This window comes from Saccopteryx leptura, chromosome 2, assembly GCF_036850995.1.
Source record: "Saccopteryx leptura isolate mSacLep1 chromosome 2, mSacLep1_pri_phased_curated, whole genome shotgun sequence".
Lineage (NCBI taxonomy): Eukaryota > Metazoa > Chordata > Mammalia > Chiroptera > Emballonuridae > Saccopteryx > Saccopteryx leptura.
Window position 1 is genome coordinate 185,784,862 of NC_089504.1, and position 69,969 is coordinate 185,854,830.

Here is a 69,969-nt window from a genome sequence, read left to right on the forward strand (position 1 = left end):
CACCACCAATTTCCTTATTCTATGTGTATCCACTGCAATGTGGGAAGAGGCAAACCATTTCTCACTTAAACTGAGATTACATCTTTGACGCTGGAAATGTTTTATCCAAAAGGGTGGATTTACCAGAAAGACGTATTTGAATCGCAAGTTTCACTGGGCAGTTTAGAATAATTCTAAGGGAGACCTCTGTTGAGGGTAAGTTTCTCTGAGGGAAAGGATCAACCTCTTGGGGAGGCCCTGGGAGCCATCTGTGTGGTCAGCACATGGCCTCATTCTGACATCCAAATTGTCCTGGGACCCTCCTCGAGGGTTGGGGCAGCCCCAGATTTGGACCACCCTCCACTCCCACACCTAACCTCACACTCTCAGCTGTTTCACTTATGTTGCATCAGGGATGGTGATGAAATCAGTGTCAGTGGATTTTACCCATGGATGCAACAGGCTGAAGGACTGGCCAGGGTCATTGACACTATGTACCTTCAACTACCCAGAACTCCTGGACTTCTTAGCCATGATGTAGGGGCTGGAATATCCAAATTGAACTTCTAGCTCTACTTGACCTGTGGTGGCGCAGTGGATAAAGCATCGACCTGGAATGTTAAGGTCAATGGTTGAAATCCTGGGCTTGCCCAGTCAAGGCACATACAAGAAGCAACTACTACGAGTTGATACTTCTCACTTCCCTCTTCTCTCTTCCTCTCCCGATCCCCCCTCTTTCTAAAAATCAATAAATAAAATATATATATAAAAAAAGAGCCCCTGCTTTTTGTGTGTGTGACAGAGGCAGAGAGAGAGAGAGAGAGCAGATAGGGACAGCCAGGAAGGAGAGAAATGAATTCTTCGTTGTGGCTCCTTAGTTGATCATTGATTGCTTTCTCATATGTGCCTTGACCGGGGGTGGAGGGGGACTACAGCAGAGCAAGTGACCCCCTTGCTCAAGCCAGAAACCTTGGGCTTATGTCTATGATCCCACACTCAAGCCAGTGACCCTGTGCTTAAGCTGGTGAGCCTGCGATCAAGCCGGCAACCTGGGAGTTTCGAACAGGCATCCTCTGCATTTCAGTCCCATGCTCTATCCACTGTGCCACCACCTGGTCAGGTTAGCCCCTGCTTAAAAGTGTCCCAAAAGAACCATCACTTGCATCCCCCAGAGCCCACTATACTTCGGGGCCACTAAGAATGAAGAATCAGTTGGTTCTTAGCAACAAGTCCCTCCCTCCAACAGTCCTCCTAGCTGACACAATGAAGCCTGAAGTGGGGGAGCAGTAACTTTATATGGCACTTATATGGCTGCCCAGTTCTCAAAGTGCCTTCACATCCGTTCTCTCCCAGTGAAAATAACAGTTACCAGTGGAGAAAAAGAAGCCTTCTTCTTATATTATGTTTGGGACATCTGGTGGGAAACAAACTTCATTCCAAACCGAGCTTGCCATCTTATTGGGAAATAAATGAATGCTTCTCTTTTGGTTTTTCCTCAGGCAGTGGGAGGTAAGGAAATGAGGTTGGGAGGGCATAGCTTTGAGAGGCAAAAAGATGAGAAAAAGGTTAAACAGGAAGAAACTTGAGACTAGATTCATTTAAATATTCGTTACCCCCACCCCACCCCCTTCTATGGCCATTTCGATTCCTGGAGAGCATTACACGTATGTCTGGTCCCAGGCCTCCAGCCACAGCAACCACACGAATCATTTCCCGGGAACTGAGGCTGCATACCTGGACTCCGCACGGAGGGGGATGATGTAGGGAGGGGAATCCCACCTGCTGTGAGTCACCTGCTAGTATAAAGGGCGGGTGTTACAATGCAGGGACCTTAAAAAGGGACTGAAGAGACAGGGGAGAAAAATAAGGGAAGTAACTCAGAACCTCAGTGAATAGAGGAAACCACACCAGAGACGCACAGAACAGAGAGAATCAGGCTCTGAGAAGGAGAAGTGAACAGAGATTCCGCAGGGACTGGTGCAAGGCACAGAGCCAGCTGGATTTGAGAAGCAGGCACCGAGATGCTGGTGAGCAGAGCTCTGCTGCTGCTGGTGCTGTTGCTGCTACCAATCTGGACAACTCAGGGCCGGGCTGTGCCTGAAGGTAGCAGCCCTGCCTGGGCTCGGTGCCAGAAGCTCTCACAGAAGCTCTGCACACTGGCCTGGAGTGCACATCCACCACTGGGCCAGGTGGTGAGTGGCAGCCTGTGGGACTGAACAGGAGCCTCTCCACACTTTCCAAGGCTGCAGTGGAAGATTCTGTGGCCTTGGGTAGAAGCTGGACGGCTGAAGACCACCAGGGAATGAGAGAAGACAGGGAGCCCAGGAGAGGCATGGGCCTAAGAGTTCATGTGGGGTTCAAAAGTACTTATTTTATGTTTCTGTTCTATTCCAGGATCTACCAAGAGAAGCAGGAGAAAAGGGAGATGATGAGATTACAAATGATATTCCCCATATCCAGTGTGAGGATGGCTGTGATCCCCAAGGACTCAGAGACAACAGTCAGGTACTAAGATACTAGGCCACAAAGAAGAAGGAAATGGGGACATATCTGGGCACCACAGTGAATTTGTGAAAGTTGTATCTGTCCTTGTCCATTCAGGCTGCTATAACAACATACCATAGACTGGGTATTTTATAAACAGAAATTTTGCAGTTTTGAAGGCTCTGAAAAATAAATTTCTCCAGGTCCATACCCAAGGAGACCAGAGTACCAGCAATGGCCCTCTTCCAGGTTGTATCTCACAAGGAGCTAGGGAGTTCCATGGGTCTCTTTTATAAGCTCTAATTGCATTCATGAGGGCTCCACCCTCATGACCTATCACCTCCCAAAATCATCCATAACATTGAGGGTTAGGATCTGAGTGTCCTCATAAACATAGCTGTGTCTAGGAAAGACAAAGAACTGGATGTGTCCTTGGTGAATAGAGTAGGAAGAGAGTATCAGTTTTCTTTGCTTTTCTCCCCAGTCCTGCTTGCAAAGGATCCACCAGGGCCTGATTTTTTACGAGAAGCTGCTGGGCTCAGACATTTTCAGAGGGGAACCTACTCTACTCCCTGACGACCCTGTGAGCCAGCTTCACGCTTCCTTGCTGGGTCTCAGGCAACTCTTACAGGTATGAACTAGGGCAGTGGTAGTCAACCCGGTCTCTACCGCACACTAGTGGGCGTTCCCAGCTTTCATGGTGGGCAGTAGCGGAGCAACCAAAGTATAAATAAAAAGATTTAACTATAGTAAGTTGTTTAATAAAGATTTATTCTGCCAAACTTAGTGAAAATCCGACATAAAGTACTTGGTAAGTAATTATTATATGCTTTAACTTGCTGTAACTCTGCTTTATAAATTTTATAAAGTTACTTCCCTACTTTATACATCACCATTACTGTGGAACCGGTGAGTGGTTAGAAAATTTTACTACTAACAGAGATACAGAAGTGGGCAGTAAGGTATAAAAAGGTTGACTACCCCTGAACTAGGGGCTTGGTGGATGGCGGCTTGCAATCTCTGACAGACTTGGGGGTGGGAGGCAGTGAAGGACCCAGAGTCCTTTCTAACTGTGTCCCATATCCTGTCAGCCTGAAGGGCGCCACTGGGAGCCTGAGCAGATTTCAAGCCCAAGTCCCAGCCAGCCATGGCAGCGCCTCCTTCTCCGCCCCAAGATCCTGCACAGCCTCCAGGCCTTTGTGGCTGTAGCTGCCCGGGTCTTTGCCCATGGAGCCGCAACCCTGAGCCCCTAAAGCCAACAACTTAAGGATGGCATCCAGATCTTCATGGCTCAGCAACGCTAAGATAAAACTATGAGGCAACTGTGAGCCAACAAGTGAATCAGTCCATTAATTCTAATGGGACTTGCATGTTGAAAATTACCAATATTGGCGGACTTAATGATGCTGACCTAGGACATGTTGAGTATTTATTAGATGGGAAGAGAAAATTTGGAATTATTTATCCTATTGGCAGAATTTTAGGGGGAGGATTATTTATTGTATTTATATTAAATTATGTCCTTTTTTCAATAAACTTATTTATGTGAATATCTGAGTCTAATTTCTTTTTTTTTTTTTTGAGTCTAATTTCTAGGTTCAGTTGGGAAAAATAAAACAAATGAAAAAATAGGAACAAAGGACTACATTATGCATCTGTTTTCTTCTACTCTGCAGGGCTACGGGTATTTCCTTTTGACCTTCTAGTATATAGAGTATCTGGGATCTTTTTGGTTTTAATCCCTGTATGGCTAAGCAAGATGAAAGGGACTAGAAGGGGTTGAAATGAGGAAATACGGCACCTCTCCTGCTCCCGGACCCAGTGCCTCCTTCCCTGGTTTCTTGGCCAAAACTGTATTTGGCTAAAGACAGGAATCCCAATCACTGCAGGATCAAAAGTCAGAGCTGTTTGAGCAGGAAGGGCATTCCAAGAAGATTAAGGTAAATCCCCTCAACTGATTGGATTCTCCCCCAATGGATATCTGTGGGCCCTTGAGAGGGGAGTTTGATTACCCAAAGGGAACTTAACTACTTTTAAAAGGAAGAGTATGGGAAGGGGCTAGTTATTATTTCCCTTTCTTTTCTCCATTTTCACAAAATCAAAAAGAGACATAGGCTTTGGAGTCAGACAGACTCAGGTTTAAAACCTGACTTTGGATTGGCCCTGGCTAGTTGGCTCAGTGGTAGAGCATCAGTCTGGTGTGTGGACGTCCCGGGTTCAATTCCTGGTCAGGGAACACAGGAGAGGCGACCATCTGCTTCTCCAACCCTCTCCCCTCGCCCCTCTTTCTCTGTCTCTCTTCTCTGCCCACAGCCATGGCTCAATTGGTTTGAGCACATCAGTCGCAGATGCTGAGGACAGCTCTGTGGAACCTCACCTCAGGTGCTAAAACTACCTTGGTTGTGAGCATGGCCCCAGATGGGCAGAACATCAGCCCCAGATGGGTGGATCCTGGCCCAGGCACATGTGGGACTCTGTCTCTCTATCTCCCCTCCTTTTATCTGGAAAAAAAAAAAAGGCTTTGGCACCAACTAGCTGAGGAACAATAAGCTAGTAATATAACTACTCACCCTCCCCTACACTACTTATTTTTTTTAATTTTTATTTATTTATTTATTTTTTACAGAGACAGAGAGTGGGACAGACAGGAACAGAGAGAGATGAGAAGCAACAATCATCAGTTTTTCATTGCGCGTTGCAGCACCTTAGTTGTTCATCGATTGCTTTCTCATATGTGCCTTGACTGTGGGCCTTCAGCAGACCGGGTAACCCCTTGCTGGAACCAGCGACCTTGGGTTCAAGCTGGTGGGCTTTTGCTCAAACCAGATGAGCCGTGCTCAAGCTGGCGACCTCGGGGTCTCGAACCTGGGTCCTCCGCATCCCAGTCCGACGCTCTATCCATTGCGCCACCGCCTGGTCAGGCTCCCCTACACTACTTATATATAACTTACAGCCCCCTTGGAAGATCTAAGAGTCAGGAAAGGCTGCTCTAAACAGGGAGGTAAGAAGAAGAAACATGACAGGAGGGACATACTGGGGTAGAAGACAGGCCATGATTTGCTGACCTTGATCCCTGGTGACATGTCATTTGCTGACATGACCTGCTGGTGTCTTTAAGAACATTAGTTTTTATGAGTAGTGAAGTAAAGAATTTCAAAGAGGAAAACACTTCCAGGTCAGCACAAAGTTTATTAGCCACTTCTGCTCAGAGCAGTCTTTCTGAATAGTACTGTTCCTCTCACACAGCAATTTTCAACCAGTGTGCCATAAGGATTTTTAAAACATGCAATGCTTGACTATTTAGTCAAGGGCACTGACCTCTTTTCCCTTAGGTTGTCAAATAAAAAAATGACAACAACCAACACAACAACGGCCATCCGGTGTGAATCAATCAAAATTATACCTTTTTTGGGTCAGATTGTCAAAAATTATTTTTTGGTGTGCCACATAATTTTAGTAATTAGTTTATGTGTGCCATGAGATGAAAAAGGTTGAAAACCGCTGCTCTAACATACCAAGCAGGAAACAGCTATATGCATAGGGCCTCACTTTCATTACATTTCAAGCTTTACTAGAAGCACATCTTAGAGCAACAGCAGCTGACCTGGGGTTCTCTGGGAATGGCTAAGGTTGTCTAGAGCTCCATGATAAACCTTCAAGGTTCTAAGTTCCAGGAACTTGATCTTTGCCCAGGTCTGTGCCCAAGGAATAGAGACTGTCTTTTCAGGTAAACAATATATTGTGCAAAAGAAAGGAATGATATCTTAATAGAGAAATGCCTAAGATCCAGGGCATCTCTTCCTCTGTAAAAATACCAAATTCTAGCTATACTATAAAAAAACAATTCCTAAATTCCCAGCAACCACACCATCCCTGGCCTCCAGGAGTGATCTGTCTCCTAAGCATTGGGAGAGTAGAGACTAGGCAGAATAAGTTATTGTGCAAAGCTTCACAGGGACATTAAGCCGGCAGGGTAAATTTTTTAGGGGGGAGAAATGGGTGTGGCCCGCTTGGGGGTTAGGGGAGGAGACTGGTAAGAAGTGGATATTACCTCCTGCTCCCCTCCTCAGAGGGGAGCTTGACATGGTGGCTGAGGCAGAAAGCTCTCAGTCCCTGTAGGGAAAGAGGAAATTTGGGACTTGAGTCAGGAGGGGTAGAAGACAAGAAAAGGTTATTCTAGACATGAGGGGAGAAATGGAATCCTATCCTATGTCATTTCTCCACTGAGAGCCAATGCTAGTGGGCATCAGGTTAATTCTACCAGCTATTAAAATGTTGAAATCCTTCCATACTGGAAAGAAGTGACATCCTGAGCCCTCCAAGTATCTCCTAATTGTCCGGGCCTATTCCTAAAACCACTACACCTCCCAGCACTGTAGGCAACCTCCAGGACTCTATCCAGAGCTATGGCCGACATCTGTTCTGATTCACTGTACTCCCTCCTTACTCATATTATATGATACTTGTACCTCTCACTCCATATCATTGGGTTAAACTAGCTTTAAAGGGGCACATGCCTGCTTTCCCATCCTTGCAGAGAAACATCATGATGAAGGGGTGAGTAGGGGTAAAAGATATAGAAAGAGAAGAAACACAGATCCCTAGTAGTCAGGAGTCAAGGGCCCATCAGTGTAGAAATGGCTGGGGTGGAAGACATAAGCCTCATCCATGGTGTTCTGGCCAGCTAATAGTGGGTCTCCATTTGGCATGATTTCTTCAATCTTCATACTGTTTCTGAAGACTGGGTAGTCCAGAAAAAGAAGTCAGGCCCTGATCTTAGGCAAGGAGTTCCCAACCCAGCAAGGAGAGTGAGAGAGATGGCAGCAGAGACCTGGACAGGGCCTGTGGGGGCACTTAGGCGGGGCACGGGTCGCTGTGTACATTTCCTAATAAAAGGAATCACAAGGAAATGAGCCTCCTTTTCAATGAGGAGCTTAGATCTGGGCCTTTTCTGCAATGGTGAGGGAGGGACATTGGGAAAAGGAAGGTATCCCTTCTTCCCAGCCCCATCTCATCACTTACTTTCCATTTCTTCAGTGTTCAAGTGTCTCAGATCATGGGGTAAATCTGGCTCTGGCACCAGCACTGGCTGTGAAATAGGCTTCAGAACAGTCTCCAGCTTCAGTTCTGGTCCTGGGTTTGGCTCTGGTACTCTTTGTGATATTGCGCCTAGTGTGGGCTCCAGCGTGGACTCCAGTGGTGCCCCCAGATCCAGCCCTGCATTCAGCAGTGGCCCTAGCTCCAGGCCTAGCCTTGGCTCTGGCCCTGGTGCCAGCCCTGGGGGCAGCTCTAATGACTCCAGTTCTGGCTCCAGATTAGGCTCCGGTGGTTGTTGTAGCTCATCCATCTGTCTGAATACCCCAACACAGACAAAGGGGAGGGCTCAGTTGTTTAGGTAAAAGTGGGGAACGGTAGAGAAAGCAGAGGTTACCTTTCTAGTCTAAGAAGGCAGCAGAGCAGAGGGCTTAAGAGCTTAGGCTTTGCAGTCAGGCTTGCCAGAGTTTGAATCCTATCATTTACTAGCAGGGTAACCTTAGGTAAGTTAACTAACTTCACTGAACCTCAGATTGGTCATCTGTGAAATGGGAACAACAATACCCAATAATCCTTGAGAGGCAGGAGGATGGTTAAAAGCAGGGCTTTGATATCTGATAGACCTGGGTCATTTAGCAGCCATGGACCGTGAGCATACCACTTCACTATGCTACACATCAGTTTCCTCGGCTAAAAACAGTAATACCAACAGTGTCTGCCTCACAGAACTCTTATGAACATTCAATAAATGGGAAAACGAACATGAAGCTTTTGGCCTAGTACATAATAAACTTTCAATAAATCTTTCTATTAGTATACTACTCACATAGATTCTCTTAAGGATTAAATTTTTAAAAAATGTTCTAAAAGTATCTAGTACAAATTTTGGCATCAAGTAGATGTCTATTAACATCAGTGATTATAACTATTCTTATCAGGGAATCCCTGTGGAGACAAACTAAGGATGGCAGCAGGAAAACAGAGAAGAAAGAGACTAGAAGAACAGCGAAAAACCTGGTGGACTAGAGAGTATGGGTGAGTAGAAGGCCAGAGACTTGGCCAGCGTTGGTTCACTATGTCAGCCATAAAGGGTTAGGGAGGCTGGGCGAAGAGTTCACATCTCACCTATTGGAGACCACAATGAGCTTATGTTTCAGGTATTTCCTTCGTTCCTGAAGATTAACTGTGGGGGACACACACAAGAGGTGGGGAGGTCAGTGGACAAGACACAGACCAATGGTTGTGACCGTCATATCTCCATAATAACTAAGAGTGTCCCATGAACAAATCCCTTACCTTCTCTGGATACTGGTTTCCCCATGTCTGTAAGGAAAGAGCTGGGTTTGCGGCAGATGCCTGCAATGTACCAGTGAACTACGTCAGTGACTCTCACCTTTGTCCTCGCAGTAGCACCCAAAAGCCTCATCCCGAGGGATTCGGGGATAGAGGAAGCAAAGTGGATTCTCAGGTATGTTCTCCTCAGTGAGCAGCTGGTAGTGGCAGATGATTTTGGTCAGTGGGAGTGACTGCAGCACATCCTTGGTAAACGGCTTCAAAGAGTTGATGAGCACCTTATCTAGAGAGTGGATATAGGAACAGGTGAGCTTGAGAGAAGAGGCTGGGTCTGGGAGTTTCCCACTCCTAGACTGGCTGAGGGATTCAGGACGGAGCTGGGGAAACCAAGGACTGGCAGAGGGGCAGAAAGGAGAGGTTGTGGGGACTGTAGAGCAGAGCAGCTGACCATCATCCTGGTGTTCCACCCAGGAGCAGGTAATGCCCCCTTCCGTTGTCTCACTGAAGCGCAGTAGAAAGGTACCAGAGACGGTCTTCTTTAGCAACTTGCGCTCCTGGCTCCGGCTCACAAAGCCCATGATGCGTCTAGAGCAGAGAAAGCAGCTGAGAGACCCTCCTGCCTCCCTGCACCGATTTCTTGGACAGGGAGAGAATGCCAGCTTGTGGCCTTGGTTCTGCCACTTACAAAGTGTTTCATTGTGGCCAAGTCACTTCACTTCACTGACAATACCCACCTCCCAGGGTTGGAAGAGGTGTGAGAATTCAGTGAGGCCATATAGATGAAAGCACTTTGTAAAAGGCAAAAAAGTACTGTACTAATGGGCAGATAGTATGGTGGAAAATGCATAGGCTTGCCCAACTAGGTGGTGGCACAGTGGATAGAGTGTCACGCTGAAATACAGAGGAGCCAGGTTGAAACCCCAAGGTCGCCAGCTTGAGCGCAGGCTTACCAGCTTGAGCACGGGGTCGCTGGCTTGAGCAAGGGGTCACTCACTGTGCTGTAGCCCCCGTTAAGGCACATATGAGAAAGCAGTCAATGAACAACTAAGGAACCGCAACAAAGAACTGATATTTCTCATCTCTCTCCCTGTCTGTCCCTCTCTCTGTCTCTGACACACACACACACACACACACACACACACACACACACACAAAATAGAAAAGAAAAAGCATAGGCTTGGGTCAAACAGGCCTGGGTGTGAATCCCATCTTGACCCCTTGGGTAAGTTCTCTAATTTCTCTGAGACTTAGTTTCCTCACTTGAAACAAGGGTGGCAACACCCACCACTCAGCATGGTTGTAAGGATTATATGAGAGAATTCATGAAAACACCAGCATGCTCTGGATGGAACACAAGAGATACTTGACAAATAGTGGATCCAACTATTATTGCAAATGTCAGTGTGTGTGACCTCGCACCAATTTTTGCTCTCTCTCCTATTTGCCACATGAAGGCGCCTAGCGTCCATTTTCAAGCCCAGAAAGTCAGCTGGGCTTGGGGAGAGGGAGGCTGACCAAGGTCTTACCCATCATTCCAGAGATCCTTTAGGTGGTCATGTACCAGGTCCAGAATTTTGTCTAGCCATGTCCAGAATGGTAACTTTCCAGGGGGGTTCTCTCGCTGAAGGAGGAATGGAAAGGCAGGAAGAAATACGGAGTTGCCCTTGGTGTGGGGAGGAATGATAGGGGAGGGGCAGGTGTTTGGACTGGAAGCTAGGATCTAGCTGCCCTGGATGCAGGGTATTATTACCTTTGTGAAGTCAGTCCAGGACAACAATGTACCCTCATTCCCAGAGTTCTGCCCTGTGGGCAGAAAGGCAGTTCAGATGATGGAAGGAGGCAAGGCCAGGGATCCTGAGATGGAAAGAACAGAAGGCTGGGGCCGAAAGAAAAAAAGATCTGTACCAAACAGCTTGCCCTTCAGCATGTTCAGCTGGTCCCGGTCAAGGCCTCGGCCAACATAGGTGAAGAACTGCCAACTGAGAGCAGGGCCCAGCAAGTTCCATGGGGCCTTTGGAGGGCTGGAGAAGAACTGCTGATTCTGTAGGTGTGGGAGGAGGACAGGATGGCTCAGAGCAGCATCCTCACACCAAGCCTCCACACCCTTCCTCACCACCCTTTACCCGTTGGCTCTACCTCCTACCTGGGGGTTTGAGCTGAGCAGATTGAACCAGAGAACTGAGGCCCAGGCAATTGAGAGTTGATTCATATTAGAAATAATCACCACAGGGAGGGTGTCTGTCTGGGGAGAAAACAGGAATCACAGAAGAGGCTGTGATGATTCTAGCTTTAGACATTTGGTAGGGGCAATGGGTCACATTTCACCCCAAGAGGTTTCGATTTAATCCCTCCTTATATCTTCTCCCAGATCTGCTTCATCTCTCCCTGCCCTCCACTTTCACTCACTCTCAGTTCCTGCTTCAGACCCTGGTAGGTGTATTTGACCATGAAGCTGATAATGTGCAACTCTTCCGTCACACCCAGAGGACCCTGGGACAGCAAAGACACAGCAGTCAGAGGGCCCTTTGGCAGCTTCCTCCTACCCTCCAATCCTTTGTCCAGGACTTACCTTATTGATGCCCTTTCCTGAACCACCCGATCGTTGTTCCTGCAGAGTCTGTAAAATAGAGGGGAGGGAGAAAGAATGCCAGAGGAGGGACCTCAGCATCCCTGGGACCCATTCTGCCTTCAAGACTTCCCAAAACCTGGGAACTTGCCTCAGCCCGTTCCACTGGACTAGAAATTTAAGCTACCAGCCCTTCTTACCAGGTAACCGAAGTCCCAAATTAAGCCCTGACTCTGCCCTTTCTCGGGGGTCCAAGTTTTCTGATTTGAGGTCAGAATGTTGAACTTCCGGAAGCTATTCCAGGAGAAAAAAGATATATGAAAAACAAAAACAGAGTTATCCTAACAGTCAGCAGGAAAACAACTGGAAGTTCCACTTTACTTCAGACTACCCCAACCTCCCGCTGCTTGTACACCACCCAAATCAAGCTCCTCCTCGTCTGGGCCCCGGCAGGGCTGCCGCAGGTGGTTGTGCAGCTCATGCAGTGCACAAGCGTTTGCAGCTTCTTTGTCAGGTACCCACCCTTGTAATTGAGGAGGATTCCTGAAAAGAAATACAAGAAAAAATAAATCACTGGTAAGGAAAACAGTGTAGAAGTTAGGAATTTGGTCTTTGGGATGAGACAGACCTGAGTTAAAACTCAAATCTGTAGCTCACTAGCTATGTGGCCTTGCATAAGACACATCATCTCTCTGAGTCTGTTTTCTTCTTTCTTTCTTTTTTTTTATTTATTCATTTTTAGAGAGGAGAGAGAGGGGGAGAGAGAGAGACAGAGAGGAGAAAGAGACAGAGATAGAGAGAGAAGGGGGGAGGAGCTGGAAGCATCAATTCCCATATGTGCCTTGACCAGGCAAGCCCAGGGTTTCGAACCGGCAACCTCAGCATTTCCAGGTCGACGCTTTATCTACTGCGCCACCACAGGTCAGGCCTGAGCCTGTTTTCTAGTTTGAATGGTGCGTTGATAATATGTAACTCTTGGGGTTCCCCAACAATTAAATGAGTATTAGACAAGCTGCATGTCACATAGCAAGTGTTCAACAAAAGGGATGACTTATTATTTCTATGAGGTAGGAAGCGAAGAGGGAAAAACACAGCCTCAGAGCCTTTTTGTGAGAAGGTGTCTTCTCTGTACCACCAGCCCACATTCTGGCCATGCCTTGGTCCTACCTTGCACTTGCTCCAACTTACATGTCAATAAAGACTTTTGTAGTCAGTGATTCATTGCCTTCCTGGAGTCTCACCAGCAGCCTGGGGAGAAGAGAAGTGGATAGGAGAAACTCCTTGGATAGACCAGACATTTGAAAAAGATAAGGAAAGATATTAGAAGAGGTAGATTGAGGAGAAAAGAGGAAAACACTAGCAGGGTGCTCAGTTGGTCAGAGTGTTGTCTCCATACGCCAAGATTGCGGGTTAGATCCTGGGTCAGGGCACATGCAAGGATCAACCAATGAATGCATTAATGGGTGGGACAACACTTTGGTGTTTCTTTTTCCCTTCCTCTCTTTAAAAAAATCAATGAAAGAGAAGAAACAACCAAGAGTGGGAAGATTTGTAAAGACAGAAAGCAAACAGTGCCAGGTCTGGAAAAAGGAATCAGGAATGAATTCTGAAATGCCAACCTTGTTCGGACACTGAACTTGCTCGCAGTCTTGAGGATGAGGGGTCGATGGGGAGTTTGAGGCATGCAGGGCTGGGTTTCTACAACAAAGGCTCTGGGAAGAAAAAAATGGAGAGACTATATAGCTCAGCACTGGTAAGAAGGGCTCCTCTTGTTCCTTCCCTCTGACCTCCCTAGAGGTCCCTCTCTGGCCTCTAAACCTGTGGAGCAGACGCTGTAGCAGTTCTGTAACTTGAGCCTTCTGCAGGTCCACCCCTTGGGTTAGAGGGTCATTGTCATAGCTAACCAGGTGACTCAATCCCTTCAGCTCCTTCAGCAGCTGCTGCAGATGAAACAACAGTTTTGCTCCATCTGTGAACCTGAGTGATAGAAGCCAAAGGAGAGAGAATCCATGAGTTCTCTGGAGCCCCCAAACACGCTCTAAAAGCTCCCCTTTAACTATGTGGAGACTTAGAAACTGGAACACAAAAAGAATCCAGGAAGCACTGTTTATTCAACATGATTCATAAACCAAGAAATGAATATCAAAGCCACTTTCACATTCAAAACTGGTAAAAATTAACATAATAAAGCTAACTTTCATCCTGACCTGCGGTTGCCGCAGTTTGAAACCCTGGGCTTGCCCAGTCAAGGTACATACTGGAAGCACTACTAAAAGTTGATGCTTCCCGTTCCTCCCTCCCTTTTCTCTCTCTCTCTCCTCTCTCTAAAAATCAATAAATAAAATCATTAAAGGCCCTGGCCGGTTGGCTCAGCAGTAGAGCGCTGGCCTGGCGTGCGGGGGACCCAGGTTCGATTCCTGGCCAGGGCACATAGGAGGAGCGCCCATTTGCTTCTCCACTCCCCCTTCCCCTCTGTCTCTCTCTTCCCCTCCTGCGGCCGAGGCTCCATTGGAGCAAAGATGGCCCGGGCGCTGGGGATGGCTCCTTGGCCTCTGCCCCAGGCGCTAGAGTGGCTCTGGTCCCGGCATTGACCCTGGTGGGCGTGCCGGGTGGATCCCGGTCAGGCGCATGCAGGAGTCTGTCTGACTCTCTCTCCCCGTTTCCAGCTTCAGAAAAATACAAAAAATAAAAATAAAAAAAATAAAAAAATAAAATAAAATAAAAATTTAAAAATCATTAAAAAAAAAAGCACTAACTTTCATATGATGCTAGATATGTACTATTTATTCTAAGTGCTTTACACAGATTAATGCACTTAATCCTTACAACAACCCTGGTGAGTAGGTACTATTGTTATCCCCATTTTACAGATAATAAAACTGAGATACAATGGAACTATAAAAACCCCGAATAGCCAAAACAATCCAAAGGAAAAGAATGAAGCTGGGGGCATTACAATACCTGACTTCAAACTATATTATAGAGCCATGACAATCAAAACAGCATATTGGCAGAAAAATACTCAGACCAATGGAACAGAATAGAAATTCCAGAAATAAAACCACATATATATGGTCAAATAATTTTCGATAAAGGGGCCAACAACACACAATGGAGAAAAGAAAGCCTCTTCAACAAATGGTGCTGGGAAAACCGGAAAGCCACATGCAAAAGAATGAAACTCGACTACAGTTTGTCCCCTTGTACTAAAATTAATTCAAAATGGATCAAAGACCTAAATATAAGACCTAAAACAATAAAGTACATAGAAGAAAACATAGGTACTAAACTCATGGACCTGGGTTTTAAAGAGCATTTTATGAATTTGACTCCAAAGGCAGGAGAATTGAAGGCAAAGATAAATGAACAGGACCACATCAGACTGAGATGTTTTTGCTCAGCAAGAGAAACTGACAACAAAATAAACAGACAGCCAACTAAATGGTAAATGATATTTTCAAACAACAGCTCAGATAAGGGCCTAATACCCAAAATATACAAAGAACTCATAAAACTCAACAACAAACAAACAAACAATCCAATAAAAAAATGTGAAGAGGACATGAACCGACACTTCTCCCAGGAAGAAATACAAAACAGCCAACATATATATGAAAAGATGCTCATCTTCATTAGTTATTAGAGAAATGCAAATCAAAACTACAATGAGATACCACCTCACACCTGTTAGATTAGCTATTATCAACAAGACAGGTAATAGCAATTGTTGGAGAGGCTGTGGAGAAAAAGGAACCCTCATTCACTGTTGGTGGGACTGCAAAGTAGTACAACCATTATGGAAGAAAGTATGGTGGTTCCTCAAAAAACTGAAAATAGAACTACTTTATGACCCAGCAATCCCTCTACTGGTTATATACCTACAAAACTCAGAGACATTGATACGTCAAGACACATGTAGCCCCATGTTCATTGCAGCATTGTTCACAGTGGCCAAGACATGGAAACAACCAAAAAGCCCTTCAACAGATGACTGGATAAAGAATATGTGGGGCCCTGGCCGGTTGGCTCAGCGGTAGAGCGTGGGCCTGGCGTGCAGGAGTCCCAGGTTCGATTCCCGGCCAGGGCACACAGGAGAAGCACCCATCTGCTTCTCCACCCCTCCCCCTCTCCTTCCTCTCTGTCTCTCTCTTCCCCTCCCGCAGCCAAGGCTCCATTGGAGCAAAGATGGCCCGGGCGCTGGGGATGGCTCTGTGGCCTCTGCCTCAGGCGCTAGAATGGCTCTGGATGCAACAGAGCGACGCCCCAGAGGGGCAGAGCATCACCCCCTGGTGGGCATGCCGGGTGGATCCCGGTCGGGCGCATGCGGGAGTCTGTCTTACTGCCTCCCCATTTCCAGCTTCAGAAAAATGAAAAAAAAAAAAAAAAAAGAATATGTGGCACATTGTTGGGCAGATAAAATGTATTATGCTCACTTTGTTAAAGTGGTGCTGCCCACGTGGAGGCCGTTGCCCAGGTGATATTAATGTGTGTCTCTCTGGGCAGGCAGAATCCTTGTAGCCTGGGGCTTGGTTTTGGGATTAAGCCTTTCCCACCCTTTTTTGATGTGGGGTGGTACAATTCAATCATGCCTCAGAGAAGTGACTTTGTATTAGAGACTTCCCTATTTTGTATATTGGATTAAGAGTTTGGATTTCTACACTATAAAATGGGGACGGAGCGGGAGCTTGCACTCTTGGTTCCTGGGATGATTAGAGGAGAGAGCAGAGCAGAAGGAGGCCATGTGGAGTAGGCCAGGAGAAGCAGCCAAGATGGCGGAGTGCTGAGTGAGATGCCAGTTTGTACAGAGTTTGTATCTGGGATAAGGAAGGAGATGGGGAACTGAGGAGAATAAGGCGGGTGAGCTAGAAACCTTTGATTCTAGGAAACTCGGATAAGTCAGTGGCTTTGTGAGCACTGAATGTGATTGGGTTTTGGAGCCCAGTGTGTGTTTTTACTTGCCCGCCGGGGGCAAGCTAGGATTAAAGACTATGGCCCACCAGTTTGTGGCTCCGTTGTTTCTTTACCGACTGTCCGAATCCAATGCGAACCTGCAAGAGCCGGGCTGCTTTGATGGTGGCCCTGGCTGTGGCCGCTGGCTTTACACACATATACACTATGGAATACTTCTCAGCCATAAGAAATGATGACATTGGATCATTTACAACAAAATGGTTGGATCTTGACAACATTATACGGAGTGAAATAAGTAAATCAGAAAAAACTAAGAACTGCATGATTCCATACATAGGAGGGACATAAAAATGAGACTAAGAGACATGGACAAGAGTGTGGTGGTGGGGGGGGGAGGAGAGGGAGGGAGAGGGGAACGGGGAGGGGCACAAAGAAAACTAGATAGAAGGTGATGGAGGACAATCTGACTTTGGGTGATGGGTATGCAACATAATTGAATGACAAGATAACCTGGACATGTTTTCTTTGAACATATGTACCCTGATATATTGATGTCACCCCATTAAAATTAATAAAAATTTATTTAAAAAAAACAAAAAAACTGAGACACAGAAAAGTTAAGTGACTTGCTCAATGTCATAAAACTAGTAAGGAATGAAGTTGTATGTAATCCCAGGCAGTCTGGCTACACAGCTCATATAGACTTCTATACTTTACTGTCTCTATAAAAAAAGTAATAATAGGCATGCCTGACTTGTGGTGGCGCAGTGGATAAAGCATCAACCTGAAAATGCTGAGGTTGCCGGTTCAAAACCCTGGGCTTGCCTGGTCAAGGCATATATGGGAGTTGATGCTTCCAGCTCCTCCCCCCTTCTCTCTGTCTCTCTCTCTTCTCTAAAAATGAATAAATAAAAAAATGTTAAAAAAAGAAAAGTAATAATAGGCAATGTGGTGACAGGAAAATAATCATACACTACCTATAAACAAACAAATTGGGATAGCAGTTTGGAACTATCTTTTAAAAAGCCTCAAGAGGCCCTGGCCGGTTGGCTCAGCAGTAGAGCGACGGCCTGGCGTGCGGGGGACCCGGGTTCGATTCCCGGCCAGGGCACATAGGAGAAGCGCCCATTTGCTTCTCCACCCCCACCCCCTCCTTCCTCTCTGTCTCTCTCTTCCCCTCCTGCAGCCGAGGCTCCATTGGAGCAAGGATGGCCCGGGCGCTGGGAATGGCTCCTTGGCCTCTGCCCCAGGCGCTAGAGTGGCTCTGGTCGCAGCAGAGCGACGCCCCGGAGGGTCAGAGCATCGCCCCTGGTGGGCGTGCTGGGTGGACCGGTCGGGCGCATGCAGGAGTCTGTCTGACTGTCTCTCCCCGTTTCCAGCTTCAGAAAAATACAAAAAAAAAAAAAAAAAAGCCTCAAGAAATGTGCATACATTTTGTAGTATTCCATTTCTAAGATATATCCTAAGGAAATAATTAGATAAATGGACAAAGACAAATGTACCAGGAAGCTCATGGCTTTGTTATTTGTAATAGAAAAATTAGAAACAATTGGTGTTAAGTATGTAAATGATTGCATAGTCACATCATGAAATACTATGCAACCATTAAAAATAATGATATAGGCTCAAATATTTAACTGGAAAAATGTCCAAAAATATTGAAACTTTAAAAATTACGATAGTATAGACATGTATTTTTCTTTTTTAGAGAGAGAGAGAGAGACAGGAAGGGAGAGATAAGAAGCATCAATTCATAGTTGTGGCACCTTAGTTGTTCATTGATTACTTTCTCCTATGTGCCTTGACCCGGCGGCTCCAGCAAAGCCAGTGACCCCTTACTCAAGCCAGCGACCTTGGGCTTCAAGCCAGCAATCTTTGGCTCAAGCCAGTGCCCACAGGATCATGTTGATGATCTCACACTCAAGCCAAAGACCCTACGCTCAGGCAGGGAAGCCTGCCCTCAAGCTGGTGACCTCAGGGTTTCAAATCTGGGACTTCAGTGTTCCTGACACTTTATCCATTGCTAGTCAGACTAGATATATGATTTGACTTCTGTTTAAAATAGATGTCTCTTTTTCGCCTGACCAGGCGGTGGCGCAGTGGATAGAGCGTCGGACTGTGATGCAGAGGACCCAGGTTCGAGACCCTGAGGTCGCCGGCTTGAGTGCGGGCTCATCTGGTTTGAGCAAAAACCCACCAGCTTGAACCCAAGGTCACTGGCTCCAGCAAGGGGTTATTCGGTCTGCTGAAGGCCCGCAGTCAAGGCACATATGAGAAAGCAATCAATGAACAACTAAGGTGTTGCAACGCACAATGAAAAACTATGATCGATGCTTCTCATCTCTTTCTGTTCCTGTCTGTCCCTGTCTATCCCTCTGACTTACTCTCTGTCTCTGTAAAAAAATAAAAATCAATCAATCAATAAATAAAATAGATGTCTTTTTGACACTCTCCCTCTCGTGGGCCTTTCTTTCCTCTCAGGCATGCATCTGCTAAACTCTAAGGGTCCCCACTAGAGACCTGCAACCAGGGGAGCAATGGGCAGTGGCAGCTCTACCTTTGCCTACTCCTGACACTGTCTCTAAAGCCCCCTTAACTCAGACTTTTCAGTGAGTCCACACGGCCCCACCTTGGCTCATTTCTTTCCTGTCACTTTCTAGAGACCCAAAGCAGCCCCACCAAGCCCTTCCTGTATCACTGTCCCCAACTTTAATAAACGTACACTCTGGCCCCGGCCAGTTGGCTCAGTGGATAGAATGTTGGCCTGGCATGCAGTTGTCCCGGGTTTGATGCCTAGTCAGGGCACACATGAGAAGTGACCATCAGCTTCTCTTCCCCTCCCTCTTCCCCTTCTTTCTCTTTTCCCCTCTTGTAGTCAGTAGCTCAACTGGTTTGAGCACTGAGGATAGCTTGGTTGATTCATTGATTTGAGCATCAGCACCAGATAGAGGTTGCTGGGTGGATCTTGGTTGGGTTGCATGTGGTAGTCTATCTCCCATACTCCCCCTTAAAAAAAAAAATTTAAATGTACAGAGGGTCCTCGGGTTACAACAGTCCTAACATACAACGTTTTGAGTTTACGATGCTCACTCCCATAAAAACTTTAAATAATTGAGACACATTTCGGCTTTATCATTTTTTGTTATTTTTTTTGTTAATACAGTACAATATAGTATATTTATGTCTTTTTCCTTTTTCTGTGGCTTAGTTGTGTTTTTATGTTCCAGATTATGATTTTACAACTGGGTTAAGATAGGTAAGTGACTTATGCTAGAGTGTGTTTTGACTTACATCAAAACTTCGGTTACATCACTGTCGTAGAAATGGAACTGTGTTGTAACCCAAGGACTCCCTGTACTCCCAAAATCAATCAATCAATCAACCAAACAGTGTACTTTTATGCATTTGCATAGGGAAAATCTGGAAAAAGTATGTAAAAGCACTAATAGAGGGTACCACTGGGTGATCAGATTATACAGATGAATAATTTTTACTTTCTTTTCTAAGTTGTCTGAAGTTTTTTCAATTGGTATACATTATATTTATAATCATTAAAAGCAATACAGATATTTTTATTAAAAACAGTGAAACAGCCTGACCAGGTGGTGATGCAGTGGGTAGAGCGTCAGACTGGGATTCAGAGGACCCAGGTTTGAGACCCTGAGGTCGCCAGCTTGAGCACAGGCTCATCTGGATTGAGCAAGGTTCACCAGCTTGGACCCAAGGTCGCTGGCTCAAACAAGGGGTCACTCGGTCTGCTGTAGACCCCCAGTCAAGGCACATATGAGAAATCAATCAATGAACAACTAAGGAGGCATAACAAAGAATTGATGTTTCTCATCTCTCTCCCTTCCTGTCTGTCTGTCCCTATCTGTCCCTCTCTCCTACTCTGTCTCTGTCACAACCCCCCCCCCAAAAAACAGTGAAACAAACAAAAAATCAGCACAATAACACCATTACCGCCAGCGAGCAAAGGTACACACTTTAACTCAGAAATACCACTTTTGCCTGACCTGTTGTGACACAGTGGATAAAACGTTGACCAAGAATGTTGAGGTCGCTGGTTCAAAACCCTAGACTTGCCTGGTCAAGGCCCATATGGAAACTGACGTTTTCTGCTCCTCCTCCCTTCTCTCTCTCTCTCTCTCTCTAATATACATAAATTTTTAAAAATCTTTAAAAAATACTACTTCTGGCAATTTATATTACAAATATAATTAGGAATATAAATAAAGAGGTTATTTAAATAATTTTATTTATTTATTTATTTTGTGTGTGTGACAGAGACAGAGACAGATAGGGCCAGACAGTAACAGACAGGAAGGGAAAGAGATGAGAAGCATCAATTCCCTGTTGCAGCACCTTAGTTATTCATTGATTGCTTTCTCATATGTGCCTTGACCAGGGAGCTACAGCAGACCGAGTGACCCCTTGCTCTAACCAGCAACCTTGGGCTCAAGCTGGTGAGCTTTACTCAAACCAGACGAGCCTGTGCTCAAGCTGGCGACCTCGGGTCTCGAACCTGAGTCCTCTGCATCCTAGTCCAACGCCCTGTCTACTGCGCCACCATCTGATCAGGCTATTTAAATAATTTAAATACTCATCATGTATCTGAAGGTCTATATACCTGTTTTCAACCTACTTGAATAGTTATGGTATATTTTCTTGTATATTTTTTTTTTCTTTATTCATTTTTAGAGAGGAGAGAGAGAGACAGAGAGAGAGAAGGGGGGAGGAGCTGGAAGCATCAACTCCCATATGTGCCTTGACCAGGCAAGCCCAGGGTTTCGAACCGGCGACCTCAGCATTTCCAGGTCGACGCATTATCCACTGCGCCACCACAGGTCAGGCTAGTTATGGTATATTTTCAATAGTTTAAATTATAATGAATTTCCTCATGAGAAAATAATTTAAAACAGTAGGTATTTTTCATGTATGTTAAAGTACAATTCCTTTGTTCTTACATCACAATAAAATTAATATAAAATAAAGTGTACTGAAAAAATATCAGGAAATTAAAAAAGCTAAATGTCCAAAAATAAGAGTTCATTAATTAATTTATGTTATCTTCATATAGGGAACTAGGATGCAGCCATCAAGAGTAATATGAATAAATATTATAATTTACTGCTAAGTTTAAAAAAAAACAACCAAGTCCACAAGTCTCAAAATAGTATGAACAGTATGATTCAATTTATGTTTAATAATGTTACAGTAGCCTGACTAGGTGGTGGCACAGTGGACAGAGAGTTGCACTGGAACATGAAGGACCCGGGTTTGAAACTCCGAGGTCGCCAGCTTGAGTGTGGGCTCATCGGGCTTGTGTGGGGGCTCACCAGCTTGAGCATGGGATCATAGACATGATTCCATGGTCACTGGCTTGAGCCCAAGGTCGCTAGCTTGAGCCCAAGGTCGTTGGCTTGAGCAAGGGGTCACTCACTCTGCTGTAGCCCCCCATCAAGGCACATATGAGAAAGCAATCAATGAACAACTAAGGTGCTGCAATGAAGAATTGATGCCTCTCATCTCTCTCCCTTCCTGTCTGTCTGTCCCTATCTGTCCCTCTCTCTGACTCTCTCTCTGTCAAAATGTAGTAATAATAATAATAATAATAATAACATTACAGTAAAAAGAAAAGAGTGCCTGGCCTGTGGTAGCTCAGTGAATAGAGCTTGGGCTTGCCTGGTCAAGGCATATACAACAAGCAAAAAGCAAATAATGAACAACTAAAGTGAAGCAACTATGAGTTGATACTTCTTGCTCCACACCCCTCCTCTCTCTATAAAATCAATAAATAAAATCTTCTTTAAAAAAAGTTACAGCAGCTACATCTGGGTAGTAAGGTAATAAGTCATTTTCTCTTTTTTTGCTTTGTATTCAGTGCACAACAAAAAGTAGAAGCTACATTTCTCAGATGGTTAAAAAGGACGGGCTCTGGGCTTCCTGGGTGGTGAGAATGAAGAGCAGAGTACACTTGTTAGATAAGGAATCTGGGATCATTCTGGAGAACAAAAATTAAGAACAATAATAGCTCTTTACTCTTTTATGGATTCTTGCTGTATGGGCCAAGAGTTTGCTTAAAGGCTTTAATCACTGTAAAAAAAAAAAATAGAAGACTAGATAAAGAAGATGTGGCACATATATACCATGGTATACTATACAGCCATAAGAAATGATGACATCAGATTACTTATAACAAAATGGTGGGATCTTGATAACATTATATAGAGTGAAATAAGTAAATCAGAAAAAAACAAAAACTGCAGGATTCTATACATTGGTGTGACATAAAAATGAGACTAAGAGACATGGACAAGAGTGTGGTAGTTATGGGGGGCAGGGGGAGGGAAGGAGGGAGAGGGGGAAGGGGTGGGGGAGGGGCACAAAGAAAACTAGATAGAAGGTGATGGAGAACAATCTGACTTTGGGTGATGGGTATGCAACAGAATTGAATGACAAGATAACCTGGACATGTTTTCTTTGAATATATGTAAATATATGTACCCTGTTTTATTGATGTCATCCCATTAAAATAAAAATTTATTTATTAAAAAAAAAAAGAACTATAGAATGCTATATTCGGGGCATTACAAAAAAAAAGAATATAGAATGCTATATTTGGGGCATTACAATTTACAAAGCACAGGGTGTGGCCAGGAATAGAGCTGGGTGAGCATGAGGGTGGGGAGGTGTCTCTTACCACTTTTCTAGCTGAAGAAGTTCCGACCTCTCATCTCGGGGGGCTCCAATGCACATTTTCTGCTGCTGGGCTTTCCACTCCTCCAACTTGGGCAGCAGTAGCTCAATTAGGGTAGTTAATCGGCCTAGCAGTGCTCTGGCAGCATCCAGGACCTCCTAAGGAAGAATAAGTGATAGCTGAGCACTTCTCACTATCACCCTCCACCATCCAATTGGGGATAAAGGGATCAAGAAGCCAAGGCTAAGAGACCAGGGCTTCCAGGTCCTTCATTTTCCCCAGTTCCCTGCTGCCCACTCCCTCTGTCCTTTGCCTCCCACCTTTCTCCTTTTGTCCAGTTCATTGAGAGTTTCCTGCAGAAGTTGCTGCTGTCTAGTCTGATGGGGCTCCAAAGAAGATGTCCTCACTGAATAGCAGGTATAGGAAGTGAGACACGTGCACAGACCTAGGGCTCCTTTCCCTTGCCTTCCTGACCCAAATCTCAGTCAGAGTCAGAAAGGGGGAATTCTGAAGGGACAAGCGGAACCAAAGCAAAGCACAGGTATCTCTAGACCCTCAGGCAAATTATGAAAGTTGTGCTTGAACAGAAGCCCACTCTATCTGTTAAGGCAGTTTCCCATGCATGTCCTCTAACATTCACTAGCCACCGCCACACCTCCAACCCAACTTCCACAACCAACCCTGACACTGCTAGCTTTGCTTGGCAGCAGGACTGTAGCCAGTGAGGCGTAGCCAAAGGTGATTACAGTTTACTGGGGCTTTTCCCTTGAGCTCTCTTCCATCCCTGGTCTGCCAGCAGGCACATGTCTTTCTCTCATCCCTCAGTGTGCTTCCTACCTTGCTTCTGGATGTTATATCGGAAGCAGAAGACATCCTGCTGATCTTTCAATTGGCTGATGGATTTCACCAGCTTCTGTAGCAGGGATGAGACCCACATGAGGGTGCTTCTATGGGAGGAGGCAGACTGAGTCCTGCCCACCGACTCTTGCCACATCTACCAACCTCCATCATAGCCCTTAATTCCAGAATCCGGGATTCAATCTCATGCTCCTGGCTCTCTACAGGTGCTTCGAGGGCTGGTTCTTCTTGCTCCTGAAATAAGAGGCTCTAAGCACATTATTTTTTTAATGTTTATTTTATTGATCTTAGAGAGGAAGGGAGAGAGCAGGAAAAAGACAGGAATAGCTGTTTCTGTATGTGCCCTGACCAGGATCAAACTGGCAACCTCTGTGCTTTGGGACCATGCTTCAACCAACCAAGCTATTCAGCCAGGGCTCTAAGCACATTCAACTCTGGTCTTTTATCTCTAAAATCCATGCCTGAAATTATACAACAGGCTATCAGGGGATCTTATTCTGAGACAAATTTCCTGAGGCCTTTTCATGGTCCCTCTCAGGAACTTTCAATATTATCAGCAAATTGGGCTCACCAATTGAGCCCTTTGAGACTGGATCAGAATTCTTTTTTCTTCCAGAAGGAGATTAAAGATCGTCTCAGCTAACTGCATAGGACCCTGAGGTAAGGCCTGCAGGAGGAAGAGAGAGAGAATCGACTGAACTCAACTGCCATCAATAAATAAACCTTCCTACCAGTGACTTGGTACTTTCCCCTCCTTCAGGGTCCCTAGCCCTTCCCTTTTTCACCACTGGTCCCCAAACCATAGCCTCTTCCCAACAGGTTCACCTAAACACTGGCCTTCTCTCTGCCAGTGACCCCAATAATCCAGACTCTGTTACCCTTTTCCTAGATCTGCCCCTGTCCCTTTGCACCCCCAGGTCCTGTTTCATATCCAAAACCATACTCCTTTACAGCTCCCATTCCTACTTTGTATTCCCAGCTCCTCCAAGTACCTGAATGTCCCGACAGAATTTTCGCAAGTTATGCTGCAGCAACAAGCACTCAGGGTCTTGGCTGCAGCGGGCACACTCATACTTTAGTTGGTCCAAGAAGTGGAAGAATAGCATGTTAACCTTGGAATTATCATTGTCCATTGCAGCTTCCTGCCTGGGGACCAGGAATGACAAAGATTAGTCTCTCTGCAGGGTAGATACTGTCTTGAGGACTTCAAACCCCTTCCTGCCTTTGGTGACTCCAGGATCGTGGGGGCTCAGCAAAAGAAACCATTTTCCTCATTCCCTATCCCCCAACTTTTTGAGGGCCTCACCAGTTCTGGTCTTCAATCCAGACAGCCAAATACTGTCGAATGTCCACCGGCAGAAGGCTATTTGTGTAGAGCTGGTGCAGCTGATCCTGGAATGGGCTGTCAAGATTCTGCAGCATCTCCCACTGCGCCATTTGGGATCTGAGTCTAAAGGATTCAGGTTCACAATTGTAAATTTTGCGGGACTACATCATCCATAGTCTCATGATAGCTTACTATTACAAATTTAAATTTTTTTAATTACACAGGTAATTAAAAAAGGGGTATCTAGATTGACCCCACTCCCAATCTTGGTCCCCTCCCCTTCTCTCTGAAAACCATATTACTAGTTTGGTACATATTCTTCCAGGAAGTTCTATGAAAGAGCTCCAATATGTAGGCTTTTTTTGTTTTAATGAAAACTTTCAAACACACACCAAAGTAGAGTGAATAGTACAAGGATTATCCATGTATCCTTCATTCATCTTCAACAAACATTAGTGAGATTTCTACCACTTTTGTTTTATCTATCTCACCCAATGAATTTATTTTAAATTTATATGTGTTTTGCCTGACCTGTAATAGCACAGTGAGTAAAGCATTGACCTGGAATGCTGAGGCTGCCTGTTCAAAACCCCAGGCTTGCCCAGTCAAAGCACATACAAGAAGCAACTACTATGAGTGAATGCTTTCTGCTCCTCTCCACACCCTCTCTCCTGTCTCTAAAATCAATACAGGGGGTCCTTGGATTATAACAGTTCCGTTCCTACAATAGTGATGTAACCCAAATTACGGTATAAGTCGAAACACACCCTAGCCTAAGTCAGTCACTCACCTATCCTAACCCAGTTGTAAAATCACAATCTAGAACATAAAAACACAACTAAGCCACAGAAAAAGAATACTGCGTGTTCTGCCACTGTGCACAACCATACTAGTTTGTCCATGTAGTACATAAGTACGATGCTAATGGCGTAAGCTGAAACACTCACATCGCAATTTTTTAAAGTTTTGATGGTAGTAAGCATTGTAAACTCGAAACGTCCTATGTTGAGAATGCCATAACTTTTAAAATTAATATTAATAAAGTGCCTAACCACGTGGTGGCACAGTGGATAGAGCATCAGCCTGGGACACAGAGGACCCCCATTCGAAACCCCTAGGTGATCAGCTTGAGCATGGGCTCTTGAGCATGGACTCCTCTGGCTAGAGCATGTGCTCAACAGCTTGAGCACAGGGCCTTCGGCTTGAGTGTGGGATCATAGACATGACCCCAAGGTCACTGGCTTGAGCAAGGGGTCACTAGCTCAGCTAGAACCCCCAGTCAAGGCACATATGAGAAAGCAATCAACAACTAAGGTGCCACAACTATGGGTTGATGCTTCTCATCTCTCTCCCTTTATGTCTGTCTGTCCCTCTCTCTCTCTCTAAAAAACAAAACAAAACAAAATAATAATAAATTAATGTGTTTTTATTTGTTTATGCTGAAGCATTTAAAGATAGTCTGGGTCATAAGTATTTATTTCAGCATGATTCCTGCTGGCCCCCAAATCAGGGGCTGAAACATACTTAGAGATAAGGTACACTCTATAAACTGCTCTCCATGTAGGAAGGAAAAGCTCCATTCCAAAAGATGTTTAAATTCTGTGAAAGGGGTCACTCAATCCCTAAGATTGTGACACTTTTTATGACCTCTGTTGATCTCTGATTCTTCATGTAGATTATCAACTTTGTCAAAGACCCAGAAATTTCACCCATACCTGGTTTTTTGTTTTTTGGTTTTTTTTACAGGGACCAAGAGAGAGTCAGAGAGGGATAGATAGGAACAGACGAAAGGAACGGAGAGAGATGAGAAGCATCAATCATCAGTTTTTCGTTGCGACACCTTAGTTGTTCATTGATTGCTTTCTCATATGTGTCTTGACCGTGGGCCTTCAGCAGACCGAGTCCCCTTGCTCAAGCCAGCGACCCTGGGTCCAAGCTGGTGAGCTTTTGCTCAAGCCAGATGAGCCCACGCTCAAGCTGGCGACCTCGGGGTCTCGAACCTGGGTCCTCCGCACCCCAGTCCGGCGCTCTATACACTGCACCACTGCCTGGTCAGGCCATACCTGGTTTTTGCCCATCATCCAGTACACTGGGCAAACAATCTTTCGCCCTAGCTTGCCCCATCCACTGCCATGTCTGTTTAGGGAATTAAAAACTTATTCTTGTTGCAGCCTGACCCTAACAGAAAAGAATAAACATGCACCTCTGTGGTCTACAAATGTCAGATAATTTTATTACAACTCAAAGACAAATGTTTGGGGTGGAAGAAACTCCACCAGTATTAATGATTATGAGCTGCCTTTCTACCTCTAGGAATTAGGAACAGGGAAAGGAAAAAATGGGGCAGAAGCTATTTTTCATTTTTTAAAAGATTTTTTAATTTACTGATTTTAGAGAGAGGAGAGAGAAAGGTGGTGGGGAGTGGTAGGAACAGGAAATATGGACTCCTGTATGTGCCTTGACCAGGCAAGTCCAGGGTTTCCAACCGATGACCTCAGCTTCTAAGCAAATGCTTTATACACTGTGCCACCACAGGTCAGGCTTATTTTGAATTTTTACCCTTTTGGTACTGCTTGATATTTAAAACTATGTATACCTGTACTGACTTAAAAAACAAAAACAAATGAAGAGACTCCATTTCTCAAAGAACTAATTGGTTGGTATTAAAAGAATAAGGCAGACCTTGACTGCTGGTGGCACAGCTGATAAAGTGACAACCTGGAATGCTGATGTCGCCAGTTCAAAACCCTGGGTTTGCCTGGTCAAGGCACATAAGGGAGTTGATGCTTCCTGATTTTTCTACCCTTTTCTCTCTCTCTCTCTCCTCTGTAAAATGAATAAATAAAATCTTTTTTTTTAAAAAGGTAAGGCAGCCTGACTAGGCAGTGGCGCAGTGGATGGAGCATCAGACTGGGACATGGAGGACCCAGGTTTGAGACCCCGAGGTCGCCAGCTTGAGCACAGGTTCATCTGGTTTGAGCAAAGCTCACCGGCTTGGACCCAAGGTCACTGGCTCGAGCAAGGGGTTACTCGGTCTGCTGAAGGCCCATGGTCAAGGCACATATGAGAAAGCAATCAATGAACAACTAAGGAGCCACAACGATGAACTGACGCTTCTCATCTCTCTCCCTTCCTGTCTATCCCTATCTATCCCTCTTTCTGTCTCTGTCAAAAAAAAAAGAGGAGCCTGACCTGTGATGGCACAGTGGATAAAGCGTCAACCTGGAACCCTGAGGTTGCCGGTTCGAAACCCTGGGCTTGCCTGGTCAAAGCACATATGGGAGTTGATGATTTCTGCTCCTCCCCCTCCCCTTCTCTCTCTCTCTCTCTCCCCCCCCCCCTCTCTCCCCCACCTTCTCTAAAAAAATGAATAAATTTTAAAAAATCTAAAAAAGAAAAAAAAAAGTAAAAAAAAAAAGGTAAAGCAGAATAAAAAACAAAAGGGAAAACAAACAACCCACCCCAAAGAAATAAAAGAGTAAGGCAGCAAGTAAACCCTGATGTTTATATATGAAAACAAACATACTTGTGTGGTTTTTTTTTTCAAATGAATTGCAAACACTTGAGGTTAAGGGGCTATTATAACATGTACTTACTTCTACAGGTATCCCTCACTCTCTTAGGCACATATTTTGTATTCAATAAGCTTTTCTGAAACGAATCTCATTTTGTATGTGACCTTAGACAAATAGTTTCACCTTTCTGTATCTTATACTTTTTAACATAACAAATAAGGATGATAAATAATAAATAAGGATGATGATTTTATTTTTTTGCGGGAGGTTGGGGGAATAAGGATCAAACATTTCAGACAAGGCCTCACCTGTGGTGGCGCTGTGCATAAAGCCTGGACCTGGAACGCTGAAGTCCCTGGTTCGAGACCTCAAAATACGAGAAACAACCCGACTCCTACCCCCATCCTTTCTCTCTCTCCTCTCTCTAAATTCAATAAATAAAATCTTTTAAAACAATCAGAGACAAGAAGGTAAAAAGCACTGGCTAAGACACTAAACCAACGCAGCCATGTCAAGTTCCGGCTCTCAGAGGCCGTGAGGGAATTTTGCGAGGGTGGACAAGACGGGGATGATCAGGGTCCACAGGCGGCAGCTCCTATTTCCACCTGGGATAGACGACCCCTCCGGGACACAGTCCCCGGGGCCTGCCGCACTTCCCCGGAAGGAACTCGCGCCTCCGCTCCCAAGCCCACGCGTCCGCACGGACCTCACCTGCTTAAGGGCTCAGACCCTTCTCCCTCCAGGGTCTCCGGTCAAGCTTTCCGTTCCCCAGAAGAACTCCAGCGGCAGCAGCGCCCGCCGCGCCCTCAGTTTGGTCCGGCCCCTCGGAGCTCAGCATTCCCAGCTCCGCACAGGCGCATTGGCCGAGAGCTTCCCCAAGCTGTGAGTTCATTGGCGCCGCCGCAGACCCTCCCTCCCCTCGGAGGCAGGACAAGCAGAGAGGGAAGCACACCTTTAATCCCCGCGATTGGTGGGAAATTTCAAGTAAGCCCCGCCCCGCATCTGCCGGGGGAGGAATCCAATGACCGTTAATAGCCAAGTACTGAAACCGCTGATTTCCGAGAAACCGCGCTGCAGCTAAGGAACCGAGACTGGCTCTGTAAGAAAAGGTGGTACCGGAATTTCGACACTTGGGGATGGGAAGGGGAGGGGATAACTAATTACTAATGATACTGTGCTAAGTACTTTAGGTTCATTGTATCTTTTTTTTTTTTTACTGAGATAGAGAGAGGGATAGATAGGGACAGACAGGAACGGAGAGATGAGAAGCATCAATCATTAGTTTTTCGTTGCGCATTGCGACACCTTAGTTGTTCATTGATTGCTTTCTCATATGTGCCTTGACCGCGGGCCTTCAGCGGACCGAGTAACCCCTTGCTCGAGCCAGCGACCTTGGGTCCAAGCTGGTGAGCTTTGCTCAAACCTGATGAGCCCGCACTCAAGCTGGCGACCTCGGGGTCTCAAACTTGTGTCCTCTGCATCCCAGCCCGACGCTCTAACCACTGCGCCACCGCCTGGTCAGGCCATTGTATCGTTTTTTAATTTCCACAAAACCCATTGAGGTGGAAATTATTATCCCCGCTTCGGAAATTTTAAAAACTGAGCTTGGAGAAAGACATTCAGTTACCAGTCAGGGATCACTGAGCCTCAAACAAGTAGAGCCAGGCCTAACAAGGCGGTGGCGCAGTGGATAGAGCGTCGGACTGGGATGCAGAGAACCCAGGTTCGAGACCCCGAGGTCGCCAGCTTGAGCTCGAGCTCGTCTGGTTTGAGCAAAAATTCACCAGCTTGAACCCAAGGTCGCTGGCCCCAGCAAGGGGTTACTCAGTCTGCTGAAGGCCCACGGTCAAGGCACATATCAATGAACAACTAAGATGTCGCAACGAGAAACTGATGATTGATGCTTCTCATCTCTCTCTGTTCCTGTCTGTCTGTCTGTCTGTCTCTCTGTCCCTGTAAAAAAAAAAACCACAAAAAAACAAGTAGAGCCAGGATTCAAAACCAAACTCTCTGATGCCAAACCTCAAACTTTAAAATTCCTACAGTTTTACAGCACTGCCTTCATCCCCATAACAAATCAGAGATTTGGGTTCTGAACACACAGCTTGTCAGAATATTAGATTTATTTATTGTGTTTACCACCTTTTATATTCCAAAACTCCCAATTCCAAGATCTAAGTCATCGTTCTTAAAGAAGGCCACCACCAGTAAGGAGTTGAATTTACTACTTCTGACACCAAAGGGGCCGTGGTAGTTGCTTCTGCCACGTCACTCACATTTGAGGTGCTGCCCAAGCCCTCTTTGCTGGTCTCTGGAAGAGGGGTGATTACTTCTTTTTCATGGTAATACTGGATCAACTGTTGAACCCCAGCCTTCACTGCAGGTTTAAGTGCAGTGCTGATCACTACTCCCATGGGCCCCCCTGACAGTCCAGCCATGGTCATTAGAAGGTCATAACCCAGGTCTATGACCCCATCTTGGCCTCTTTCCTTTGCTTTGTCCAAGCAGTTCTGAGAAGCATAATACAAAGCTGTGCCCAGGTTGTAGTAGGTTCCCACTCCCGGCAACATCTGGACTATATTGTGCACATCCTGTTCCTGCTTATACTCACAGTCCTTGGTGAGGGAGCGTCGGGCCCTCTCTGGGCCTAGCTGCTCCCTGGCCAACAGCTGCAGAGCAGAGGCCAGGGCATCCACTGATACTCCCCTCTCAGTGCTTCGGCCTTTCTCTAGCCCATGAAGATGTAGGATGAGGATCTGTGTAGCATTTATACCTCCCTGGTGGTAGAGGTCAAGCTGCAGGGCCCGTACATCAGAATGGCAGCCAGCTTCCTTCAGGGCGATCATCAGAGACAGGCCTACCAGTAACTTGAGTAGAGGAGCCATATGGGTAAAGCCAGGCAGGGACTTTGGGAGCAGGGTCTGGCAGGACAAGGAGCCTGAGGAGGGTGACCTGGATTCCAAAGATGAAGAATGGTGCAACAGGATATTTGTCTGGTGTCCATATGAAACGGCACTCACAGGATATAGCAGGAGGTAGCAAAAAAGCAGCTCAAGTGATATAATGATGAATCTGAGGCCACGCATGTCTCAACCAGAGTACACTGGAAAGGAGAAAAACCAGAAACATACAGTTTCCCTAAGATATGTGGTATAAAAGAACCCAGGATCAGGGCACACCTCATCCAATACCTTTAAGCTTCTGTTCTCTTAGGTTAAGTCTTAAGAAACAGCCTGATCAGTCGGTGGCGCAGTGGATAGAGCACTTACCTGGGATGCTGAGGACTCAGGTTTGAAATCCAGATCTTGCCAGCTTGAGCACTGGTCACCAACTTGAGCCTGGGGTTGCTGGCTCCCCCGTGGGATCACAGACATGACCCCATGGTCACTGTCTTGACCCTAAAGGTGGCTGGCTTGAACCCAAAGGTCTCTGGCTTGAGCAAGGGGTCAGTGGCTCAGCTGGAAGCCCCCCTCCCCCGGTCAAGGCACATATGAGAAAGCAACCAATGAACAACTGAGGTGCTGCAACAACAAAGCTGATGATTCTTATCTCTCTCCCTTCCTGTTTGTCTGTCTCTCTTTTTCTCTCATTCTCACTTAAAAAAGAAAGAAAAACACCTAAGAAACAGGAAATGCAACTCAATTATTCCCACTTGGCCTTCTCCATACTCATGTTATCAGAGACTTCCTCTGCTTTATTTCCACCCATTTATAGGGGGCCCCAAATTACCACACACTCCAGTCATTGAGAAGTGAGAGTCAATAGGTCTGGTAGCTGCTTGATTCCGTGCTGCCCAGTTCTCTGTCCCATGAATAAAGGAGATGTTTACTTTCCCCTATGATTAGTAAGAGATGTAATCTCTGCAAATATTTGCCCATTTGTACCGGTTGCTCAAACCTTGTCCCCTTGTTACACACTTGACTTCAATACCAAAGACCTTATTCTTCAACATTTCCTAGAGATCCTTGCCATGTTCCTATTCTAGCTCAGGATAAAAGCCAGGAGACCCAGAATCAGAAGAGATTAGATGTACTGTATTTCCCCATGTATAAGACGCACATTTTTTCAAAATTTTGGGGGTCTAAAAACTGGGTGCATCTTTTATAGTGATTGTAGATTTTTTTACTTGCATTTCCCACTTTTTTGCACTTGTATTTGCGCTCATTGTTGAAGACAGTGATTCATCATCAGACACAGATGAGGACAAGCTAATGGATGGGAGTTTTGACAGTGATGAGGAGTTGTACAAATTCTATAATGAATAAAACTTGAGTTCAGTAACTTTATGAAATACTTTTTTTTTTCCAAATTTCGGGCCCCCAAATTAAGATGTGTCTTATACATGGGAGTGTCTTATACATGGGAAAATATGGTATGTCTACTATTTGCCCTTTTTAAAATTTCTTTTTCCAGTTTAAAAATTAAATTAGCAAGCAAGTCCTGGCTGGTTAGCTCAGTTGGTTAGAGCATTGTCCTGATACACCTAGGTTACAGGTTTGATCCCCAGTCAGGGCACATACAAGAGTCAACCAATAAATGTATAAATAAGTGGAACAAATCAATGTTTTCTCTCTCTCTCCTTCTCCTTCTCTGCCTCCCTCCCTTCCTTCCTCTCTCTCTCAAATCAATAAAATTTTTAAAAATTAAAAATTAATTTAGCAAGCTACAATAGCATCTAGTTGGGGTTTTGGTACAGGATAGATGCTTGAAACATATTACATGCCCAGTATATGATAACTGAAAGAAAGAAAAGGGAAAATGGAGTAAGAAATAGGGACTGATAGCTATTAATCAGAGAGGGGCAAGGCAAATTCCAATCATATACACATTTTAGCACTGGGAATAAAGGGGGCTGTGTGCAAGAGATCCTGGCAGGGCTTCAGATCTAGGAGAGGATCTGATTGGAGTACATGTTCAGTGGATGGCCAGTTTCTGTGAAAGACAGCCAGCTGGGGGGCTTAGGGCCCATTTCTGGGCATTTCTTGAAAAGGCATCCACCATGGACACCACAGATTGGATCATGATGGGTCAGCAGAAACAGCCCAGCTGGAAAGAAGCAATGCTCAGGCTGGGAAACGGGGAAAGGCTTGGGACAAAGAGGCACAAAGACTGGTCAGAGGTAGGCAGTGTCTTAGCCCATGGAAATTTTAATTATCCTGGACATGCCTCACTCCCACTCTTATAGGGCGTGGGAAATTCTCACTATTTTGAGGAGGAAGCAAGCCAGAATAATAAGACAGTCCAAACATTTCCTTTGCTTTGAGATCTTTATGACCTGAATGATTGTTTTGAATTTTTTTTTCAGTTTCAACTTTTCCCTTACCCTAGCCAGAACCACGAGGATGCCAGAATGCTGATGGTTTCCAGAGCAGTGAAGGACATCGCATTTGCAAATATTTATGCATCTTTTCCCAGCCCAGACATTGTCCTCCTCACCTTTGCCCCATGCTGACAAAAACATCTTTCACCTTTTGGACTCTGCCAGTCCTGCGCCATATCCCTGTTGTCCTAAGGTTTTACCTAGAGCATTGATTTTCTTTCTTTCTTACTTTTTTTATTTTTTGACAGAGACAAAGAGAGAGTCAGAGAGAGGGATAGATAGGGACAGACAGACAGAAGGGAGAGAGATGAGAAGCATCAATTTTTTGTTGCAGCATCTTAGTTGTTCACTGCTTTCTCATATGTGCCTTAACCAGGGGCTACAGCAGACCCCTTGCTCAAGCCAGTGACCTTGTACTTAAGCTGATGAGCCCATGCTCAAGCTGGTGACCTCGGGTTTAAAGCTCTATCCACTCTGCCACTGTCTGGTCAGGCTCTTTCTTACTTTCTTTTTAAAAGAAATTAGCAAGTTATACTTTTTTTTTTTTTTACTTTATTGATCTGAGAAAGAGATAGAGAGAGAAACCTCAGTTTGTTGTTCCACTCACCTATGCATTTCTTGGTTGATTCTTTTTTTTTAGTGAGAAGAGGGGACAGACAGGAACAGATAAACAAGAAAAGAGAGAGATGAGAAGCATCAATTTGTAGTTCTGGCAACTTGGTTGTTCATTGATTGCTTTCTCATACGTGCCTTCACTGGGGGGCTGTGATCTTGGGCTCAAGCCAGTGACCCTGTGCTCAATCTGGTTAATTTGGTGAGCCCACGCTTAAACTGGATGAGCCCGCACTCAAGCTGGCAACCTCGAGGTTTTGAACCTGGGTCCTCAGCGTCCCAGGGTGACACTCTATCCACTGTGCCAGACCCTTGGTTTATTCTTGTATGTGCTCTGACTGGGTATCGAACCTACAACCTTGGTGTATCGGGAAAATGCTCCATCTAAGTTATATGGCTAGACTAGCAAATTTTAATGGTGTGCCACAAGAGGCACAGTGGTGTGCTGCAAGAATTTTTAAAGCATGCAGTACTTCTTAGTCAGGTGCCCTGACATCTTTTCCCTTAGATTGTCATATTTAAAAAATGACAATAGGCCCTGGCCAATTAGCTTAGTGGATAGAGTGTTGGCCCAGCATGTGGATGTCCTGGGTTCAATCCTTAATCAGGGCACCATGAGAAGTGACCATCTGCTTCTCTTCCTCTCCCTCTCCTTTCCCCTCTCACAGCCAGTGGCTCGATTGGTTCAAGCATCAGACCCAGGCGCTAAGTATAATGTGGTTGGTCTGAGCACATCAGCCTCAGGCACTAAAAATAGCTTGTTTGATTTGATCACCAGCCTCAGATGGGGGTTGCCAGATAGATCTGGTTGGGGTGCATGAGGGAGTCTGTCTCACTATCTCCCCTCCTCTCACTTAAAAAAAAAATTACAACAGTCAACACAACAAAAGTCTAGTGCAAATGAATAAAAATTATACCTATTTTTTTTGTCAGACCAGCAAAAAATATAATTTTGTGTCACAGAATTTTAGTAATTAGTTTATGTGTGCCATGAGAGAAAAAGGTTGAAAATTGCTGCCCTAGACCTATGCATGAGATGGGGGAAGTTACTCTATGTCTTCTGAAGAGGAGAAAGGATAGGCAGAAAGGCTGATAATATCCGGTGAAGGGCTCCCAACACAGTTCTTCAAAGCACACATTGGGCAGAGAGATCCAGGGAAAGTGGACAGATTGATACGTCAAACCAAATCAGTACAGCCCTGGCCGGTTGGCTCAGTGGTAGAGCGTCGGCCTGGCATGCGGAAGTCCCGGGTTTGATTCCTGGCCAGGGCACACAGAAACGCCCATCTGCTTCTCCACCCCTCCCCCTCTCCTTCCTCTGTCTCTCTCTTCCCCTCCCGCAGCCGAGGCTCCATTGGAGCAAAGATGGCCCGGGCGCTGGGGATGGCTCCTTGGCCTCTGCCCCAGGCGACAGAGCGACGCCCCCTGGTGGGCGTGCCGGGTGGATCCCGGTGGGGCGCATGCGGGAGTCTGTCAGAGTGCCTCCCCGTTTCCAGCTTCAGAAAAATACAAAAAAAAAACCAACAAAAAAAACAGTACAACTTTTTATTTATTTATTTATTTTAAGAGAGACAGGCAGACATGCAGGAAGGAAGAGAGATGAAAAGCATCAACTCATAGTTAGAGCACCTTACATGGTCATTGATTGCTTTCTCATATGTGCCTTGATCAGGGGGCTCCAGGGGAGCCAGTGACCCCTTGTTCAAGCCAGCAACCTTGGGCTTAAAGCCAGCAAACTTTGGGCTCAAGCCAGCAACCATGGGGTCATGTCTATGATCCCACGCTCAAGCTAGCAACCTTGCACTCAAGGTGGTGAGCCCACATTCAAGCTGGCGACCTCGGAATTTCAAACTTGGATCCTCAGCGTCTCAGGACAATGCTTTATCCACTGTGCCACCAACTGATGGGGTATTGCAATTTTTATTTCTCACTTTCCTAAGTGCAATGTAAAACACACAAAAACATGTTTATCAGGTGAGTAGAAACACTTTCCAAATCTAACCAAAACTTCAGGAACTGGGCTTCATCTAAGTTTTAGGGATAACTATAGTCCAAAAATTAAGGGAACTGGGAAGTACACTTCTGTTACCAGGATAAGCCAGGTTCAGGGCTGCCATCACACATAGCAATCAAACATGAACAAGGCACTGAGTGATATTTGAGTGTCTTTAATCAGAAAAACCAGTAGCCTGAGGAGACAGTGAACCTCTGTCCACAAATTTGTCTTTTTTTTTTTTTTTTTTTTTGGTGAGAGGAGGGCTGATAGTGAGGCAGACTTTCACATGCACCACGACCACATCCATCTGGCAACCCGCATCTGGGGCTGGGATCCGCCTAGCAACTGTGTCTAGGACTGATGCTCAAGTACCAAGCTGTTTTTGGTGCCTCAGGCTGTCAGGCTCTGGGGGACCTCTCCTCAGTGCCCAGAACTGTGCTGGAACCAACTGAGCCACCGGCTGCAGGAAGGGAAGAGGGAGAGAAGGGGGAATGTGAGGAAGGGAGAAGCAAGTGATCATTTCTCCTGTGTGCCCTGGCCAGGAATCGAACCCAGGACTTCCACATGTCAGGCCAACGCTCTACCACTGAGCCAGCCGACCAGGGCCCTCCCTATTGATATAGGTAATAAATATACTACGTGCTTTGTGAGAATTCATAAAATCATACATTAAATGATTTTATGCACTTCTCTGTGTGTTATTCAGTTTAAAAGTTTCTGAGATTGGAATAAAAATAATTTTAGGCAAAATATAATTTCTGGGGAAAAAAGCATTAATAGAGACAGGGAGGATACCGAATGATAAAAGAACCCATAAAGAATATTTAATAAGTCACTCTTCGGTGGGATCAATTCTAATTTCATTTCTTTATTATGTTTTTTTCTCTTCAATTGCTACATTGTTCTAGTATTTGTGAGAGTCCTTTTCCATATTTGTGTCTTAGGAGTTATATCACCTCTTTGAACATTCTAAACAAATGTCAAGTCCTTCTCACAGAGCTCCACCAACCAATGGTAAACCTTCCAGTTTATGGCTCCTGCCTGTGTGCCATTTGTTTTCTCATGTGTTCAGTCATTTTGCAGACACATTTCTTTTTTTTTTTTTTCTTTTTTTTTTTATTCATTATAGAGAGGAGAGAGGAGAGACAGAGAGAGAGAAGGGGGGAGGAGCCGGAAGCATCAACTCCCATTTGTGCCCCGACCAGGCAAGCCCAGGGTTTCGAACCGGCGACCTCAGCATCTCCAGGTCAATGCTTTATCCACTGCGCCACCACAGGTCAGGCCAGACACATTTCTTTTTCAGCGAGATTCATCTTCACTAGAAAAACCTGTGAGCTCCGTGCAATCATATAAATTGGAGCTCTTATGATTTCTTCACCTTCCAGCCCTGACTTGACAGGTACACACAGTAGGACTGTAAAATCTGTCTTCTGCCTGCACTGGAGCAGGAAGACCACCCAGTGGATGCCTGGGCTGGAGGATGTGAGCAGTGTCGAGGTGCAGCCCTGCCCCTGCCCACTCCTGGCCCTCACAGACACGGCCCACCGCACACCCCTTCCAGAGAGCTCCTTGCTGTCCCCAAGGGTTAACTAAAGACATGAAGGACTCTGGATGAGCCTGTCCGGCCCACTGTCCTCTGGGCCTGGGTCTCTTGATTCTCCAGAGAAAGCCAATTTGGACCTAGCCATCTCAATTCCAACAGGGTACCTTTATTAGAATGAATCACACCTTGGCTCCCCACAAATGAGCCATTTTTGGATCTCGAGGGCCGACTCTAAAGCAGGACTAACTACGCCCCCCAAGCTGGACTAGACCCAGCATTTGTGGCCTAGAATCTAAGATCCCAGACCCAGCCACTCAACTCTCCCCAAGATCATGGTGAGAGCCTGGCCCTCAGTCATCCTGTCTGCCTGCGGTCCCTTCTGTGGCCTGCAAAGACTTAGTGTGGAGAAACTCTGGCATCAAACTCAGTATTATGGCTTTGAGACTGGTGTTCTTCACCTTCTCCTCGGTCCCATCATTACATGACTCATTCTCAGACACCAGATCATTGTTCATGTCCCTGAACAAACCATTAGAGAACAAGTCATGATCTGTACATTTCAGAGCTGAAAAAAAAGAAGCAAGTCTGAGGCAGCTCCAGCCATAATGACTCTGCATTCTTGAGAACTGGGGCTTTCCCATGCCCGTAGGACCCCAGAGGTGGGGCTTTCCCACACCTGTATGTTAGGAGCCTGTGATGGACCCTCGCCTCTAAGATCAGGCCACTTTCTTCTCCTGACCCTGCAGTCTTCTCCATCTTTAAGGTTCTGACTGCCGTCTTCATCACTGGTACTGAGCACTTGCCACATGGCAGACTAGTACCAACCATATTATGTCTGTACAATCCTCACAAAAACCCTGTGAGAGAAGAAGGCTAGGCTACACATTTTTAACCTATCTGTGCCTCAGTGTCTTCATCTATAAAATAGGAAATAGTGATAGGACCTACCTTGCATGTGGTTAGGATAAAGTGTGAAAAGACATGTATAGAACAGGATCTGACAGTAATAAACAATTCACACTGCCCTGGCCGGTTGGCTCAGTGGTATAGCATTGGCCCAGCATGTGGAAGTCCCCAGTTTGATTACCCATCAGAGCACACAGGAGAAGTGACCGTCTCCTTCTCCACCCCTCCTCTTCCCCCTTTTCTCTTTCTCTCTCACAGCCATGGCTCTAATGGTTGAAGCAAGTTGGCCCTGGGTGCTGAGGATGGCTCCATGGCCTTGCCTCAGATGCGAAAATAGCTCAATTGCCGAGCAACAGAGCAATGGCCAGAGATTGGCAGAGCATCATTCAGTAGGCAGCTTGCCAGGTAGATCCTGGTTTAGAGCACATGCAGGAGTCTGTCTCACTGCCTCCCTGCCTCTCACTTAATAAAAAAAATAAAAATAAAATAAAAATAAACGTTCCATACCTACTAGCTATTGATAATACTATACCATCATTCCATTTTGCAAATGAAGGAACTCAGAAGTAAATGAAGAATCTCAGAGGTATTGGGTAACTTCCCTGTGCACATCTAGGAAGCGGTAGAAGAGATGGAACTCCAGGCCACCTGGCTCAGAGCCTGCGATCCTAGCCTGTGTTCCTAACTACATGCTATTACTCTGTTGCATTGCACTTCCTCTCTCTACAGTGGGGTAGAAGTCTATTCATCATTCAAAGCCCAACTCACACGTCACTTCCTCTGTGAAGTGTGCCCCAACTCCCCAAATGAAAGTTCCTCTCTCCTGGAGCTCCTGTATGTCCCATAAATCCCTCTGTCAGAGGCCATCAGTGATAACTCTTTGCGTATTTGTCTCTCCATTAACTATGGCTTGTTTAAGCCTAGGGACCTTTTACTTCTGACAGTCCAACCATGACGGTGCCAGTGAGAACTTGAGAAAGGAGGGAGGAGAATGGAGCAGAGAAAGGCAGAAGGAGGCCCGAGGCAGTGACCTCTGTAGCATGAGCAGAAGGCCCTGGAGGACATCAAGCAGCCTCTGCCCCTCACTCTTACTCAGGTCCCTTTAGGTCCAGGGAGAGAGTGATGTACTATGTTAGCTCAAATCCCCAAAGTGATGGTTCTGCCAATCACGACACAAGTGTTCTCAAGGGGGCACTTAGGAGACCAGAGGCCAGAAGTGTCCATGGAGGGTTGGGGTAGAGCCTGGTTCTTAAACGGGGCTCCTGAGCTGCTGAGGCCGAAGGCCAAAGTCATAAATCAGGACTGGGTTCAGATAGGAAAGGAGAAGTACTCAGGGAGATGATTCCAACCCAGTGTCCTTTGCCCTGGCAGGGCAGGAAGCCCAGGGCATCTGTAAGGCAACCCGCCAGTCCAGACAGGCAGCCAGGAGGCACAGAAAGTAGAGGACCTGGCCCCTGCTGGGTCAGAAGAGCCAGACATGGTGACGGGACAGAGGCTGGGCTTGATAAAGTTGAGTGTGGCAGCGCCCAGGAAAGCTGGGGAGACTCCCTTGGACACAGTGTCTCTTGTGTCCCTGGCCCTTTGGACAAAGGGGCAGGATGGACACACTCTCAGTGCTGAGAGCTACAGAACTAGGCCTTGTGCTGGCCAGAGCCCAGGGCCCTCACACATCTACCTTGTCTTCAAGAGGTAGTGCTCCAGGCTATCATCAAGGGGCTGCCCACGTGTTTCAGGAAGCATGGAGCAGAGGAACAAAGCACAGATGGCTAAGATGCCACAGACAAAACTTGGTAGGGGACTGATGCTCTGGCTGATCAGTGGCAGGGACAATATGCCTCCAGCTGACCAGGCCAAAGTCAGCAGCCCCAGACCTGTCGCCCTGGAAGGAAAGGTCAGAGCTTGTCCAGGGGACCTGATGGTCCCAGAGGCTGGGTAGAGTGGAAGAAGCAGCCCCTCAAAACTATGCCCTCCAGAACCTACCCTGCCACAACTTACAGTGTGACCTTAGAGAATGTAGTTCTCGTTGATTCAAAGTGGGTAGTAGTTTTTCTGGGCCTACTTTATGGGGTCAGGAGTGGGAGAGATAAGACCCATCACTGAGGGGGTGTACAGAGAGACGGGGCAGGGGAGGGTACTGTTGCCAGCAGTGAGGTCTCAGGCAGTCAACGGCCTGGGACTCAGAGCGACCCAGACAAATCTCAGACAGTCGGTTCCAAGCTGGAGTCAGACTGCCCAGGGCCAGTGCTAGTTCTGTCTCTTGCTGTGTCTGACCTTGAGCCAATGCCTTTACCTGTTTGATTTCTTTGTCTCAAGTCTGGCTAATGATGCTGTTTGGTAGATTTTTTGTGTGAGGGTTAGCTGGGATAATCCAGTAAACTTCTCAGCACGCTGCCCATCACCAAGTGAATGCCCAATTTTAGCTGCTGCAATCCATCTTGTTTTTTCCCGCCTTCTCACCCCCCTAGGTCCGCTCCCCCCAGGCTCATACCTGACGACAGTAGGGAGGAGCTCGGCAGTGTAGATGAGCACCACAACGATCGAGGATTGTAGGCTGAATTCTTCGAGCAGGATCATCAAGAGCTTGCTGGATTTCAACTCTGGTCAGACAACGTGAGCACCTGAGTGTGGGGTCACCCTGCCATCAGGCCAGGTAGGGGAGTCCTCCCATCGGCTCTCCCTGGGTCTCTCTCAGAAGGCATCACAACCGTTCACCCCACCCCACCCACACCTGGTCAGCCGACTCAGACATTTGTTCAGAGGTGGGTCAGTCTGCCTAGGCCCAGTTAGACTGGGAGTTAGAAAATCTGCAGCGGGAAAGTTGGCCAGTGGGTCGGGAGGTCCCGTGGGGACTCATGTGGCCTCTTAGGCTGGACTCAACCCCCACACCGGTGCCAATAGGCTCTCTCCTGTCTCCCACATCCTCACACAGAAGCAAGCCCACCAAGGAGGAAGAAAGGGCCCCAGAAACGCCATAGCTCAGGCACCTGTGACCCTGCTTACTGCCCTGGGCCCCGGAGTTTGCAGCTCATCCTCTGTCTACCTCTGCTGGACCCGACCCCAGCCTTCTCCCACTCCTCACTTCTGGTCTAGCTTTTCTTGGCTCTGGGATGAAGTCAGAGATCTAGTTTTATCTAATGGGATTCTATTTCCAGTTTCTCTCACACATTCGTGAGTTTTAAACATTTCTGCTTGACTCATCATAGGCCCACTTTAAAAAAAAGAAAAACAAAGCAAAAGAAGTTCAACAACAAAGTGGTTTGCCCGTTTTGTTTTAGTCAGCTCACACAGCCAACATCCCGTACAAGAAAGGTCCCACACAGTCAAGAAGCTCACAGTTCTAGCCCAGCCCCATAGAAAGAGATGGAGCCCCCTTGAGGCAGATGCTGGACACAGCAGCCCCAGTTCAGGACTCAGCCCAGGCCCCAGCAGCCTAGGGGGTTCCTGTGGGTAGAAATTGAACCAGAGAACACCTGCAACTTAATGTCCACATCCTCTGCCCTGTCACTCTCTAGCCCTGTGATGTGACCTGGGCAGTAGTCACTGTCCTACGGTTCTGTGAAATGTTCAAACACTTCCCCCAACTTCCCTTCTTTAGTTCTGAGCCCACAGGGTACTAGGGCAGGTGCTCCCCAGGGAAGGAGAGGCCCCCATGCAAGAGCAACTCCTGAGAGGTGAAAGCTATACCACACGCAGTCTTTAGTGGGCTCTGCTTTCCTGGTGAAGTTACAGCTTAACTCATATTTCCCAATCAGAGGCTACAGATGAGAGGCCCGGGGGTGGGGCAGTTGAATGATTATTTTTGCTGCATCTGTCCTCATTGAACCACCAGATGTGAGGTGGGTTGGAATCGACAGAAGGTTGCCCACTCTCCTGCCTGCACAGGAACGAGTCCTCTGGACAGTACGCCCTCTCCTGGGCCTCTGAGAGCTGTGAGTGCCCAGACTTGGACCCTCCCACCCCCGCCTGGGGATGACAATGGTCTAGCAATCAGAGCTGGCTGTTGACGTGCTGGGGCCTGTGCAGGGGAGGTGGGCTTTGGGTGAAGGAGGCTTGAGGTGGGGGTTGACAGACAGCATGGGGGGCGTGCTTTGGGAAGGGTGGGCTGTACCTGAGGAGAAGCTAAGGATAAGCAAGGTCACAATGGTGCTTTGGAGGAGAGTCACAGCCAGGCTCCACTTCCTCCCAAGCTGCTCCAGGAGAAAGATGGTGCACAGCCGGGCGGGCATGCCCACGATGCCGGGAATTATCTGGCTGGTGTAGAATTTTGCGCCAACACTAAAGCTGGAATGAAGAGGAGAGAAACATTCAGAGAGAACAAGAGAGAGAGAGACTGACGCAGATGCACGCACGCGGACGGGGCAAGGTGTAAAGATGGAAGCAGCGGAGAGCGGGCAGGGTGGGAGAAGAGAAATAAGCATGGGTCTGGGAGCTGTGGGCCAAGCCAGGTTCCTTAGGCCCTGCTCCCTTGCAGCCTGGCCACACCCCTGCCTTCACCAGAGCTCCAGGCATGCAGGGTTGTTTGCAGTCCCAGCAGGCAAGCCCTGGGGACTCACCACACACAGGCCATCACCAAGGTCACCTTGAACAGCTAGCTGCCTATTGTTATAGAAGTCCAGGAGTGAGGCGTCAGTCACCGGCTCTCTGGGCACCTTTAGCTACAGGACAAACAGGACCAGCCAGAGGCCGAGTGGAGACCCCAGCTTGCTCCTACCCCTCCAGGACCCACAAGACCAGCCTACCCACCCACAGTGCCAGCCTGGTCTCTGGCCTTCTCCTGACAGGATTTCATGTTGCTGTCACTGTTTCCCTCAAGCAGTGGACTGGGGACACCCTCTGGGCCAAGGTCTCACCTAAAAGAATGAGGAGGGAAGAGGTCCTTCCCCTGCCCCTTCCCCGGCTTCGCTTTGCGCCCGAGGCCTCTTACCTGGCCCAGTAGACTTAAAGGAATCTTCCTGTTGTTCACAGCAGCCACATAGCACAGCACCTGCTTGGCCTTCTTTATCTTTCCTTTCACTATCAGTCGAAGAAACTGGGAGGATCCTGCATAGCAAACCCCTCCCTCATCCATCACTCCAAGATGACCCAGAGTCCTAAGTGGACCCATCCCCGCCTCCATGGTGGCCATCCTGTTCCAGCCTGAGCTCATTCAGATGTCGAAGGCCTTGGAGGTGGCCATCAATCTGGAGGTGTCCTCCGTCTCTCCTTGGTAGTCATTGCCCCTGCCCTTGACCAAGCCACACACAGGTCCCATTGGTGTTCGGTGTCACCTGGCCACACACTCTCTCTCCCCGGCAGTCTCTTTCCCCTCCGTCGATCTGAAAGCTCTCTGCTGTCTATCTCAGGGTCACCACCACCTGCCCTGGCATGCTGAGGGCACTGTCCTCCACACCCATGTCCACACCCACGCTTGCAGCCCCATTCTCATAGGTGGGATTTCAGCCCCACACGGTGAAGGAGTCGTTTCCTAGACAGCCCCATTTTGGGGCCCTCCTGAAACTCCTCGGCCCCCTGCCACGTCACAGGGGCCACCTCACAGTTAGCAAGGACAACTGTGTCTTTGCCAGCCTCAATTTTCTTTTTTGCCTTCAATCCTGACCATTTCCCTGTCCTTGAAGCTTGCCTTGTGACACTATCCCTTCTGGTTCTCTGACATCTCCTGAAGGGTATCCTTGGAGGAGGGGCAAAGCTGGGGTCTGGAGACTCTGCCCCTGATCTCACTCATCTCATCCACTCATACTTTCTCCAGGGAACATTCCACCTCCTTCACCCCTTCAAGGGCCCTTCCCACCCCTCAACCTCCAGTCCGCTGGCCCTACCCTGTGCATGCCCTGTGCCCCTTTGCTTACCAGATATAGGGGATGAGAGAAAACACAGGTGCCCCACCCACCAGGAACAGCAGCCACCAGTGGGCAAATGTGTAGGAAAGCCCAGCCAGAAACAGGAACCCAAAGGCATAAAAGCTGTGGTCCAGGACGATGGCGTGGGCCTGGTTCTCCCCCGTTAGCCACTCAGTCACTGTGCAGAGGCCAAGAAGACAGATAGCACCGCGGTCAGCTCAGGGTCCTTCTGAGATGCCCAGCCCTGCTTGAGACAGTTCAGGCTGAGCAAAGGTTCTTCTGCCTGCTCACGATCTGCCCTAGGTCCAGAGACAGCCTTCCAAAGCCAGGAAGAAGAGTGCCATTCTGTTCTCCAAAGCACAGTCCAGGCCCCTTGCCTGACCTTCCAACCACAGCTATAGCCTCCGGTCCCTTGTCAGCTCGGCTGCTCCCTGTTCACCTCCTGCCTGACCAGATGCCTGTCACTGGAAGGCCTGCTTCTGGGCCTCGTGACTGCCAGATAGAGAGACAAGGAATCACTCTGTTTGTCTTTGTTCTTAGTGCATCTGTGCTTTGGCCACTTTGGTCGAGCCTGTGTGGAGGAGCTCAATCCCTCTGGCCGGGCTTTGGGTCCTCCTTCCAGGGAACCGTGAGCACACCAGGAGATGGCAGCTGTAAGGCTGAATGAGTGTGTGGGCACTTCTTCAGGGCTTAATAACTGTAAGGCATGGGGCAGCAGGTGGTGTATCAGGAGTCGTGAAAGGGGAATGTGTAGGGTGGAGGTGGTTAGAATGGAGAATGAGGGTGGAAGGGCCATCTGGGCATGGATTCTCTGCACCTCCGGAAGCCCATGGCCGCCCTCCCCATGAAGCCCAGCCTCACCTAAAGATAGGCTGCTGAGGCTGTAGCCCACTAACGCCTGGGACACCATGAAGTGGCAGATCCGATACTGCTGAGAGGTACTGACGAAGGCTGACCCGAAGCCGAAGATCATCATCCCCATGATTGACAGCAGCATGGCGGGGCAGCGGCCAAACCTGAGGGCATTGGAGGGGGGCTGCACCAGTCACATAGGCCTCCATATCTGGACCCAGCCGGACACCTGGGACCAGGATCTGAGCCATCCATGGACCTCCAGAGTGCCCCTAACCTCGCCTTCCCCAGCCCGAGACTCCTCAACTCTGAATGCCCATGAGGAGGAGGCAAGGGCGTCCCAGGGACCAGAAGAAACTCTGGGAGACTCACCTGTCACTTATGATCCCGAACACGAGCAACCCCATCACGAGGCCGGCCATGAACATGGTCACCTGAGCTTCCATGTTAAATTCCCTTCCACAGACTTAGTCAAACTGGGAATTATACATAAAGATTGGCCACAGGCCTCCACCCCAGGGTCAGTCTTCTGGGTCCAGAGACTGAGCCTCCTCCCAGGTGGGCCTTTAAGCACAAGGGGCCTGGGACAGAGACAGGTACTCTGTGCATAGCCTGCTTCAGCTCTGTGACCTCTGCCTTCCATCCTACATCCGGCAAACTCTAGGAGTTAGGCCTGAACAGGTGCTGGCCAAGGTGGGAGAAGTCACTAAGTAAAGGCCAGCATCACTAAAGACCCTCCCTCAAATACAGACACTGGGCCTCAGCCTAGAGATTCAAATTGGGCGGGTCTGCTCTGTGAGAGGTCCAGGTTGCAGCTTAGACTGAGAAACCCTGTAAAAGGTGCCTGATCAAAGCTGCTTCTTCCTTCAATTCCTTACCTTCTGTGAGTGCAGAGGGCAGAGCCACAAGTACAGAAGCAATTCTCCAGACAGATGGCAAACCCTGCCATCTGCCTTCTGCCCCTACCCCCAAAGGCACTCCAGCTTTCTGGATAAGACAGGTAAGGCCAGGGCTGGGCAACAGTGATCCTGGTTTCTGCCCTGGCCCTTCCTCTGCTGGGTGACCTTGAGCCAATTGCTTCCTCTTCCTGATCCTCAGTTTTCCCACCTGACTGGTGAAGGTGAGGGCATATCTCTGGGCCTGTGCAGTAGCTACAGACAACTCAGGACAAGGCACACCTCACTGATCAGCGATCCTGTCTTGCTCTTGGGATAGATCCACCCATTGCTGCATGGCTGTGTTTGGTTGAGGCCAAACTGGAAGATGGAATCTAAATCCCAGGAGACAGGGGAATACATTAGGCAAATCAGGAAACTGCCATTGGCATCTTGACGCAGGGTCAGATTCAGCTGCTTGTCTTCTGACAAGTTCGCGCCCTCTGCCAGAATCCAGCTGGTATTGCAATAGGCTTTCTGGGCTGAGAACACGAACGTGTCAACAAAGATGAAAAAGGAGGACAATAAGTAGGGCACAAAGCCTAGGGCCACCAGGCCCCGCTGGAATGTGCCAAATTCCCCCACTGCATCCATGACATGGGCAAAGATGTCATCCTTCATGGTGTTGATGGCCCTCAACTTGTGTAAGTTCATCCCCAGAGATTCGGACTGGGATTGCTCTGCGGCCACACTTAAGTTGTTGGAAGAATTCTGGGTTTTGAGCTCCACTCTCAGTTGTCCTTGCCTGCCATCTGTTCGAAGAAAAGACACAGTTTGGTCTCTATTGACACCACTTCCTAGACATCAGGGGCTGGTATGGGAGCCACTGGCTAGAAATTAGCCTCTCTGCTGGAACAATTTGGATCCCAACCCTGCTGTGCTTTGTAGTTCCCTTCTTTGCTTCAGAACCCTCTTAGATAACATAATTTGTCCCCATTGGCCCACTGATCTCTATTTTTTAATGTTTTAGGAAATGCTGTGCTAAGTCCTCAGGAATTCTCCTACAACTTTCCCACAACTCCAACTGTTTACACACACACCAAAGCACTACCAGTCTGGCGAAAGAAGAGTTCTCCAGGGAACAAAAACCAGTATTCGCCTGACCAGGCGGTGGTGCAGTGGGTAGAGCGTTGGACTGGGATGCCAAGGACCCAGGTTCGAGACCCCGAGGTCACCAGCTTGAGCGTGGGCTCATCTGGTTTGAGCAAAAGCCCGCCAGCTTGAACCAAAGGTCGCTGGCTCCAGCAAGGGGTTACTTGGTTTGCTGAAGGCCCGTGGTCAAGGCACATATGAGAAAGCAATCAATGAACAAGGTGTTGCAACGCGCAATGAAAAACTACTGATTGATGCTTCTCATCTCTCTGTTCCTGTCTATCCCTCTCTCTGACTCTCTCTCTGTCTCTGTAAAAAAACCCAAAACCAAAACAACCAGTAATCCTCTCCTCCACGCCCCTGCCCTCAGATCTGCATCAGGAGTGGCCAGAGCAAAGCCCAGGGTGGTGGCTGGAAGCCTTGGCCATGGAGGTGGGGAGCCAGGGCTAGTGTCCAGAGGCGCCCAGACAGTAGGATGGCATACAGCAGCATCGCACCTAGCCAGGGGCAGGTCTGGGGAGGCATTAGGTGGTAATACTGACCGTAAGGATGCTACCTGGAACAGCAATAAGGGAGGTGGGGAACTAAGTTTAAATCTCTGCTTGGAGCCGAAACCCTCAGCACGGCTGAAGAGGTCCTGGATTAGGGCATCCCTTGGCTACCTCGCGAAGCAAGCCTGCACTGAAGGAAAGTTTCTGTAAATTAAGCCCGCAAGGCTCTTACAGATTAAGATTAGCAAAACTTAAAACAGAGAATATCAAACACATGAGAAGGCAAGCCATTCTGAGTCAACAGAAACAAGAAACTACAGAGTTAGACTGAACTCATGATTTTACACCACTGTACAACACGTGTGTGAATGTACTTTCTATCTCTGTGCACTGAGATAGCCTAAGAGCAGTGCCCGTTCATAGCGGTGGTCACATCTGGTACTCAGATCTTGGTTTCTAAGGACACGAACCAGGCTTCTTTGGAGGAGTGATGGATTTGAGGGTTGGAGCAGAGAAAATACTGATGTCTTATGGTGCCAGAGGTAAGGAATTGTCCCCCAAATGACAGGGCATATCAAAAGGACACAGGACCCAAACAGAAGGAGTCCCCAATGACCAAACCTGAGACAGTTAGAGCAACAAAATAAATGATGATTGCAATAGATAACCCATCAGACAAATATATCTGAGTCCATGCTGATATAAATAAAGAACTGAATAAACAGGAGAAAGGGAACAATATAATGTTTATCACAATAAAAAGTTGTAATTATGTGAAAAGAAATTTTAAAAATAAAAGAATTCAGTAAAGGAGCAAAATACAAAAAAAAAAAAAAAAGACCATTTTATATATATGGCATCTTTTCCTCCATGTTCTTTAGGAAAGATTTTGGATATTGTAGTGAGGGCCTATAGCTGGATAAAGGCCTGACACATAGAAATGCCTGACCCCAAAGTCCACACCTTTGTAAAACAGGCTGTTTGTCCAGGCTGCCGCCCACCAGGCCGGCTCTCCACCTGAGGGACAGACACTGCATTCATCATGGCTGCCAAGGGAAAGAGGGAATCCTGGAACCCGGTGATGATGGATAACTCAATGGGAAGAGTTCAAAAGCTAGAGTCACTTAGGAGTGGGGAGGGGTTACTTTGTTCCACTTGGTTGTCTGATGTTTGGAAGATCAAATGAGACCTGTGTGTAGGGCAGGGAACTCAGTCTTGAACTTCACCACCATGTTGAGCAATCCCTTGACTACCCGTATGCTAATTTCAATCGACAGTTCAGTACCTGTGGGTTTCCCTGGCTTGCCTCTTCACTTGGACCTGTCAGTGTAGATTTCCTCATAGGATCCGTAGCTGCCAAGCCAGTCATTCCTGAAAAGAAACAATGTTATGTATATTTTATCACAATGAAAATGGTATACAAATACTGTATGTGTAAGACATTTGTGCAAAATAATTATAAAACTTAGATAAATATGTTAGGGAAGAAAACCAGAGAGGTGTCTCATGGTCATGAATAAAAGTTGTCTGTTCTTCCCCGTATTGATCTGTACAATCGGTACAACTTCAGTCAAAATCCCAGAGATAGCCCTGGCCAGTTGGCTCAGTGGTAGAGCGTCGGCCTGGTGTGCGGGGGACCCGGGTTCGATTCCGGCCAGGGCACACAGGAGAGGCGTCCATCTGCTTCTCCACCCCTCCCCCTCTCCTTCCTCTCTGTCTCTCTCTTCCCCTCCCGCAGCCAAGGCTCCATTGGAGCAAAGATGGCCCGGGCGCTGGGGATGGCTCCTTGGCCTCTGCCCCAGGCGCTAGAGTGGCTCTGGTTGCGGCAGAGCGACGCCCCGGAGGGGCAGAGCATCGCCCCCTGGTGGGCAGAGCGTTGCCCCTGGTGGGCGTGCCGGGTGGATCCCGGTCGGGCGCATGTGGGAGTCTGTCTGACTGTCTCTCCCCGTTTCCAGCTTTAGAAAAATACAAAAAAAAAAACCCCAAAAAACTATGAACAAATCCCTATGCACACTGCACATATCTTTTTTTTTTTTTTTTTTTTTTTTTTTTTTTTATTTTTCCGAAGCTGGAAACGGGGAGAGACAGTCAGACAGACTCCCACATGTGCCCGACCGGGATCCACCCGGCACTCCCACCAGGGGCAACGCTCTGCCCACCAGGGGGCGATGCTCTGCCCCTCCGGGGCGTCGCTCTGCCGCAACCAGAGCCACTCTAGCGCCTGGGGCAGAGGCCAAGGAGCCATCCCCAGCGCCCGGGCCATCTTTGCTCCAATGGAGCCTTGGCTGCGGGAGGGGAAGAGAGAGACAGAGAGGAAGGAGAGGGGGAGGGGTGGAGAAGCAGATGGACGCCTCTCCTGTGTGCCCTGGCCGGAATCGAACCCGGGTCCCCCGCACACCAGGCCGATGCTCTACCGCTGAGCCAACCAGCCAGGGCCTCACATATCTTATTTTAAAGTAAAAAAACAAAACAGGAACAAATCCAATATTTAAAATAAAGAACAAATAAATTTAAATCAACAAACTGACCAGTATTTCAATGGGAACTATGGGCCTGCTTTTGGCTAATGAGATGATCAATGTCCAGTTCCATATTTGTCACTGCTAGCCATATAAGTGATATGACACGCTTCCGGAGCTGTGACGCTGTTGCATCCACCAGGTGCGAGAACAAACGTCGAAGACTTTCAGGAGTGTAGATGGTACTTTATTGGCCAGTTTAACCTGTGCAGGGGCGAGCTCTCAAGGTGTCTGGAGACACCATACTCACAAGGAGCTGCAAACGAGAGTCGCGCCTGGCGCTTACAGCTAGGTCCTTATATAGTCTAAGTGAGCAAGCATTATACAGAAGCAGATGTGGCAGTTAGCTATTCGCTAGGGAGGTCACATGCAGCATAGTAACAGGGGCCAGCATAGCAACAGGGGCCAGGGTTTAGCTTAGTGGCGAATTTCAAACATAAACTTCTGATAAGGGTCTCTGACCTTCTTTGTTCTCAGCCTCACAGGGGCCATATCAGCATTCCCTGTTCCTGCTCCTTCAATAGTTACACTCTGGCAGCCACAGCAGGGCCCTATCAGCACCTCCCTGTTCCTGCTCCAAAATGTAACACTCTGGCAGCCACAGCATGCCTCCCCGAATCTAACAATGCGTGTGTCCTGCATCACTGGAAATAGTACTGTACGTGAGCGACGCCCGTGCTTTGCAGTGCCGCCACATACAGTGCTCCTCTCACTGACCACCAATGAAAGAGGTGCCCCTTCCAAAAGTGTGTGTGTGTGTGGGGGAGAGAGCGGGTGGATAAATGGCGTCAGGGGGCTGCATGCGGCCACCTGTGGGGCCGTAGTTTGGGGACACCTGCCCTAAACAAAGGGAAATGTGTGCAGAATAGCCCAGAGGCAATAGGTGGAGCTGCACTTATGCCTGTGTCAATTAAGGGCTCATGTAGGTCTCTTTCCAGGAACAAAGGTCACTGTGCCTCAGAGAAATGCAAGTGTCCACATCCTCCAGCGGGACGCGGCCTTCAGCTTTGGAACGCCCATTCCTCCACTCCTCTCCGGGTTTTTCATTTCCCACCTTGGCGATATCAGCCTGGGTGCCACAACGGTCAAGAAAGACTTCTCAGTGTCCCCAAGGGAAGACTTCAGCTTGGAACTCTGTGACTGAGTATGCAGCAGGAAGCCCAACAGGACTTTTGTTCACCACTGAGAACTGAGAGGAACAACCGACCATGTGTTCAAGGGAGAGTTGCTGGACACATCCATGCTGGGCTTACAAAGGGGGGAAAACTAGGCCAACACCTGCCTCCACCTCCAGGCTCCATAAGAGAACCACCGCCTTCTCTTGGCCAGGCCTCTCCATCCTCCTGCCCAGGGAGAGAACACAACCTCGCTGTTTTCATGGCACAAACACACACTAATTACTAAGGTCAGTGCCCCTGACTAAATACAACCATTTTCATCTCATGGCACAAATAAATTAGTTACTAAAGAAGAAGAGGTCAGGGCCCCTTTTTCTTTAGTAATTAGTTTATGGGAAATGTGATTGATGTAAAGCCAGTAGCCAGGGCCATCATCACAGCCGCCTGGCCCATGCAGGTTCGCATCTGAATTGGACAGACGGTACTGAAACAAGGGAGCCAAGAACTGGTGGGCCATCATATTTATCCTAGCTTGCACCCTGTGGGCAAGGAATTCACACAGTTGGAAAACACTTCCCTTTCCATTCAGGGCTCCCAAAGCCACTGACTTATCCGAGTTTCCTAGAATCAAAGTTTTCTACCTCACCAGCCTTTTCCACCTCTGTTCCCCACCTCCTTCTCTCTGCACAAACTCTGCACAAACTGGATTCTCCTTCAGCACTCCATCATCTGGCTACTTTTCCTCTCCTCCACATGGCCTTTCTTTGCTCTCCTCTTTAATGCTAATCTCAGGAACCAAGAGAGAGCAAGCTCCCGGCCTGCCCCATTTTATAGTGTAGAAATCCAAACCCTTAAGCCAATCTACAAATAAGAAAGGCTCTGATACAAAGTCACTTATCTAAGGCATAATGGGATTCCTCATAAGAGTGCACCACCCCCTATCATGCAACAGTCAAGGGTGGGGAAAAGCTTAGTGTTGAGAAGATCTTAGTATTAAAAGGGTGGGAAAGGTTTAGTCTTAAAACTAAGCCTTAGGCTATAACGACCCTGCCTGCTTACAGCCTGTCCCTCATACTGTGCACCCAAATTCCTCACCCCTTGTGTACTCATACCTAGGGCAGAGCCAGTCCTGCTGCCTGCTGGGACGAAGATGATGGTGATTCACATGAGGCCACCCAGGACCAGAGTCCCCAACCGGCTCCACCGGCGGCCGAACCACTGCATCATGAAGGTGCTAGAGCAGCGTGCGGGCACCGCGACAATTCCAAAGATCAGCTCATCAGGTAGATGTCCACGCCGAAGTCCCCCACCTGGAGGCTCAGGCCAAAGTACCCGAGACTGTCCACAAACCTACAAAGTATCCACGGGTCCCTGTCACTTCTGGGTGATGAGACACCATCACACTCAGAGTCTGACTTGGCCAGACGTCACAACAGGAGGACAGCAGCACAGCCAGGGAGAGACCCCGTTATTCCTGCAGAGTCCAGCCCAGCCAGAGAGCCGCCATCCCTCATCCCCCTGACACACACCGGGATGGGGCAGCCCTTGGCTCAGGCCTCAGGGCGGCGCATGGGTTCCAATGCCCTCACCCGACGCAGAAGAGAATCAGGGTCACCTTCTGAAGCTGGAGGTGTCTGAACAGATCCAGGGCATTCCCTGAGGGGTCTGTCTTTTCTAGGACCAGCTGGGAGGAAGATGCCGAGTGAGGGGCCAGCAGAATGGTCTGTGTGGGTCAGCTTAGGGACAGGCAGGGTCCCCTGCCTCAAGTCCCTGGCTCAGGAGCTCTGGAGAGTTTCTGCCTATTGACTGGGGCCACCTTCTGGATCAGTTGTTTAGCCTACTTTACCCTCCCCAGAGCCAGGAGACACTGGGCAGATCCTGGCAGAGCCCTGGAGGTCAGGAATGGCTATGACTGCGGGGCATGGGGTCCTGGAGCCTCCCCAGCCTCCCAGGAGCGGTTCCAGTGCACACTGAATCCCTATCAGGCTCCCTCTCCCAGATGTGTCCCTGAGTGTCCCACAAGGGGAATGGGAGTGCCACACTCAAGCCCACAGGAGCACAGCTCACCCAGGGTGGCTGCCCTGGGCAGTAGCTCCTCACCAGAGGTAGAAGAGCAGCAAGACGGGCGCAGTACCAGCAATCTGGAAGAGGCTCCAGTTAGTGATGCCATGGGCATGTCTTGCGAGGGCCATCGGCCCGAGATCGAAGCTGGACTGACACAGGACCAGGGCCTGCGTCTTCCGCGAGCCCCACCCCCCCACTCTGCAACTGTGAACACAGGGGCTGAGACCAGGCTGGACCCGCCCCTCTGACTCTCCATCTCCCGAAAGACAGGGTCAGGGCCTCAGTGCCAGCCCAGGAAGCGCAGGTGTGACTAGGTTAGGTGTGGGTACCTGACAGGCCCCCTCAGGCAGTCTGGGGAATGAGGCCAGTCCCCAAGGCCTCTCCCGTGGCTGAAGACTTCAGTGCCAGATACTCACGTAGGGTGACATTGGTCATGTATATCCAGAGAGAGCAAAGCGCATGACCATGTAGAGATCAAAGCTGGGCACAAAGGCTGTGCTCAGGCCAGAGGGCAAAGAACAGCAGCTGTAGCAGGATGCTAGCTTTGCGACCAATCCTAAAGCAAAAAGGAGATAGGTCCAGGAAGGGGTCTCTGTGGGGAGGATGCAAGGGACACCCAGCGCTGCCCTGGGCTCTCTGTGTGAGGCAGGACCCAGGGCCCTATCCTGGGAGCCCAGGACTTCGGCCCTGTGCCAGACGCCTAGAGCATGCTGGGGAAGGGATGAACCGGTCAAGGTTCTTACCAGTCAGTGAGGGACCCACAGCGCCATGCCTGACCTGTGGTGGCGCAGTGGATAAAGCGTCAACCTGGAAACGCTGAGGTTGCCGGTTCAAAACCCTGGGCTTGCCTGGTCAAGGCACATATGGGAGTTGATGCTTCCTGCTCCTCCCCCCTTCTCTCTCTCTCTTCCCTCTCTATAATGAATAAATAAAATCTTTAAAAAAGATGACAGTGAGAGCGAGGAGTCCAGCCATATACACTGACTGCGAGGTCTCCTTCAGGTACTTCCGATCACAAACGAGGTTGAACTGAGGCAGACACGGGCACATGTGAGTCTAGGAGCAGCTGGGGCAAGACCTTCATCATCTAGGCTACCCACTACAGACTTCTCGGGCGATGCCCTCGGCTCCCACACTGTGTGCCGCAGTGTCCCAGGGAATCGGAATGACCTTATGGGGCATGGCATGATATTTAAATACTGAAGGGAAAAAAACCCAACAATACTTAAATTCACATCAGCATGCTATCACATGAACTACCAGCTCAGCACAGTTGTTTCAACATGAGATCACATGTGTTCCTTTCTGTGGTGTCTTCTCTACGGGAAGCTGTGTTTCTGGCCGTTGCCGTGAAAAAAAAAGCAAGCGCAATGAGAAAATCAATGTGGGTGAGAAAATGAGGGTGGCGGTGTTCAAGGGTTGAGACAATTTGCCATTTCCAACAGACACACATCCGTATATATTCAAGAATCTTTGTTTCTTTTAATGGCTATTAAATTGTTAGGATACAAATACTTATGTTGTTTTCAGGGTCAAAAATTAGTATGTAACACGGTTACCTATTTCTTTTGGCCTGGAGATGTCATGGCAAATTTCTGAGGCACTGGGAATGCAGTTTGGGGACCTCGGACAAAAGACTCCTGACTCTTCCTCACAGCCTGGACACCTCTAGGACCCACCTGGAAGCAAAATCTCCTGAAATTCTCATCGTTCTCAGGCAATCAGATTATTATTATTATTATTTTGTGACAGAGACAGAGAGAGACAGACAGAGAAACAGACAGACTGGAAGGGAGAGAGATGAGAAGCATCAATTCTTTGTTGCAGCACCTTAGTTTCTCAGTAATTGCTTTCTCAAATGTGCCTTGACGGGGGGGGGGGGGGAGTGGGGGGGAACTACAGCAGACCAAGTGACCCCTTGCTCAAGTCAGGGACCTTGGGTTTAAGCTGATGAGACCTGATCAAACTAGATGAGCCTGCGCTCAAGGTGGCGACCTCGGGGTTTCAAACCTGGGTCCTTCGAGTCCCACTCTGAGGCTCTATCCACTGCACCACTACCTGGTTAGGGCATCAGGCAATCAGATTATTAAGGGACCTCACACACGCCTTGAGGAAGGAGGTTAGGACTGAGGAGGTGAGGAGGCCACCTGGTGGGGGCGGAGGGGAAACGCACCTGGAGAAGTGCAAAGAGAACGTTGACAGCCTGGGAAACCCCTGGGAGAAATATTCGTGTGGACAGAACTCTATGCACAGGTCTACTGCATGTGCCCACACAGTGAGTTCATGAGATCACCCCTAACCCCACTGGTTCGTGGCCCCTCAGGGAGTTGTGACCCCTGCACGCAGCTCAGCTGCATACACAAATGTTTGTGGGGACAATGACACGTGAGCTGTCCTCCAGAGGTCATAGAGATAGCTTCACAACAATGACTAAGGAATGCCTTTTCAGTGCTTAATCTGTGTTGGGTCCTATGACCAGGGCTTTACATACAATGTCTCATATGATTCTGACAACAATCCTTGACTTATTACTATTTCCCTAAGAAAAGAGAGTTAGACAGCTAATCCTAAATCCCACAGAAGGATGTCCGTGGTGTTCAGACATCTCTGCCTCCCCTGACGAGGATGAGACTGAGGGAAAGCTAGAATAGGTTTGCTGCCTGACTGAATGACTGACTGATCAACTAATCCCTACAGCGAGCCTACAAACCGATCCCCGTCAGTTACAGAGCACCCTGGGGAGCAAAGCAGGGCAGGACTGGACGTAAATGTCCCACCCAATTCTTTCCAGTTAGGTGTTGGTTTAGCAGCTGCAGATCGCCTGTGTAGTTCGATGCTATTTAGAATAAATGATAACAAATAAGAGCCTGCTGCCGCCGCCTCTGCAGCCAGAACTGAGGGACCGTGTGTGTCTTCAAGCCTGTTAGCCAATCCATCGGTGTCTTATTTTCCAATGTACAAAATGGCGGTAAAATATACTCCACAGTATCGCCTGGTGGGATTCAAGGAATTAAATCACCTAACACTCTTTGCACAGTAGCATCCTAGGAAGCTCTCAGTGAATGTTAGTTCAGCTGAGGGTGCACTACCCGTGTGCTCATGAAACTCACAGCTGGTGAGATTTCTTAGACACAAGGGCTATAGTGATCTGGAGGCATGGGTGCCAAGCCACTGGATGACTACAATCCTGGCATCCCTGCTCAGTGACCGCTGCTCACTCCCTCCCTGTAGTTCATATACCTCTTATCAAATCATCATTCTAACCCCATGAAGGCTTATCATTTCCACTGTGCAGGAGCAAATACTGTGGCTTGGAGACATGCCAAGATGTATGTACTCAAACTCATGTGGTCGTGTCACGGAGATGAAACAGGCTCCCCCTTAGGATGCCAGCCATCCACCTCCCCTGCCCGAACACCCATGGGGGATGGGACGGTTCTGTCTGGGACCTGCCACGGTGACCCACAGAATTCTGCCCCCCTTCTTGGAGCACACCCCATCACACTGCCTCCCCTGTTCCAAAACCTTGAGTGGCTCCCTTTGGTCTCTCGAAGAAACCCCATATTCCTCAGCAGTGTATCTAAGACCTTTGAGGAGGTGGCCTTTGCCTATGTCCCAACCGCTTTTGTATGTTGGCACTCCTCAGACATGCCAGGCACGTTCACACCTCCAGACCCTAGAGCTGGCTGCTCTGTCTGCTTCCCTTTCCATCCTAACTCGGCCCAACATTGGTTCCAGGACAAAGCACCCTGTTGTCGCTATTCAGAATTTCACCATTTCTATTACCAAGGATGGGCACCCAGGAAATGTTAGACAGGTATGATGAGAAGGAGAAATGAAATCTGTCCTTCAAGAACACACAGCCAACATGGAAAACCTGCTCTTTTCTTCTCGAGTGAGGATTGTCTGTATTTCAGTTTGAATATGAAGATGCTGGCTATAAGAAGGAAACTTGATGTCGGCTCAGAGAGGATCCTCTGTCAGTGCCACTCAGCCCCTCCTCGCAGACAGAAACAGAGGCGAGGATCTCACACCAGACTCGCTCTTTTCGGGAACCGAGGTAGGGGTTTCAAGTGGTGCAGGGCCCAAAGCACCAAATCGTTACCTCCCCTGGGATTCACAATCCTTGGCAGGAGTGTGGTGGGAGGGAGTAGGTCAGAGAAGGGCAAGAAGTCCACAGCCCAAACCCACAGCTGGCACAGTGGAGGATGGTGACTGAGGAGAGAAAGAGAGCCCCTAAATCCTCAGGGCATCCTCGTCGAGTCCCACACGCCTGCCCTCGCTGAATCCAGACACACCAAGTCCCTGCTGCTTCCCGGGCATGTCGCCTGCTTCCTGCTGCTGCCTTTCCTTTGCTGTCCTGTGGGCCTAGGACTTCCCTCTCTCTGTCTTCATTCTTCTGGTCCTGGGGCCCAGCTCACATAGTGGTGTCTACCGTCTCCTCTTCAGGAGGAAGCAACTTCCAGCCTAGCGTCCACCCTGCCCCTCCTCTCCGTATGAGGAACCCAGATCTCCCCTGCCCATCGGGGGGAGTCACAGAAAGGGAGCAGGGGGCCCCCGCCTCTGACTGTCCCCTGTACAGTTAATACTTGGGGGCCTTTGGTTGAACAGAATACACGAACAGTCCTGCACAGGCTGTGAACGATGGGTAGGTGGCTTCCAGCAATCTGTATGTTTTCCTGGGCTGCTGTAAGGGGGGTGGGATTAGGCCAGGCTGGCAGAGTTCACAAGCATTGTAGAGGCAGGCACCGCCCCCCCAGCTTTGAGGCCAGTGAAGGCTGGATGCTGAGAGGCCAGGGAGGGTCAGACTGGGCTAGGCTGGCCTAGATCCAGAGGCTGGAGAGCTCACAGGTCCCTTCTCTCCCTGTGGGGTGGAACGCGGTGACAGGACGAAGACAATAAAATGTATTCTCAGACGGCCTAGGATCTAGAGACTGGTTGACCGTCACACGTTAAAAGCGAAACGTTTGCTTTCTGTTAAAACATTATCCTCTGAGAGCTCCTAGGAAAGAATAACGTTTTTACCCATGAGGGTAAAAAGAAATGTTTAATCTCTGTACTCCAGATGGCCCTCTCCACAAGGCTTGGGACCTGTCACCGTAAAGGCAGGCGCTGCACAGCCCCTCTCGAGAACGCCCATGGTCACTCCTGCAGGGAATGGGGCAGCAGGAGCCATGCCAGTCCCACTCCACGGCCAGCCTATGAGGCCACCCTGGCAAAGTCCTGGCCCCACTGCGAGCCTCCTCCCACCATTGGGGATCTAGATCTTCTCCGAGGTTCTGTTCCACCGGAGCCGGCTGGAGGGGGAAATCTCTCTGCTTCTCTATCTGGGTACCTCCAAGAGAATGAATGAACAAGAGCAGGTAATGTCTATGATCCCACACTCAAGCTGGCAACCTGGGATTTCGAACCTGGGTCCTCTGGGTCCCAGGCCTATGCTCTATTCACTGTGCCACCACATGGTCAGGCTCACCACTGATTTTTTTTTTTTTTTTAGATTTTATTTATTCGGCCCTGGCCAGTTGCCTCAGTGGTAGAGTGTCGGCCTGGCGTGCAGGAGTCCCGGGTTTGATTCCCAGCCAGGGCCCACAGAAGAAGCGACCACCTGCTTCTCCACCCCTCCCCCTCTCCTTCCTCTCTGTCTCTCTCTTCCCCTCCTGCAGCCAAGGCTCCACTGGAGCAAAAGTTGGCCCAAGTGCTGAGGATGGCTCTGTGGCCTCTGCCTTAGGCACTAGAATGGCTCTGGTTGCAGCAGAGCGATGCCCCAGATGGGCAGAGCATCGCCCCCTGGTGGCCATGCCAGTTTGGGCGCATGTGGGAGTCTGTCTGACTGCCTCCCCGTTTCCAACTTCAGAAAAACACACACACACACACAAAAAGATTTTATTTATTCATTATAGAGAGCGGAGAGAGAGAGAGAAGGGGGGAGGAGCAGGAAGCATCAACTCCCATATGTTGCCTTGACCAGGCAAGCCCAGGGTTTTGAACCGGCAACCTCAGTGTTTCCAGGTTGAGGCTTTATCCACTGCGCCACCACAGGTCAGGCCGCTCACCACTGATTTTTTCTTTCTTTTTTTTAAATTAATTTTACTAGGGTGACATCAATAAATCAGGGTACATATGTTCAAAGAAAACATGTTCAGATTATCTTGTCAATCAATTATGTTGCATACCCATCACCCAAAGTCAGATTGTCCTCCATCACCTTCTATCTAGTTTTCTTTGTGCCCCTCCCCCTCCCCCTTTTCCTCCTCCCCCCCCCCCCCCCCCCCCCCCCGTAACCATCACACTCTTATTAATGTCTCTTAGTCTCGTTTTTATGTCCCACCTATGTATGGAATAATGCAGTTCTTGTTTTTTTCTGATTTACTTATTTCACTTCGTATAATGTTATCAAGATCCCACCATTTTGTTGTAAATGATCCGATGTCATCATTTCTTATGGCTGAGTAGTATTCCATAGTGTATATGTGCCACATATTCTTTATCCCGTTATCTATTGAAGGGCTTTTTGGTTGTTTCCATGTCTTGGCCACTGTGAATAATGCTGCAATGAACATGGGGCTGCATGTGTCTTTACGTATCAATGTCTCTGAGTTTTGGGGTATATAACCAGTAGAGGGATTGCTGGGTCATAAGGTAGTTCTATTTTCAGTTTTCTGAGGAACCACCATACTTTCTTCCATAATGGCTGTACTACTTTACATTCCCACCAGCAGTGAATGAAGGTTCCTTTTTCTTCACAGCCTCTCCAACATTTGCTATTACCTGTCTTGTTGATAATAGCTAATCTAACAGGTGTGAGGTGGTATCTCATTGCAGTTTTGATCTGCATTTCTCTAATAACTAATGAAGATGAACATCTTTTCATATATCTGTTGGCCATTTGTATTTCTTCCTGAGAGAAGTGTCTGTTCATGTCCTCTTCCCATTTTTTTATTGGATTGTTTGTTTGTTGTTGAGTTTTGTGAGTTCTTTGTATATTTTGGATATTAGGCCCTTATCTGAGCTGTTGTTTGAAAATATCATTTCCTATTTAGTTGGCTGTCTGTTTATTTTGTTGTCAGTTTCTCTTGCTGAGCAAAAACTTCTTAGTCTGATGTAGTCCCATTCATTTATTTTTGCCTTCACTTCCCTTGCCTTTGGAGTCAAATTCATAAAATGCTCTTTAAAACCAAGGTCCATGAGTTTAGAACCTATGTCTTTTTCTATGTACTTTATTGTTTCAGGTCTTATATTTAGGTCTTTGGTCCATTTTGAATTAACTTTAGTACAAGGGGACAAACTGTAGTCAAGTTTCATTCTTTTGCATGTGGCTTTCCAGTTTTCCCAGCACAATTTGTTGAAGAAGTTTTCTTTTCTCCATTGTGTGTTGTTGGCCCCTTTATCAAAAATTATTTGATCATATATATGTGGTTTTATTTCTGGACTTTCTATTCTGTTCCATTGGTCTGAGTGTCTATTTTTCTGCCAATACCATGCTGTTTTGATTGTCGTGGCTCTATAATATAGTTTGAAGTCAGGTATTGTAATGCTCCCAGCTTCGTTCTTTTTCTTTAGGATTGCTTTGGCTATTTGGGGTTTTTTATATTTCCATATAAATCTGATGATTTTTTGTTCCATTTCTTTAAAAAATGTCATAGGAATTTTGATGGGAATTGTATTAAATTTATAGATTGCTTTGGGTAATATGGCCATCTTGATTATATTTATCGTTCCTATCCAAGAACAAGTAATATTCTTCCATCTCACTGTATCTTTTTTGATTTCCCTTAACAATGGTTTGTAGTTTTCATTATATAAGTCCTTTACATTCTTTGTTATGTTTATTCTTAGGTATTTTATTTTTTTTTGTTGCACTAGTAAAGGGGATTATTTTTTTGAGTTCGTTCTCAAATGTTTCATTGTTGGCATATAGAAAGGCTATGGACTTTTGTATGTTAATTTTGTATCCTGTGACCTTACTGTATTGGTTTATTGTTTCTAGTAGTCTTTTTGTAGATTCTTTGGGGTTTTCGATGTATAGGATCATATCATCTGCAAAAAGTGATACCTTTAATTCTTCTTTTCTGATATGGATGCCTTTTATTTCTTTGTCTTATCTGATTGCTCTGGCTAGAACCTCTAGCACCACATTAAATAAGAGTGGAGAGAGTGGACAACCCTGTCTTGTTCCTGATTTAAGGGGAAAAGCCTTCAGTTTTGTGCCATTTAATATGATGTTAGCTGATGGTTTATCATATATGGCCTTTATCATGTTGAGATATTTTCCTTCTATACCCATTTTGTTGAGAGTCTTAAACATAAAATTGTGCTGTATCTTTTTTTTTTTTTTTTTTGGTATTTTTCCAAAGCTGGAAACGGGGAGGCTGTCAGACAGACTACCGCATGGGCCTGACCAGGATCCAACCGGCATGCCCACCAGGGGGCAATGCTCTGCCCATCTTGGGGTGTCGCTCTGCCGCAATCAGAGCCATTCTAGCGCCTGAGGCAGAGGCCACAGAGCCATCCTCAGCGCTCGGGCAAACTTTGCTCCAGTGGAGCCTCGGCTGCAGGAGGGGAAGAGAGAGACAGAGAGGAAGGAGAGGGAGAGAGGTGGAGAAGCAGATAGGCGCTTCTCCTGTGTGCCCTGGCCGGGAATCGAACCCGGGACTCCTGCACGCCAGGCTGACGCTCTACCACTGAGCCAACCGGCCAGGGCTGTGTTGTTTTTTTTTTTTAATTTTTATTTATTTATTTCAGAGACAGAGTGAGAGTCAGAGAGAGGGATAGACAGGGACAGACAGACAGGAACGGAAAGAGATGAGAAGCATCAATCGTCAGTTTTTTGTTGCAACGCCTTGTTGTTCATTGATTGCTTTCTCATATGTGCCTTGACTGTGGGCCTTCAGCAAACCAAGTAACCCCTTGCTTGAGTCAGCGACCTTGGGTCCAAGCTGGTGAGCTTTTTGCTCACACCAGATGAGCCCGTGCTCAAGCTGGCGACCTTGGGGTCTCGAACCTGGGTCCTTCCGCATCCCAGTCCGACGCTCTATCCACTGCGCCACCGCCTGGTAAGGCACTGTGTTGTATTTTATCGAATGCCTTTTCTGCATCTATTGATAAGATCATGTGGTTTTTGTTTTTTGTTTTGTTGATATGGTGTATTACGTTAACCGTTTTACGTATGTTGAACCATCCTTGAGATTCTGGGATGAATCCCACTTGATCGTGATGTATTATTTTTTTAATATGTTGTTGTATTCGATTTGCTAGTATTTTGTTTATTATTTTAGCATCTGTATTCATTAGAAATATTGGTCTGTAGTTTTCTTTTATTTATTTATTTATTTATTTATTTATTTATTTTTCTGAAGCTGGAAACGGGGAGAGACAGTTAGACTCCCACATGCACCCGACCGGGATCCACTCGGCACGCCCACCAGGGGCGATGCTCTGCCCACCAGAAGGCGTCGCTCTGCCGCAACCAGAGCCACTCTAGCGCCTGGGGCAGAGGCCAAGGAGCCATCCCCAGCACCTGGGCCATCTTTGCTCCAATGGAGCCTTGGCTGCAGGAGGGGAAGAGAGAGACAGAGAGGAAAGAGGGGGGGTGGAGAAGCAAATGGGCGCTTCTCCTATGTGCCTTGGCTGGGAATCGAACCCAGGTCCCCCGCACGCCAGGCCGACGCTCTACCGCTGAGCCAACCGGCCAGGGCCTGTAGTTTTCTTTTTTTGTGCTGTCCTTGCCCGGTTTCAGTATGAGGGTTATGTTGGCCTCATAAAATGTGTTTGGAAGTATTGCTTCTTCTTCAATTTTTTGGAAGACTTTGAGTAGAATAGGAACCAAGTCTTCTTTGAATGTTTGATAGAATTCGCTAGTATAACCGTCTGGGCCTGGACTTTTATTTTGGGGGAGGTTTTTAATGGTTTTTTCTATTTCTTCCCTACTAATTGGTCTGTTTAGGCTTTCTGCTTCTTCTTGACTCAGTCTAGGAAGGTTGTATTGTTCTAGGAATTTATCCATTTCTTCTAGATTGCTGAATTTAGTGGCATAAAGTTTTTCATGGTATTCTACAATAATTCTTTGTATATCTATGATGTCCGTGGTGATTTCTCCTCTTTCATTTTGGATTTTGTTTATATGAGTTCTTTCTCTTTTTTCCTTGGTAAGTCTTGCCAAGGGTTTGTCAATTTTGTTGATCTTTTCAAAGAACCAGCTCTTGTTCTATTAATTTTTTCTATAGTTTTTCTGTTCTCTATTTCATTTATTTCTGCTCTGATTTTTATTATCTCCATTCTTCGGCTGGTTTTGGGTTGTCTTTGTTCTTCTTTTTCCAGTTCCTTAAGGTGTGAAGTTAAGTGGTTCACTTGGGCTCTCTCTTGTTTGTTCATATAGGCCTGAAGTGATATGAACTTCCCTCTTATCACTGCTTTTGCTGCATCCCATAGATTCTGATATGTCGTATTTTCATTTTCATTTGTCTGTATATATCTTTTGATCTCTGCGCTTATTTCTTCTTTGACCCATTCATTTTTTAAAAGTATGTTGTTTAGTTTTCACATTTTTGTGGGGTTTTTTTTCCTCTTTTTTGCAGTTGAATTCTAGTTTCAAGGCTTTATGATCAGAAAATATGCTTGGTACAACTTCGGTTTTTCTGAATTTGCTGATGTTGTTTTTTGTGGCCCAACATATGGTCAATTCTTGAGAATGATCCATGTACACTGGAGAAAAATGTATACTCTGTCACTTTGGGATGAAATGTCCTGTAGATGTCTATAATATCCAGGTGCTCTAGTGTTTTGTTTAAAGCCAATATATCTTTATTGATTCTCTGTTTGGATGACTGATCTAGAGCAGTCAGTGGTATATTGAGGTCTCCAAGTATGATTGTATTTTTGTCAGTTTTTGTTTTAAGGTCAATAAGTAGCTGTCTTTTTTTTTTTTTTTTTTTTTAAATAAATTTTTATTTGAATGGGGTGACATCAATAAATCAGGATACATACATTCAAAGAAAACATTTCCAGGTTATCTTATCATTTAGTTCTGTTGCATACCCATCACCCGAAGCGAGATCATCCTCCGCCACCCTCCATCCAGTTCTCTCTGTACCCCTCCCCCTCCCCCTCTCCCTCCTTCCCTCCCCCCACCTCCCCATAGCCACCACACTCCTGTCCATGCCTCTTAGTCTCGCTTTTATGTCCCACCAATGTATGGAATCCTGCAGTTCCTGTTTTTTTCTGATTTGCTTATTTCACCCCGCACAATGCTACCAAGACTCCACCATTCCTCTATAAGTGATCCAATGTCACCATTTCTCCTAGCTGAATAATATACCATGGTGTATATGTGCCCCATCTTCTTCATCCAGTCCTCTATTTTTTTTTACAGTGATTAAAAGCCTTTAAGCAAACTCTTGGCCAATACAGCAAGAATCCCTAAAAGAGTAGTGTCCTTAACATGTTCCCCAAGTCCAAGTTGGCCCCATCACCATGCCAAATCCCTGAAACATGCAACCCAACCACAGTTCAGTCTGTTAGGAGCTGTCACAGGGAGCAGGAGTCCAGGAAAGTTCCCCACAGGAAAAGTCCGCATGGCACTGGAATTGTTGTCACCATTCTATATTTTGCAGCTCATGTCCAAGTCCCAATGACCGCTGCTTCTAGCTGGTAATGATTCAGGTAGACTGGAAAAAGCCATTTGCAGCATGCGTGGATATGAAGCTTCTGTTCTCCTCTGCCTGGAGAGTTGAGACCAGGTAGCTTTAATAAGTAGCTGTCTTATATATTTTGGTTCTCCTTGGTTTGGTGCATATATATTAAGAATTGTTATGTCTTCTTGATTCAGCATCCCCTTAATCATTATGAAATGACCATTTTTGTCTGAGTACTTTTGCTGTCTTGTAGTCAGTATTATCAGATATGAGTATTGCTATGCCTGCTTTTTTTTTTGGATGTTATTTGCTTGGGGTATTATTTTCCAGCCTTTCACTTTGAATTTGTTTTTATCCTTGTTGCTTAGATGTGTTTCTTGTAGGCAGCATACAGTTGGATTTTCTTTTTTAATCCATTCTGCTACTCTGTGTCTTTTTATTGGTGAGTTTAATCTGTTTACATTTAGTGTAATTATTGACACTTGTGAGTTCCCTATTGCCATTTTATAAATTGCTTTCTATTAGTTTTGTGTCTTGTTTGATTCTTCTCTTTTGTTTTTCTATCTTTTGTTTTTGTTTGGTTGTATTCCATACATCTTTCCTCTGTTGCTATCTTTTTTAAATCATGTGCTTCTGTGGAGGTTTTTTCAATGGTGGTTACCATTAAGTAATAGAAAGGGTTCCTAACCTGTTCATTGTAGTGCACTATCTTGTGAGTACTTTTGCACTCCATTGTCCTTTGCTACTGTTAATCTCCATCCTCTCCCTCCCACTTTTTTTTTGTTGTTGTCACAGTTTAAATTTGGTTTTGTTGTGTTCTTGGTGGAGCTTTTACTTGTGGTTTTGTTTTGTTTTGTTCTTTGCATCTGGTTGGAAAACCCCCTTTAGTAATTCCTGGAGTCTGGGCTTCCTGATGATAAATTTCCTCATCTTTTCTGTGTCTGTGAATGTTTTTATTTCTCCCTCATATTTGAAGGATAGCTTTGATGGGTATAATATTCATGGCTGAATGTTCCTCTCTTTCAGGACTTTAAATATTGGGGTCCACTCTCTTCTAGCTTGTAGAGTTTCTGTTGAGATATCTGATGATAATGTAATGGGCCTTCCTTTATATGTTGTATTCTTCTTTTCCCTGGCTGCCTTGAGAATTTTTTCTTTGTCGGTTTGTGCCAATTTCATTATGATATGCCTTGGAGTAGGTTTGTTGGGGTTAATAAAACTCAGAGTTCTATTTGCTTCTTGAATTTGAGGCTTTAGTTCTTTCCACAGGCTTGGGAAGTTCTCATCTATTATTTGTTTGAATATGTTCTCCATTCCATTTTTTCTCTCTTCTCCCTCTGATATACCTATTATTTTTTTTTGTATTTTTTTTTTTTTCTGAAGCTGGAAACAGGGAGAGAGAGTCAGACAGACCCCTGCATGAGCCCGACCAGGATCCACCCGGCACGCCTACCAGGGGCGACGCTCTGCCCACCAGGGGGCGATGCTCTGCCCCTCCGGGGCGTCACTCTGCCGCGACCAGAGCCACTCCAGCACCTGGGGCAGAGGCCAAGGAGCCATCCCCAGCGCCCGGGCCATCTTTGCTCCAATGGAGCCTTGGCTGCGGGAGGGGAAGAGAGAGACAGAGAGGAAGGAGGGGGATGGGGTGGAGAAGCAAATGGGCGCCTCTCTTATGCGCCCCGGCTGGGAATCGAACCCGGGTCCCCCGCACGCCAGGCCGACGCTCTACCGCTAAGCCAACCGGCCAGGGCCGGCCTTCCCTATCTTATATGAATATGAAAATGGTCAGCTACCAAGCCCACTGTATAACATATCAGAATGGTTATTATTCCCCTGACAAAGTATAACATCTTCCAGAGACACTATGAAGCTCTTAGCTTCAGGGCTCTCCATCAGCTATTTGCCTACTGTTTCAAGATCCTTCCAAGATTCTTCCAGGCACTTCTGGGTAACACTGATGACAATAGGCTTGAACTCTCTTACGAGCTCAGTGGAAGGGAGCCTCTCAGCATTTTCAATCATCAGCTGTCCCACCTCCTTGAGCACCTGCGTGTATTCATGCTGACACACCTCAGGCAGGGTACCTGAGTGCTGGATCTACCTAAGCTCCGCTGCCAGATCCCTCAGAATGACCTTGGTATTGCCAATCCCTTCCTCCTCGTTGTGTTTTTTACTCTCACGAATGAGGCTTTCAGTGATGTTCTTCCCTACCATTCTAACAAGCTGAAGCTGCAGAATTTGGACTTTGATTAAGCAGCCAACCTCCTCCAGGACCACTTCCAGAGCAAAGCTGGATAGGGACTCAGGCAGAGGGGCTAAGGAGGAGGCTATGTGTAAGAGATCCCGGCAGGTTTTCGGTTCTAGGAGAGGAATCTGTTTGGAGAGCGTATTCAGAGGATGCCCGGTTTCTGAGAAAGATGGCTGGGAGATCAGGGCCCAAAGGTTACCACTGGGTACAGCAAGATATAGCAAAGGAGCACCATAGACTGAATCATGGTGGGTCAGTGGAAACAGCCCTGCTGGAAAGAAGCAATATCCAAGTTGGGTAGTAGAGAATGGCTTAAAACAGGGGTCCCCAAACTTTTTACACAGGGGGCCAGTTCACTGTCCCTCAGACCGTTGGAGGGCCAGACTATAAAAAAAACTATGAAGAAATTCCTATGCACACTGCACATATCTTATTTTATTTTTTTATTTTATTTTTATTTTTTTGCATTTTTCTGAAGCTGGAAACAGGGAGAGACAGTCAGACAGACTCCCGCATGCGCCCGACCGGGATCTACCCGGCACGCCCACCGTGGGGCGATGCTCTGCCCACCAGGGGGTGATGCTCTGCCCATCCTGGGCGTCGCCATGTTGCGACCAGAGCCACTCTAGCGCCTGGGGCAGAGGCCACAGAGCCATTCCCAGCGCCCGGGCCATCTTTGCTCCAATGGAGCCTTGGCTGCGGGAGGGGAAGAGAGAGACAGAGAGGAAGGCGCGGCAGAGGGGTGGAGAAGCAAATGGGCGCTTCTCCTGTGTGCCCTGGCCGGGAATCGAACCCAGGTCCTCCGCACGCTAGGCCGACGCTCTACCGCTGAGCCAACCGGCCAGGGCCATATCTTATTTTAAAGTAAAAAAACAAAACGGGAACAAATACAATATTTAAAATAAAAAACAAGTAAATTTAAATCAACAAACTGACCAATATTTCAATGGGAACTATGCTCCTCTCACTGACCACCAATGAAAGAGGTGCCCTTCCAGAAGTGCAGCGGGGCCGGATAAATGGCCTCAGGGGGCCGCATGTGGCCCGCGGGCCATAGTTTGGGGATCCCTGGCTTAAGATGAACAGATACCAAGACTGGTCAGAGCTAGGAAGAGTCGTAGCTCTTTGGAAACCTCAACTACTTGGACAAAGCATTACCCCCATCTTTACAGGCTTTGGATGATCCTCACTTCTTCTGGGAATAAGCCAGAGGAACAAGATTATCTGAACACATCCTTTGCTTTTTTTTTAAGATTTATTTTATTGATTTTTGGAGAGAGGAGGGGAGAGAGAGGAAAGAGTGAGAAAGAGGGGGAGAAGCAGGAAGCATCTACTCCATAGTAGTTGCTTCCTGTTATGTGCCTCGACCTGGTAAGCCCAGGGTTTTGAACTGGCGACCTTAGTGTTTCAGGTCGACATTTATTCACTGTGCCACCACAGGTCAGGCAGCCTTGGTGCTTCCTTAATTGGAATGACTGCTTTCTAGATCTCACCTTCTCTTTTACCTCTGAAAACAGTGAGGACATAATGTTTTCATTATGTCCTCCTTTTCCAGTCTCAGACTTTGTCTTCCTCACCTTTGCTCCATGCTGACAAACAAGCCTTCCCCATTTTGGATACAGAAGGTCCTCAGGTTACCACACAGTTCTGACAGTAACTCAAATTTTGGTGTAAGTCAAAACACACCCTAGCCTAAGTCATTCACCTACCCTAACACAGTTGTAAAATCATAATCTAGAACATAAAAACATAATTAAGCCACAGAAAAAGGAAAAGGACATTAATATGCTGTACTGCACCCTGTACTGCATATTCTTCTGCTGTGCATGACCGAACTCGTTCACCTAAGGTAGTCTGTAAGTACAACGCTTAACAGCATCAGCCAAAACACTCACATCTCAATTTTTTAGTTTTTATGGGAAGGAGCATTGTAAACTCGAAATGTCGTGTCAAAACTGTTGTAACTCAAGGACCCCCTGTACTTTTCCCCCTGACCCCTGTCCCTGTAACCCGAAAGATTTCACTAGACCTAAACTTAGACCAGGAAAAATTCCTGTTATCTTTTGGGGAAGCAAGGAGGTGAAAGGCAGGTTTGCCAATGGTTTCCAGGAAGATCCCAAAATAGTTATTTTTTTTTAAAGA

General features: G+C 47.2%; 4 protein-coding genes across 7 annotated transcripts; 1 reads left to right on the top strand and 3 right to left on the bottom strand.

The window, feature by feature from the left end:
* The first annotated feature begins 413 nt into the window (after positions 1-413).
* On the top strand, positions 414-5,114 carry IL23A (interleukin 23 subunit alpha). Its single transcript, XM_066369782.1, has 4 exons — positions 414-2,175; positions 2,393-2,484; positions 2,948-3,094; positions 3,555-5,114. Exons 1-4 carry the CDS (start codon positions 2,001-2,003, stop codon positions 3,714-3,716), a joined length of 576 nt encoding a protein of 191 aa, XP_066225879.1. The 5' UTR covers positions 414-2,000; the 3' UTR covers positions 3,717-5,114.
* Positions 5,115-5,632: 518 nt separating this feature from the next.
* STAT2 (signal transducer and activator of transcription 2) lies at positions 5,633-29,540 on the bottom strand. Of its 4 annotated transcripts, none has more exons than XM_066369780.1 (24): positions 29,376-29,537; positions 25,129-25,272; positions 24,815-24,968; positions 24,394-24,489; positions 23,967-24,053; positions 23,802-23,877; positions 23,285-23,370; positions 22,968-23,122; positions 13,175-13,333; positions 12,976-13,068; positions 12,545-12,604; positions 11,879-11,899; positions 11,557-11,650; positions 11,360-11,407; positions 11,197-11,280; positions 10,934-11,032; positions 10,696-10,831; positions 10,541-10,593; positions 10,317-10,411; positions 9,239-9,375; positions 8,891-9,073; positions 8,623-8,680; positions 7,486-7,814; positions 5,633-7,204 (listed from the first exon to the last, which is right to left on the bottom strand). In XM_066369780.1, exons 2-24 carry the CDS (start codon positions 25,257-25,259, stop codon positions 7,065-7,067), a joined length of 2,574 nt encoding a protein of 857 aa, XP_066225877.1. In that variant the 5' UTR covers positions 25,260-25,272; positions 29,376-29,537; the 3' UTR covers positions 5,633-7,064. The 4 variants fall into 4 exon arrangements, 3 of the variants coding, with proteins under 3 accessions (XP_066225877.1, XP_066225875.1, XP_066225876.1); XM_066369778.1 differs by having other exon boundaries at positions 23,967-24,056; positions 29,376-29,536; XM_066369779.1 differs by lacking the exon at positions 29,376-29,537 and adding an exon at positions 28,973-29,108 and having other exon boundaries at positions 23,967-24,056.
* Positions 29,541-30,769: 1,229 nt separating this feature from the next.
* On the bottom strand, positions 30,770-32,364 carry APOF (apolipoprotein F). The gene is given in 3 exon segments (XM_066369781.1): positions 30,770-30,862; positions 30,865-31,767; positions 31,934-32,364. Coding segments are annotated over 2 exon segments (939 nt in total). The 5' UTR covers positions 31,751-31,767; positions 31,934-32,364; the 3' UTR covers positions 30,770-30,809.
* An 8,348-nt stretch (positions 32,365-40,712) lies between these two features.
* Positions 40,713-47,469, bottom strand: LOC136391737 (solute carrier family 22 member 14-like; the record flags this gene model as incomplete). The annotated part of the gene is given in 11 exon segments (XM_066363532.1): positions 40,713-40,920; positions 41,530-41,644; positions 43,150-43,322; positions 43,595-43,623; positions 43,625-43,696; positions 43,966-44,062; positions 44,064-44,081; positions 44,888-45,056; positions 45,740-45,894; positions 46,103-46,206; positions 46,909-47,469. Coding segments are annotated over 11 exon segments (1,701 nt in total), but the record flags the coding sequence as incomplete, so codon positions are not given.
* Positions 47,470-69,969: the final 22,500 nt, after the last annotated feature.

What these genes read in the sequence shown, in the direction of transcription:
- IL23A (XM_066369782.1), top strand. Translation starts at nt 2,001, where the DNA reads ATGCTGGTGAGCAGAGCTCTGCTGCTGCTGGTGCTGTTGCTGCTACCA. An exon ending in GACTCAGAGACAACAGTCAG is followed by an intron (nt 2,485 to 2,947) that starts GTACTAAGATAC and finishes TTTTCTCCCCAG; the next exon opens with TCCTGCTTGCAAAGGATCCA. An exon ending in GTCTCAGGCAACTCTTACAG is followed by an intron (nt 3,095 to 3,554) that starts GTATGAACTAGG and finishes ATATCCTGTCAG; the next exon opens with CCTGAAGGGCGCCACTGGGA.
- STAT2 (XM_066369778.1), bottom strand. Translation starts at nt 25,259, where the DNA reads ATGGCGCAGTGGGAGATGCTGCAGAATCTTGACAGCCCATTCCAGGAT. An exon ending in AATTCTGTCGGGACATTCAG is followed by an intron (nt 24,490 to 24,814) that starts GTACTTGGAGGA and finishes TTCCTCCTGCAG; the next exon opens with GCCTTACCTCAGGGTCCTAT. An exon ending in CTACAGCGTCTGCTCCACAG is followed by an intron (nt 13,069 to 13,174) that starts GTTTAGAGGCCA and finishes TTTTCTTCCCAG; the next exon opens with AGCCTTTGTTGTAGAAACCC.